This window comes from Hermetia illucens, chromosome 2 (assembly GCF_905115235.1).
Source record: "Hermetia illucens chromosome 2, iHerIll2.2.curated.20191125, whole genome shotgun sequence".
In the NCBI taxonomy this organism is placed as follows: Eukaryota; Metazoa; Arthropoda; class Insecta; order Diptera; family Stratiomyidae; genus Hermetia; species Hermetia illucens.
Genome location: NC_051850.1, coordinates 22827464 through 22899552, shown reverse-complemented (window position 1 = coordinate 22899552; position 72089 = coordinate 22827464). Strand labels below are relative to the sequence as shown.

General features: G+C 39.8%; 1 protein-coding gene across 2 annotated transcripts; it reads left to right on the top strand.

The window, feature by feature from the left end:
- The first annotated feature begins 16303 nt into the window (after positions 1-16303).
- LOC119650182 lies at positions 16304-68433 on the top strand. Of its 2 annotated transcripts, none has more exons than XM_038052737.1 (5): positions 16304-16920; positions 61699-61897; positions 61974-62172; positions 68021-68032; positions 68147-68433. In XM_038052737.1, the coding sequence occupies exons 2-5, from the start codon at positions 61739-61741 to the stop codon at positions 68209-68211; spliced, it is 435 nt and encodes a 144-aa protein (XP_037908665.1). In that variant the 5' UTR covers positions 16304-16920; positions 61699-61738; the 3' UTR covers positions 68212-68433. The 2 variants fall into 2 exon arrangements, with proteins under 2 accessions (XP_037908665.1, XP_037908663.1); XM_038052735.1 differs by having other exon boundaries at positions 16306-16920; positions 68018-68032.
- The last annotated feature ends 3656 nt before the right edge of the window (positions 68434-72089 follow it).

Below are 72089 nucleotides of genomic sequence, written 5' to 3'. Positions count from 1 at the left end.
AAGTTTACCGTGGTCCTGCCGCGTTCGGCATTTTCCTTGCCAGGACCATTCTCGTCGTGCATTCCGTGTCACAAGCATATTGCACGTGTTGTTTAAAATCTAACTTCGTATCTATCATCACTCCCAAGCATTTCATGGCCAGCTTGGAAGCGATGATGTGATTTCTGACTCTAATTCGGACGCAAGTGCCCCTCCAGCGCTCTCTAACTAGGTCTTAACAGCACTGAGTGCTTCCCAAGAATATAACTCAGCATCTTCTAGATGTTTTGCGACTACAACCAATGCTATATCATATGCATAGCACACCACCTCCTTCGGAACCGGAAGGTTAAGTACATCATTGTACATGATGCTGCACAGTAGTCGGCCAAATACGGAGCCCTATGGAAACCACCACGTAGACAACAGGACGGAGACAGGTCCATCATCCGTATTATATCAAAACGTCTGTTTTCGCAGATATCTATAGCTGCGAGATAGGTGGAAACACCAATCGTTGCCAGGGTAGGGTTTCAATTGGCAGAACTAAACGCATTCTTCACGTCCAGGGTCACCACCACGCAATATTTGCTTGTTCAACCCCTTCCATAAATTGCATTTTCAGTCAAGGCAGTAACCATTTTGATGAGATAAATAGTTGATTTGGCTTTACGGAACACAAACTGCCGATATGAAAAGCCTTCTTGCCCTCGACAATCTGGGGTAATCTCTTGTAAATTACCCGCTCTAACATTTTCCCCATAGTATCTGGAATGCATATGTGTCTATAAAAGAATTGTTGACCTGGATATTTACCAGCCTTAGTGTCAGCTTCTGCCGCTACCATACTGTAAGGTATATCCCCTCGGACATACACGCTTCGAATAATTCAGCGAACATGTCCCGTCTGGATTTTACGGCAAACTTAAAAGAGAGGTCTCTGAAATGTGTCTGTGCCCCTGGATAATTTTCAATAAGGGAGTAGGGCATGGGATATGTGGAGATAACCGGCCTCTCAACCATCCCATCACAATTCTATAACCCTATCCTTCTCCTCATTTCAAAGATGATTTCCGATCCTGGTGATCGCTATTGCTGTAGGGCTCGTTTACGTGCCAGGACATATCATGTACCTGTGCTGGACTGGCAAAGGTCAGGTCTACGAATAAGGAAGACCTCCCTTTTTGAAAAGGACTTGCACCACCTTTATTGGCCAAAACTAAATCCAAATGGACAAAAGCCTCTAATAAACTTCGGCCTCTTGTGCTACTTTCCCTGCTTCCCCACTCGAGTGCCCAAGCGTTAAAGTCACCGACAATCACCTTTAGACTTCGCCCCCTTGCATCCAGAAAATAGCATGTCTTCCAATTCAGACAATGTGAGACTGGGTGGGGCGTAGAAGCTTTTCACATACAGACCGCTTATTTTCGTCTATACATGGAACATTGTATAGCTTGGCGATAGCACGCCCAAACCGTCGCTCTCCCGGTTGAGTCAGTGGCCCATACAACCCCGTCACGGTTTCTCTAGGATTCATTTCATAAGTGATCTGCTCTAGTAAATCCTTGACAATATGTCCTTTCTCCCCACACCCTCTACATCGATCGGATTGATCAATGCCGCTGGTGCACTTCATAAAGTCTCCAAACATGAGGAGCTTGAAGCACCTCTTTAATGAAACCTGCTCTCGTAGAAGACAGATAACACATTCAATTGGAACCTTTCCGGCCGACAATAACTTCTGCGCCGCCTCCACACCTTCACAATCGCATAGTGGCTATTTGAGTGTTATTATAGGCTTTTCTCAAACTTACGATCGAATTTTCTTCCAGTTCCTCCTTAAATTGTTATTTCAACGCAGATCTTTGCACTGCATGTAGATCCCACGCTTTTGGGCCAGAACTGTGACATTCCTCTCTAGTGAGTTTTCCACTTTTATGCAAAAGCCGGTTTTGGCCAAGCTGATTTTTTTCAGCTAAACATGAGATCGCCTTTCTTGGTCCTTCGGATGTTGCCGACATTTCCAGCCAGATTTTTTAGGTCACATTTTTCAAGGTTTTGTGTAAAACAAAACCTTACTAAAATCGATTCACTGTCCTGCTTCCAGTTTCCCAACTTATTAGAATCTCCGCGTGCGACAAATTACCTTTACTGGAGATAACAATTGCCTCTGGGCGAATTGCGCTTTTGCTTTCTTCGTTGCCTTTTTCTTAACAGCCCGCGGACAGCTCAGCTATTTTAGCTCCAAACTGCATGAAAGGTAGTTTCTCCAGGTTACGGCTCTGTTCTCTATCAACCTTGGACGAGACACTCCTTCAAAGCCGCACCTTCACGAGTAGCATTTAATGTGTTTTCCTGCGTTTCATTTTTTGCCGTCTTTGGCATTGGTGGATTTGGATGAATTGAGGAGCTTCTCCTGAATGGGTCAATTCCTTGGCCTCGGAATACTTCATGTGGCCGTCCCTCTGGGACAAATACGGTGGGTGCCGAAACCACCTCAGTCCAGCAGCGATCTCCTTTAAACCCATCATTTTTTGCCTTCCTTATTGGTGTTCTTGGCAAAGTTTTGCTTCGCTGCAACATCTCCTTTTCCAACTCTAACTCGCTTGTAGTCTTTCGGTCTGTCTGTCCGTCCCTCTGTCTATCTGCCTACCTGTCACACATTCTATCTCAGGAACAATTACTGCTATTGATACGAAATTCTACCAAAGGTGTCATCTATGAATTCCATTGCATGCAGTGAGCAACATAGTTCCACGTTGAGTTTAAGGGAGGGTCCCATCCACATCCAAAAAGGACCTTCATACCGATATTTGTTTAAATAAAGTTAATAATAGCATGTTACTATACTTATTATAAGTGAATTTCCTAGAAATTAGCTAGGAACCCCCTTTATGTTTATCCTATCATCAACTTTTACAATAATATATAATAATATAAGGCATAATATTGCCAAGTTTTGTGGAAACTCCACTATTAGTAACGGAATTATAATAGGTCTAAATTGTCACTTTTGGGGAAATTTCTTGCTTTCTAAAACTTTGAATGTCAGTATCATACTAAAGTGGATGGTTTGACAAACGAAAGGCATAAATATTACGTGCTAGGTACAAATGGGACAAATGCCCACTTGCATATGCTTATATAAGCAGTTTCCAGTTTCTCGACTTGTTTATCATCTGATTTTTTTATTTGCTGCCCCTTTCTCCCTGTCCTTTAGAGGATATTATGTGGAGAATTTCCTCAGTTCTTCCAAAGATGATGGGCCGAACTATATCAATTGTAGTTGATACCAATATTAACGTTTGGTTAGTTTCCCTTTTCACAGACCTACTGAAACCATGGGGAGAAATTTTTTAACTTTTTTTTCAGACATTCCCACCATCAGGTGTAGATATATTTTTTAGATAAATATTTTCTCTACATCAGAAATTATAATTATAATATAATTATAAAACGTATCATTTGACAGTGTGCTGGTTTTTATTGATTTTTTTTTTAACCAAATCAACCATGGTCCTCTTTAGCATGCCATATTGACGAATGAAAGTCAGTGGAGGGGGTCCGCAATAGATTTCAAGGACTCAGGCATCGTCTGGAAAAAAAAATTTAGGCCCGTTCGTACTGATTTCTAGTTTCTAGTTCTAATTGCAATTAACAATGATCAGCCTCTCAAATAAAAATTTAAAAAAATAGACAAACTTCAGTTCACCTGTTCCGCGTATATTTTTTTATATATATTTTAATAGGCTGGAGCAAATAATTAAATATGGTCTGACTCTTTCAATTAGTGAATTTACACATGTTATTTAGGAAGAGACGCATTTTTCTAAAGTAAACTCGTAAACTCTTTTTCATAAAAAAATAAAATTTAATCAGCATATGCACCGTTGATCCATATCTGTCGTCTTGGGACATTAACCGACAAGATTTAAAGAAAAAATGTTGACTTATATTATATTATGAAAAAACAGACTCCCCCCACTTTCGTTGTATTAAAACCGGTTTTTTCTAAAAGAGATACTTTTCACGTTTCACCCATTATGTCAAGTGTGAGAGATAATCTATTTGAATAAATGTACACAAAACGATTTTCACTCATTGAATCTACTTTGAAATTTTAAACTAACCATGGACAAAAAAATCAACTTTTTTATATTTAAGTTTGGACTGCATGACATGGCCATTAAACGTTTCTTATCTGCTGAGAACAAAGTGTACTAAATTTCTTAAATATAATTTTAACTCATAGTAATTGTTGATAAAAAAAAACCTTTTCCGACCCAATTTAAATTAAACTTGAATTACTCTGGTTGGTTTTGTTTAATATGCTTAAATGTACTGAACATGTTGCGGATGCATAACCCACAAAATAATACGTTGCTTGTTCTAAATAAATTATATTTGGGACAATTAACACCAATAAATTCTGATAATATACTAGCAAGTAACCGTAATATAACAACTAGGACAGTGAAAACTTTATTAGGAGAAACTCTGTTGCCAAGGTATATGCATTTAATAGGCTTTTTAAATTTTTTGTATGAGGAACTCGACCCCTGATAAAAAATCAAATGTTGGCCTCAATACTGCTTCGTAATATCTGAATTCGAAAGAAAATTAACTTGTCGAGTTAAAAGTAAAACTATAATTTGAGCATAATTTCAATTGTGTCCAGAAGTATCTTTTGCCCAAAATTAAGATAGATCATTTATCCAACTGTTTTTGCCAACGGATTTGCTATCAATTTGGGAGACTCAAATGGTATTTATATTCGTCTATTTTCCAATAACGCTTTCTGCTTTTATTATCTCGAATCCAAAGATACAACGTGAGGTCAAAGAATGTAGTGTTTGAATACTCTACGAGGTGTGTTCAGAAAATAACGGGAATTTCGCTGGTTTGGAGTTTTTCTTTATTATGTTGGTATACACGCCCAGGAAGTACGATAAAATTTTCAGCTGTATTCATCGTTTACTTTGTCTGTGGTAGCCGCTATTGTTAGACTTGTTTGTGGGAGCTCGGCGATTTTCGTTAGTTAAAAAAAATGCATCAAAGAATTTTTATAAGATTTTGCGTAAAAAATGAAAAGTACCAAAGCATGTGGGATGTTAACAAAGATCTATGATGAGTCTACTATGAGTAAAACAAGAGTTTACCAATGGTATAAGCATTGCTCAGGCTTCACTCAATGAAGTCAACGATGATCCAGGGTTATTGAAACGTGCAATAACACGTGACCAAACATGGGTTTACGGATATAACAATTAAGGTTCAATCGTCCCAATGCAAAAAGCTCGACAAGTTCGATCGTACATAAAGGTGATGTTCACTCACCACTTCATTGCTTGTTCGTCAATTTTTGGCCAAACAGAATACAGTAATATTGCCCCAACCTCCATATTCGCCCGACATGGCTCCGTGCGACTTTTTTCTATTTCCAAAAATAAAGAGAACCTTAAAAGGCCGTCGTTTTGCAAACATTGATAGCATTAAATGCGTATCGCTGAAAGAGCTAAAGGCTATTCCAAAGATTGACTTTCAGAAGTGTTTTGACAATTAGATAAGCGCTTGCACCAATGCATAATAACTAATGAGGACTATTTTGAAGGCGACAACATTAATATAGACGAATAAATAAATATTTTTTTCAGAAAATCAAAATTTGCGTTACTTTCTGAATTCCTCTAGTCGGAATTAGTGTATTTCAACTTAGAATTTCCTCAGTTTCAGATCAGGAGCCGTTGTGTGGGTTGTGTAGAAACGTTTGTTGAACCGAGGGGACACTCTTACTTCTTTTCTCACATGCTTTGTAGTCCTGCAGTTCTGGCATGCGATACGCTGCCTGGTCCAAAAACTAATATCCTTGTTCCTGGACGGCCAGAAATACTTCGCGGTGACTAACCGATCGAATTTCTTAGTGCTTCAGATCGTGAACGGCGTGAAATATGGAATCGGCCCGATTATGTGGCCTTGGTTCCTTGTCTGAGGTCTCGCAGTATATACTGGATGTTGAACCAAAGATAGGAAACTCCCTAAGTGTGTATTTCGAGTTGGTCCTGAAGCTCCGAAGAACTCGTCCTTCTGCGGCTCGGCGATTGCCGAAAAATCGAAGGTGGCGGCGATCTCGACTTATACACGTGACAAAGCGTCACGTTATCATTTCTAGGCATGTGTTAAATGTCGGAAGTGAACTGGCTGATAAAGCACAAATGCCCTCACTTGTCAGGCTTTAATTTCAAAGCAAAAGTGAGTGGCTTATGGTTCGTGAACAAAGTGAACGGGCTGCCTTCGAGGGAATACCAAAAGTATTTAACTGCGAAGTACGCCGCTAATAATTCACGGTTAAAGGTACTGCAGCTCCATTGAGCGGGATTCAGTTCTTTGAAAAAGAAGCTCCACGGCTGCCAGATTTGATTCACTTTTTAGTGAAGAGCAGCACTTACGGTAATTTTTGTGGCATCGACGAATATAACTGCCAGAAATGTAGCATCCACCAGCAGTTTCTTGGTGGACTCAAACGCCTCGGCAGCCTCTGAGATCCGCACAATCAAGCGGGAGTCCTTTGGTTTTCGGACCAGACGAGAAGGCATTAAAGATCGATTGATGTTGGGCAGCTTTGGGCAAGAAACGACGATAGAAATTTAACATGCTCAAGAATCTTCTCAGATCCTTAATAGTTTTTGGAAACGGGTAGCTTGAAATTGCTTGCATTTTGACTGGGTCCAGTTGGAAGGCTAATCATGTGGACAAGGATTGTAGAAATTTGCACGTTTCAATGTTAAGTACTAAACCGGCCTGAAGGAGATGTTGAAAAATGAACTCGAAGTCTTCTAAATTATCGGATTCAGAGGAAAACGCGACCAGAACATCATCCAAATATACGAAACCGAAGTGGAGGTTTCACAGCACAGAGTGGATGAATCTCTGAAAGGTTTGCACTACATTGCACACTCCAAAAGTCATCCTAGTGAATTCGAAGAGTCCCAAAGGTGTCTGATGTCTTCGGAATGTCCTAGGAAGCTATAGAGATCTAATAGTATCCCTTGATTAAGTGCAAGGTCAAGAAAATACGGCAGTTTGAGATAGAATGCAAAATTATGGATGAGTGGGATGTGGTAACGGTCTGGAGACGTCTGAGCATTTAGACGTCTGTAGTCGCCACAAGGTCTCCATTCGCCATTGAATTTAGAGACTATGTGAAGCGGCGAAGACCAGCAATTGTCTGAAGATTTGCAAATCTCCTGCTTAAGAAATTCTTCGAACTCTTTTTGCGCAACTGCGAGCTTCTGCGGTGGTAATGGAAGCACCTTAGAGAAAAATGGGGAGCCACTAGTATTGATGTGGTGCTGAACATCGTGCTTAACGGGCTCAGAGAGACTACGCTCAGTATTGATGTTGCGGTATTTTTGAATACGTGCTTCGGCAACGTGAGCAGGATGAGATTTTTCCTGATGACCTAAGGGAAGTCGTGGAGGCGATGAGGGACCCATTATGTATATCAACTAGTATTCCATAGTAGCATGATTTTGGTCCGCGGTGACGGCTAATACCTCCAGAGACCCCATTCTCATGTAGGGCCCCAAACATTTTTCCGAAGATTCTTTTCTTCAACGCGGCTTTGAGTTCGCAACCTGGGTTTTTAGGTTTCCGAGAAATATATGAGGACTAGCAACATCATTTTTTGTAGAGTAAGAGGTGAGACGTTTTGAGCGGAACAGTTCTTGTAAGCTTAAACACGCTCTGTTGGCGGCCAACAACCCTGTGAAAGTATCAGTAGTCTCCAAATTGTACTCTCCTATCTTTCTTATTCTCACTTGACCAGTGCCATTTGATGTTGTCGCTTCTTTGTTTTTTGATGCTAATGATGCCACCACGTACTTCGTCTTGCCTTCATTAATGTGCAGCAAAAGATCAGGTGCCAAGCGCCGCCTTTTCGATCTGGGTCTCTTTTTATTCTTACAATATTATCAATATCGTCAGCAATGGCCAATAGTTTCGTTGACTTGAAGAGGAGGGTGCCTCTTGTGTTTACGTCAGAATCACGGATTACTTTTCCAGGGCCAGCTTAAAAGGGAGGCAGGAAAGGGAATTTCCTTGTGTGAGATCGTTGATGACAGTGAATGGTCTTGAGAGTGATGCTGTTATTTTCATCTGGGCTCGCACATTGGTCAGGGCTAGCCTAGTTAATCTTATCATTTGGACGGGCTACCGAATTATCTTATGGCCGTGTACAGTACAGCATTTTGTGTCGCCTTCAGTTTGGAGAACTTCCGGCTCGTCGATATGTTGGTTGTTAAGCAGTTCAACAAAGTACTAATTTCATCGCTCCAATATACACAATACAATTCGAGCACTATGTCAACGAAATAATGATCCGGATCCATAGGCTTAGAGGTGGTGGCGTTCGATTAACACGTTCTACTAACTCGTAAAAGGTATCCATCTTCTAAATTTGAGTAATCACCACGTGGAGTTGGAGCTGTTGTGTAGGTTTAGCAGGCGTTTTCCAGGTTTTATAAAATTATTTACTTTATTTATATAGTGAATGAAGATTATTTTGAGGCAAAGACATCGTACACAACCACCAACATGATTACTTTCTAAATTTTTCTGGTGGGTAGTTTTTCAGAATGTACTCTTGAATTACTGACCACTTTCTAACCCTCTTACTCTGCTCTTTTAACATTCACGTCAAAACTAAAGTTTGTTTCGAAAGATGCTAACCAAGACCTTTCATTTGATATCCAACATGACCGAATTCAGGGAAAAAATTTAAACCTCCCTTTCGCAGGTTTGAGCATTCCTCACTTAGACACTAATCCCAACTCCAAACGAACTATACAAGGTATTCATGAAACTAGAAAAGTATATACGAGTATCTACGATCCCAAACGAAAAAAGTATTAAAGACAGAATGCTGACTTCAAGAGTTTCATTTTAAATTTCAGTTGCCGTTTATTTGTACTTCTGAACATCACGTGATACCCGGCGCCATCATATAAATAAAATAAATATAAGCAATATATAAATATAAGTCAATTTCGATTTACACTCAAACATCATATGTTATTCCGTTGCTTTGAAGGTAGCTGTATACTTCTGGGAATAACCTTCCTGAACAAGTACTCATGATAAACTCTGAAGGGGATAGAAATCAGTATTAATCAATATGCGAAGTTAGTATATGAGAAATTCTCTAAACGGTGACGGTAATAAAGACCTGATTAAAACACAACCAATTACGGACGGAAAAAAGATTTAAGGAATTTCAAACACTCCCCTACCTGGAGCTGTAAATCACAACCAAACACAACAATGAAGAACAACTTATTATTAATTTAAGATATTAATTTTATTGAAATAAACTCTGATTAGGGTTAATGTAACTTCCACCCCCTCCTGCCATAAACAACGAACTCACCATTCCCAATGTATTTTTCTTTCTAAAAATAACTGAGAACTTTTAGCCTTTTACAATTTTTTTTTTCTAGGAGACTGCCACGTGATTTAAATTTTCAGATACTTTTGAAAAAATCTCATTAATGGATTCTGGTATTTCGGCTACAATTTTCTATATGAAACAATATTGATGTAATTAATATTCAACCTCTTTCAAATACCACCGAAACGTTCTTCCCTCCACGTTTCTCAAAGTCAACTATTCCTCCATAATTATGTATAAAAGTCCAGCCTACATCCAAGTGAAAAAACATACAAAGTGGTACTTTAAATTCATTTCGTAATTTTGGACTTTGTTTCGTCAGCCTCATTATTATAATTAGCGGTATTACTTATGAAACCAGTCATGCTCAAAAATTTATTATTACAAAAAAATGGATGTAATAAAATTTAGTGAAATCTTTTGGATCTATAATGGGATATCAGTTCAAATGGTCAAAAATGTTAATAATTGAATTGAAATAATGTTAGAAGGCATAGAGCAGGGACCCCATAGGAATGCAAGCACATACTTTAAGAATATAGTTGAAAATTTTGTGAAATACCAATGACTTTCAAAATTTGAAAATTAAAGTGGGGATATCTGAAATCAAGGGTGAAAATAATGAGATAAAATAAAATGCTCACGAAGTCATGATTAGAAATATTATTTCGTTTTTGTGTACTTTCTTTTCAACTGGAAGGCGAAGGGGCTGTATTTTGATAATTTGCACTCTCCAAACCTGTCATCTACTCCAATATTAAGGGACAAGTAGGGCTTAATTGAGATACTGTTAAGATGTATGCATAAGTACTTACAGCTCTGTCTCGATGCACTAATAACCATCTGAAAGGACGAAGATAACAATATTATTACGAACGTAACCGAGGTAGATGCCGCAACCCGTTGGTATCACAAACTACAATTCTTCCGCTTGCGTAGCTTTGATGGTTTCCTTGCCTTTTCCCTATGAAGCAACTGTCCCTTCCCCTCACTCCAATCCCACCTGTAAGCTCTTGTACTTTTCTTGTAGTAACCAGTTTACTGTCTGTTTTTCCGTTACACCCCCCTTTTGTCAGAAGTCGCTACATCTATTAACACGGAATTTCGTGGTAAGACGCAAACTATGAACCCATATACATGCAGTAACATCGTTCTACGTTGAGTTTAAGGGGGATCCCCATACAAGCGAAAGAGGGTGTACACATTTTTTCACCGAAAATGGTAATGTGGAGTACCAAATGAAAGGTCTTAATTAGTACTTTTGTCAGCGCCATGGTTGAAGCGGTAAAGCGTTATCCTCCCGCCTTCCTTGCTCCCAGTATGTGTGGATGCTCAATACTACGCAAAGGAGTGAAGAGGAAACAAACCAAAAGTTGATCATTTCTGACATTTGATGCAAAAGGGAGAGGGGCTGCAAAGCGATCATTTCCTTCATGGACCTGGTCTCAGAACTCCTGAAAAGAAACCTGAAAAAATTACTAAGCTCCCCATGCCGACATCTACTCAAAAAAATTTTGAAACTGGCTGTTTTCCCCTCTTGGGTTCGCCCTAGAATGATAAGCTTTTGCAGTAATAATAATAATAATAATCGCTGGCGCAATAATCCATATTGGATCAGGGCCTTGAAGTGTGTTAGAGCACTTCATTCAGGACCGTAACGGTACACTACAGGATTACAGCACAATATAGGAGACAAGGTGGTCTCGCCCGATATTATTACCCTGATTTGACTCAGGTACTCATTCACAGCTGCGTCGACTGGTATCCAACGCCAAATTACGATACACATCCCACTGTCACCAGTGAAGCCTTGGCGTATGGCATATGAAAAACCAAAATATCAAAGATTCAAGCAAGCACTTACCGAGCAAAGACCTGAAACGCATAAGCATAAATGTTGAGAATGGCTAAAATGACATTCGAATTGACTATAATCAATCACAGGCCACCGTATCCCAAAAACATTAAGAAGTGGATTTTAGATCCATCTCAACGTTTTTACTTGTCCTAAAGCGCGCTGAAAGATACAAAAAGACTCTCCCACACTCCTGAGCTTGGTTAACAAAAGGGCATTCAAATGCATATTAACGGTTCATATCAATGTAGCTACGTCAGAGTCCGCCCTTTTTTGTTTTAGGAATACCTCCGCTCTCTTGATTGAGTATAGTCAAGGCTGTTAGTCTTTTTGGCCATCCCCATCCATGAGGATTATAATCAATACAATTTACTAGATTTTATAGTTCTAAGGTCATATTTGGCAGTAATCGACTTGAAAACGAGAGAGGTGTGTCAAGACCCGGAGTCGACAAAAAGCTGCGCTGGGAGTCAGATATAATACATCGGAAACCAAATATTATATTCACCATGGAGACTGAACAAATGGGAGAAATACCATTCCTGGACATCAAGATAATTAGAAACGGGGAAGACCACGAGTTTAATATATTCAGGAATCCCACAACCACGCAACGAGTCATTCCTAGCAGCTCTTTCCATTCATAACAGCATACATTCGCGGTGTTCCACAGCATGGTACATAGAATGCTAAACATCCCCCTAACCAGATCGAGATATATTAAAGAACTGGCTTATGTAAAAGACACCGCCAAAAAGAACGGGTACAGCACCGACATTATAGACGCTATAATAAGGAAGAAACAGGTTGTCAATAACAGGAAACAATTGACGTGGTTGCCAGGCATCAATGATAAGGCAATAGTGGGGTCGAGCATTACATACACCTCGTTGTGGCCTAGGATTAGTAATGCGCATAAAGCATTTCAAATAGAGGCGGACCGAACAAGTAGACATGCGCAACTTCGACTTATTTCGACTAATAGGGAGCGCATTGCCTGCGTTTCTTAATTTCCTTGACACGGGACACGAGCTAAGAGGATATGCCTACCCAGCGGAAACCCACGACTCTGCCATGTAGGGGTTAAATATAGGAATGCATGGGCTATTATGTAGCCGTTCTATGCTTTGCATAGGACCTGCATCCTCCAACAGGGCTGGTGTATACTAGTGGCGAATTTGATAGCCTTGATTTCCAGCAGCAATATCAAGAAGGCATACATCTTTCCATCAACTGCCACTTCAATATCTCTCTGTGGCGTGGTAGTTTTCGCCCCTAACAAAATGATAACCGTCTTTCTAAAAGCTACACGCCGGTTATTGGACGTGAGACCCTACCCGGTGCACAAAGCAGAGCCGAACTAATCTGCCGAACCCAAATTGTTGAATCGCTAAAGAAATAACCGATGAAAAGGCTCTTACTCGTGACAAACAAAAAAATGTTGATGTTATTATGAAGTGGCTTAATTTGGATGAGTTGAAATCAATTATTCAAGTTTTGAAGCCTTGCACATATTATTAGTTATTATTAATTTATGGCAGTTTTAAAATAAGTTGTAAACTCGATGGTCTCCATATGTTTTTTGTGCTTGAAACCAACTACCTATGAGTCTCGAAGGTTGTCATCTTCCCAGCCTCTGAGAAGATACCGCTATTATCCACAAACACAGCAGATGCGATCATACTCTCGTTGAGAGTTACCCTCAAATTTTTGACATATTCGTCTAAGGGAACATTCTCCTGTCTCCTCAATATATGGCTCACCTACTATTCTTCTAATATATCATGCAGTGTATCTTTCTTTTTTTCCTTTCTCTTCGCCTGGTGTTCTCCCTGTTATCTTCATTCTTCATCAACCACCATTCTTTTATTTCTTCTCATTTGTCCTTGCTTGCTTTATTCCGGTTGAGATCTTTTCTACTGTATCACTACTCTAAAATCGGACTTAGACTTGAATATTTGCGATCTATCATAAACGTTGGTGTAACCTTCAATGATAAGCTTCGTTTCAACAGAGTCTCCAATTGTGCTTTCAGAATTTTGGGCTTCCTTTTTGAGTCTTAACTCAGACCAATCCTCCTTAAGACTCTTCAACTCCCTCCCCATGCTTTGCGATCTACATAGTAATGCGTCAACAATAAAATAATTAAATGAAGAAATTTCGTCGTTTCTTCCATCATTAAAGGGTCACAATATGTCCTTTACCTTCACTGGTCACCGTCGTGCTCTAAATGATCATTATCTTTAATATCTTATCGACAGTTCTCACGTGCTCGGGGAAGGCTAGGTCTACAAAGAACTCATCTGGCTCTTGCTATGAAGCCTTACCGTAGGCTATCCACAATCATGGGGACTAAGATAGCCTTCTGAGGGCTCCAAGAAATTTCCTAGAGGATATATTTTCGGCCGTTTCCCCTTTGTAGGATTTTCATGATGGTTGTGGTAACCTCCACGTCACAAGCATAGCTCAGTGTGGACTCACTCTGTGGAATTTCTCTTTACAACTCTGGGCCGTGCCCTTTAATTGCGCTTGAGGTGCTAGATAGGTCTCGAAACCGCTGGTATGAATACAGAGCTCACCCCAGTATAAAGCAGTACCGCTGTGCTAGCCATGGAGAGACTTTGATTGTAGCCCAGAGATTGATCCTTGTCCGAAGAGAACCATAGCATTATGCCTATATGGCAGGTATTCACGTTCAACCCCCAGAACCTTCCTTTCTCATGGACGTTGTGGTTCTTCCAATTGTGTTGATTCCAATTAAACCGTTGGGGAAAGATGTCGCCACATAATCGAGGAGGGTCATCAGTTCCAAATCTTACCACGAATCTAGTACTATGAGAACTTGGATGACCGTCTCAAATATATAATCCTAGAAGATATATTTTCGGTTTGATTGTTTGCTGTTTGCCATTCGGGCGTTTAAGAAAAATTTTCTACACAACATAAGTTCATGGTAACTGGTGAGTATTGACCGCTTCTATGTTGGTCAAATTCGGCATTATGGGGAGGCCCATTGAACGTTTCATTCCATTTTGCGCTACTATACAGTAGCGTGTGTAGCTTTGTCGATGGACGAACAAACCATGAAACCGGAGGCATTTAAAATTTGGACACGCAAAAAGATAATGATTAACCGATCTCGAAGTCAGAAGACTCAGACCTAGCAATGAACGAGTGATCGAAGACGACACGACTGATTGCAGCCTCATTACAAATACCCACTAGCCCCAAACCATCTTGGAATTTCAAGGTCTTTGTAAGTCGAAATACCCCTTTATCTTTGATCAAAGCAAAGCAGATCGGTTGAATATGATAACCGATTGGGACACCACCGTGGAAAAGTATTAATTGTTTTCGCTCAAAGTTGAAAAAAACATTATTCATAAAACGAATACTGAAAGTTGAAGCTGAACGCTTTTCATGCACAAAATAATGTTCTTAGAAGAAAACTTTCACCAAACGCTTTTAATTTAACATGAGTCCTCTCAGGAGCAACTATCTACATCGAAAATGCTCTCGAATTAGCTGCAGACCAACTTAATACACCACATAAAGCATTCCAAGCGATCGTTCCCCTCACTAAGATTTTAGATAAGCGTTACAAAAGTTTAAAAATGTAATATTGCGAACAAACTTTATATAAGGAGTTTTTCTACTGCCGAAAAGAATTAACAAAAAAAATGTGAAACAGAAAGCTCAAATAAATGCAATTTGTCAAGCTAATCACTCCACTGCGTCCCAAGAATTCCATCCAAGCCGTAATTCATTACACAATTCTGGGGGACTTTCATGGTGGTTGTGGTTACGTCCATATAGCGGGAGAGGGGGAGGATTTGTGGGCTTATGCATTGAATTGCGCTCTTAATTGCAGCAAAGGTGCTAGATGTGCCAAACCTGCATCTAGTATAAATCAGTATCGCTACTCACGGTGGAGTTTTAATTGTAGACTCCAAATCAATTCATGTCTGGAAATTATGATTTTTTATGAGGAAAGCGGTAATGAAACGAGCCCATAATGTTTTTTAAGACGAACTACAGGAGCAACAAGCTTAAACTTAGAGGATGTAAGAAAGAGATTTCAGTTTGCTATTTCAAACTCGACAGCGACCGCTTAGGTAAAGGAGACTCTCTAGACAAAGTACAGCAGACAACGTTATAATACCAAACAAAATCAACAGTTCATGTAGGTAAATGTGATCACAAGAGCGGAAATGGGGCAATATGAACTGGCGGACAAGGATCCGCGAGTCAGACATAGCTGGCTGTGTGTTTCCAGGAAGTATTGATACCTAGTAATGTCCGCCATTCACACAATAATGATTCAGACAAAAATGAAATCAAGCAAATCTTCTAGTTCATCATAGTTGTCGCCAGAGGCTCCAAAGTTTCGCGAATTTCCTCGCGTGGTGCATCAAAGGATGCTGTCGACCGACTTCGTTTTCATTGATTGATGGACGAACTCAACTTTAGTTTAGGTACCAGCAGATACTGAGTGCAGATACTAATACTAAGATATTTATATTTTTGGTTCTATTGAATTATTGACTTCAGTTTCTCTGAAAGCGTTCTAGAACCAATTTCAAAGAAATATAACTTTCCCATCAAAGTCTTAATTCTACCGAATTCATTTTGAAAACGTGCACACGTGCCGCAATTATTTATGCTTGATATTTTTATTTTCATCCAGAATATTATTACTCATTTCTGTGATTGATTTGTCAATTTGTCTTCATTATTACTGACATCATAAGTGGCACTTAAGACTCAATAAAAAATACTAATTTTGATAAAACGCGAAGCTTTCAATCACGCCATTATCATTCTACATTTTTATGAAATATTGTATACAAAATTCTAGTTGACTTTTTGACTTGAACAAATTTTTTTTTTCGGCAGAAATTTTCATTACACGCGAGTAAAAAAATTTACCGGATCTGCCCGAGATTAATCAAATCATTCTTAGTGTCTCGTTCTGATAACGCAATTGAAAAATGTATTTTTTGAAAATCTCGAGACCATTTTCGATCAGTTTGAATCGTGCTTTACTCGGAAAAGCAATTACTCGTCTGCGGTGTAACGAGCGTGATTTGTGGCTTGCTACAAGCTTTCCCGGCATTTCCTCTGATTCGTCTTAACACCCTATCAAAGTTTATTGCAAGCCACCCACCCCAATCATTTACCGTGCAAACGGCACACTTTCCATATTGTTCACTTGCAAGGAGGACTTTTCTCACGGAAGGGAAATTTCGTTATTCAAATTCGAATCTATCGGAACCTTCTGCGACTGCTTGTCCACTTGCAGGAATTTCACTGGCTTCACGGTAGCAAAGCGGGGGCAGCTACTTCTTCGGTGTTTCCTGACTGTTGAACGCACCTACCTGTTGCTATAAAAGTGGAAAACTGTTGATCGACGCGTTCACTCCTATCGCGAGATTCCTTCGAAAGCGTTACGAATTCGTTAAATATTGTTCGGAAAGAACCGTTTCGGAAAGTATCCTGTGTGGACATTTCAGAAAGATAAAAGATTGTGAAAGTTTACAAGTTGTGAATAAACTGTTAATATAAAAAGAGACAGAAGTGCGTAACCAAGTTGAACAGTTGCAGCTACCTCTAAGGTTCTCAGCTTAAGTTTCATTAACAGGTTTGTCATATTCTGTTCACCACTATACATATGCAAATAAATCCTTCTCTAACTCATAATTACTAATTAATATGCAGAGTATTCTTATTAAAGACAGAAAAGCCATAAAAACCTAAATGATTCAGCTAATCCGGATTAATATTAACTACTTACCTCACCTTGCTCCCCAATTTTTATTCGAAATTGAATTATGAAAAAAACACAGTTCCCGAAATTTTCCTTGAAAAATAAATTATGGAAAGTTGATTTGAAATTCTCTGCATTACGTTTATATGTTTAATTCAGTGTGTGTCCTTTGATGCAATGTTTGCGTAGTATTCAGTTAGATATCCTTTCAGCAGACGTTGGTGCTGAATTTATAATGGCATATTATGATAATAATAATATCTGTTACTGAGTCCTTTACCGGCGTCCTTCCAATCACTTTAAGGTGCATTATTATTTAATTATTTACCAACTCCCTTTGTTTGTAAGTGAAATTCAGTGGTCATTTTATAAATCCATTTGAATTCCCGGAATTATTTATTATATTTTTTTCTGGAAGGAAGGAAAATTACGTATGAAGGACAAGAAAACTCTTCACGCGATTCTGCAATGATTCCATAATAAAATATTTAGATGTTTTGTAAACGCAACGAAAAAGTAAGATAACATAATAAAATAACAGACCAAACTCCTACGACCACTTCCTTATAAGGAAGTTTCAATGTACAATGTACAACGGAGGCATTTTCTGTGTATCTGTAGACCTATAAAATTACGAAAATTAATTACTAAATCAATCTAGTGGAATCAAATAACTAGAATATAATTTTAAATTTGTATATTTTCAAAGGAACAAAAAAACACGAAAACTTTAACTATGCTACAGAAAGAAAAAAAAAATTAAGTGCGTTAAAGTTGGCCTATAGCTATTTTGTCCTGTTCAATTTTCATTGCTTTTAAATTGAGGACGGTGATAGTGTTAGGCAAGAGAAGAAAAAAATTTACCAATCTGGAAAGCTTCTTTTTGTGGGTCGCTATTTGTTTTTTAATTACATAAGACACGACGAGGGTACTCTCGTGAAAGTGTCCTTTCGGTAGTATACCTATTGTCAAGCACTCCCTCAATTTCTTGGTAGAACTTTTCTCCACAAATTGACGTGATATTTGATCACTTTATGGCGGAAGTGGCATACCCCTAAATAGTGCTACTTGCCCTCGTCCAATTGGTCAAGCTTCTATCTATTATTCTTAATATTGATGCTTTTCTTTCTTAATTTGAAGTCTTCATTCTTCCGACGGGGCATTTTACTCTAGGATCTCGCAGCACATCAAAGTGCACAACAAATGCGAGCAAGTTCGATACAATTCGGGGCCCGAAACCTTTAGCTAAACGTTTTGCTCAAAAATGTCCTCTAATTGATACGTGACTAAAAGTTTCAAATAAGCACTTATAATAAACATGACTATGAATATTGTAGATTAGAAGATAAGAGCTTACTTCATCTCTAAAAATGGACAACCTTTGACCGTTCAGGTTCGCGTGAACTTAATTGGAGCTCCATCCAAAATGCTTGTCGGAAGCAGCTTATTTGCCGTTTCCCTAGCTAGTTTGAAACGAAGTATCTTGTTCATGGTCTTCGGTCTCTTTCACGTCGCTATATAAAAATTAATATCTTATAAGCTCTTTGCACATTGGCTCTAGGATCGGTCTTATAACCCAATAACGCCAAAATTAAACATTGCTCCGAAAGAAAATGGAAATGGAATTCCTGTTCTTCCTTCTCATTTCACGGTCTATCCAACTTGAAACTTGCATTTGGGTAAAAACGAGAGAACTGGACGATCTACAACAGATTAACTATTCACGGTGAAACTTTTTTTAAATAATTGCTGGTAATACAATAATGACGTCCACCAAATATTTGTAGACTTCAAGGTAACTCTTGACGGCATTCATCCATCAATCTGGCTAAACAAATCGCCGATGATGGACACAGTAGCTCCTGTACGGGTTCAGAATATGCCCACTAGCCCATTTGTCACTCAAATAGGGTTAGAACAAAAAGATTAGCTAGCCCCTATGTTTTACAACTTAGCACTCAAGTACCTAGTCAAAAAGTGAACTACTGGCGCCAGAAGATGCCACTATTTAATTCCGACCAATTTAGCCTGTCACTTACGCCTGAACAGTACGCAGATGATCACCGGAACACGGCTGGGATGTGGTTGGTCAACCAGTTTCGAATGTTCAGGCGGCCGATGATAGAATGAATAACGATTTGGCCATCCGAGAAGACGGAAAGGAGATATGGCAAGCAGGTGCGTGTGTGGGTTGATACGCCCTATTGGCCCTTGTCTTTTTAGGCAATTAGCGAAAATTTTATGCCCATGTTCATCACTGGTAAAAATATGTTATAAATGCTAAAACCTCAAAATATCCCTAATGTGCGTTTCAGCGCCTTTCATGGACAGAATTGACCACATGGTTTCGCCTGGGTTGCCGGTACGTTAATGGTGTTTTCAGTCCAACAGGCACCTGGATGGACTGTAGACTATTCAGGCGTGACTGATAGGCCTGCCTGAAAGGTAATGACTAGCTAAATCTTTTCTGTTCAGAACCAGCAAATAGGATTAAGGTAGGTTACTGTAGACAAAAAGGCACACTATTGGCCAATTACCTTCATATTTCCAAGAACACTCCACCAATCCGCACATTTCTATATACATGTAAAGAAAGCTCGCATAGGCGCGTAAGTCCGTTTTCTCTGGCTTCTGGAGGCCACTTGCTTGCGAGGTGCAGTCTTCTTTTTCTTCAGCCTTTGTCCCGTTCACAAGCGGAGTCGGCCTCTCGTGATCGGTTTCGCCATTTGGTTCTATTAATGCCTGATCTGGATGCAATCGCGAGGCTGTTAAGTCCCTATCCAGCGTATCACGACACCATTGTTTCGGTCACCCTTTTGGTCGCTTGTCATCGACTTTGATGTTCAAATCAATCTTGACGACTGAATTCCTGTTAGCGCGAATTACGGGGCCATACCATCGAAGACGCCTCGCTCGCAGTTTTTCCACGATCGGTGTTGCACCCATGTCGATCGCGGATATCCTCATTTCAGATGTGATCAAAACATTTCACGACTCTAGTCCAACGCAACACCTTCGTCTCCATTACCACAAGACCCCGTTCATTGTTTTTTACAGTCTTCAGATTAGGTGTAACAAACCGATCATTGGACTGAAACAATTGGAGGCAAATGTTGAAGGAAGTCAACGCCAACGGGCTATAGCGCTGCCAAGAAGATGAAGGAGAAAAAGGAGAGGACCCTCAAAACAAAAATGAGTTATTGATAAAATTCAATCACAGGAACGGGTTATAGCGCTGCAAAGAAGATGAAGGAGAAAATGGAGAGGACCCTCAAAACAAAAATGAGTTATTGATAAAATTCTATCACAGTTTTTAGCAGATAGTAAATGGTGCCCATAACCAAGGAGCTTGACTCTTATATCTATCTCCAACTAATCGACTTAGCACATCATCTTCGGACTGAGGACTTTTTGAGTTGTATTTCAAATTGGGTAGATGTCCTCATTCAGAGATGTTTCTTCAGTTCCTTGTCTCAAAGCACTATTCTGAGCATCCAGCTGCAAAGATCCTCGCGATTAACTGGACACTTTGAACAATGGGAGAAGTCTGCATCGAATTCTCAAATATTGAAATGGCGCCCAACGTGGGGTCTTTATTTTTTGGGATCATGGTTCAATATTCGTTTGGTTTTGATAACTGAATTAGTTGAAAATAGCCTATTCCGGCTCCCAACGTTGTGTTGGTGTGTCAGATAGAAAAATAGTAGCCTCTCAACTTTGTTCCCGGGTTGGCTCCCTTGACTTGCCTTCATCTTTCAGGTTGTAGGTTCTCTCATTTTCCCAAACCATCTCGCAGAGTGGAGTTTCCTATCCTTTCCGTGTAAATATACCTCACAGCTTTTCCTTTCTTATGTTTATCTTTAAGACTTAGTGTTATGAGTTGAAAGGTATTAATGTTCGGAATTGTGAGTTTTAAATTTGGTCTGGAATTATTTGGCGGATTGGACACTTTTACGAGAACTGTTTGGAAGACCCCAAAGTTTTCTGTTACAGTCGCGTCCATCCAGTCATGTCTAAGCTCTTATGTCAAAAAAGTCGACTTCTAGAGCCCGCCCTCAGTAACGCCCATGATGATGTCTCTTATATTAACTCCGAAAATTACCGGGTTGAAGCAGTCCATCCATCTTCTTTGACAAACACAAATAATCTTTAGGTCGATGCCAATCACAATTTAGTTATTACACTACATATCAAACCTTTCTGTTGTGTTAATAATAATAAAAATGCCTTGCGGCAATGGCCTATTTTTTCCAAAGTCTTGCGAAAGGCTATCTCTTGCACCTCCAGACCAAGGCAAAGAATAACAATTTTCTTTGAGAAACTATTAAAAAAAGATTATAAATGGATGAAAACATGACGGTGGTAGGATACTTGCTTCATAAGCGTAAAACGTGTAACTAATACTCGTAATATTCGACACAGTATTTGTGAAAACGTAGTGCGTGAAATAAATGCAAACCTAAGTGAATCAAAAAAACTCCTCACATTGAACTGGGATATCTTTGGCGACATAGTTCAACTATAAAGTAAGCTAAGCTTGCTCATCACATATGTATACGTGGGAGGCTTGAAAAACAAAATGGATAGGAATCAATGCACGAAATACTAGCCTGCAACTAGTATGCATATTAAAATCAGCAGAAATGACACTAAGCACACTCAAACCTATCTAGTGATTCCTTAAATCAAGAGCGAATGTGAAGCTTCTAGTGTTCGATTCATATGTTAAAGTAATTCTGACATACGGGAACCTTTTTTATTGGCATATACCATAACACAAATAAAACACAACCCATGGATCGATTGCCATCATCATCATCATCATCAACGGCACAACAACCGGTATCCGGTCTAGGCCTGCCTTAATAAGGAACTGCAGACATCCCGGTTTTGCACCGAGGTCCACCAATTCGATATCCCTAAAAGCTGTCTGGCGTCCTGGCCCACGCATCGCTCCATCTTAGGCAAGGCCTGCCTCGTCTCCTTTTTCTATCATAGATATTGCCCTTATAGACTTTCCGGGTTGGATCATCCTCATACATACGGATTAACTGACCCGCATCCTAACCTATTGAGCCGGATTTTATCCACAACCGACGGTCATGGTATCGCTCATAGATTTCGTCGTTATGTAGGCTGCGGAATCGTCCATCCTCATGTGGGGGACCAAAAATTCTTCTCTCGAATGCGGCCAAGAGTTCACAATCCTTGTTACTAAGAACCCAAGTCTGCGAGGAATACATGAGGACTGGCAAGATCATTGTCATGTACAGTAAGAACTTTGACCCTTTGGTGAGACGTTTCGAGCGAAATAGTTCGATTGCTATACAACTCATATTTGCTTCAATAGACAGTGTGTTGACTAATAAAAATATTATATTTACTGGCTTCCTTTTTATTGATGGGAGCATTGAGAAGTCATTCAACTAATAAAGAGCGTTACCCGCTAACCGAACCAATGTTTAACCAACATTGAAGCAACATGGGGATGTGATCTTTCGATATCTTTGGTTCCATATATGACTCTAATATCGTGAACTGCCCATTCTTACTCACAGAAAATTTTCCGATTTTTGTGTTGAAATTTTCTACTGGGGCTCAATTAGAACGCCTCTTAACAGCAGAACCTCGCACCAAAGTTATGGAAGCAATTTTTTGCTAAAAGTCCGCCAACTATGATACCACGAAGAAGTTCTAAGGTTTACTCAGGATAATTTAACCCCAGACAACATTATAAATCGAGTCGTGCTAGAAAAATCTCGCCAAACAATCGTTCAGAACCACCACCCGCGATCAAACATATAGTGTCCCCCAAACCCTCCAATCCTGGACTTTAAGTTAATGTCTAGCACCTTCTGTCTGGTGCTAGTCTCTCTAGTTCCTAACTTGCTCATCAAATGAATATTCCCTAAGGATATGCCTAAGGTTTCTTGCCTGCTATTGACCTGCCTCTTATACAGGGTGCGGCAGCATAACTTCCTTTTTTCAAAACTCAATAAAAACTATTGTATGCATCGGAAAATATTTATTTATTTTTTATAATGTAGGTACATGTCTAAAGTTTTTATTTACATTGTTTTGAAGATCAAATCTGTTAGGTGACGTCCCCCATTCTCCATACATTGCGTAAACCGATTTTTGGCGTTTGTCATGACTCTTGTTAGCATAGCAGGTGTTATGTTGGTAATTTCTTCTTGGATGTTGGTCTTCAAATCTTGTAGGGTTCTTGGACGGTTCACATAAACACGGGATTTTAAAAAACCTCATAGAAAAAAATCACAAGGAGACAGATCGGGAGAGCGTGCCGGCCATTCCAAATCGCCTCTAATTGAGATAAGGCGCTCTGGAAAGTGTTCCCTCAAAACAGCCATCGATGCTCTTGAAGTGTGTGCTGTTGCACCGTCTTGTTGGAACCAAGTGTCCCCCAAATCCAAATTTTCTAGCCGTGGGAAAAAAAATTCTGTAGCATGTTTACATACCGGTCCGAATTCACTGTCACAGTAACCTCATTTTCCTCAAAAAACCAGGGACCAATAATTCCAGCTGAGGAAATTGCACACCACACTGTGACTTTGGGTGAATGCAAAGGCTTTTGATGCAATTCTCGAGGGTTGGTGTCAGCCCAGTAGCGCATGTTTTGTTTGTTAACCGACCCACACAAATGAAAATGGGCTTCATCGCTAAAAAAACAATAGCACCCTCGGAAACGACATCAAGAAGAAGCTCACACGCGTTCATCCGAGAATTGAAGTCACATTCTGAAAGCTCCTGCACTATCGCCATCTTATAGGGATGAAAATGAAGATCATCACGAAGAATTCTTCTCACAGATGCGTGTTTGCGCGCAGAACGCCGTGGCGATCGCAACATTGACGCTCTCACTGCTTCAATGTTCTCAGGTGATCTAACGGGCCGAGGGACCCCAGTTCTTTCTTTTCCTTTCCTTTTGCAGTTTGTCTGAATGTAGTGACCCATGTAACAATTGATTTGCGGTCTGGGACGGGAGCCAACGGGACTAAATTAAAGCGATTCCGAAATGCACGCTGTGTTGCAATAACCGAACATCCGCTTGAAAAGTAAACCTCAACGGCAAAAGCACGCTCCTCACTATTCCAACGCATGATGGCGACTGAACCGTGTCGGGACAAAACTTTACAGTATCCCCTCTTGAACGTGACCACTAGCGCTCCGCTATGACATCAGCTAACTGAGTGGCGCGCATTTTAAAAAAGGAAGTTATGCTGCCGCACCCTGTACTTGCAGAATTTTTGCGCCAGCACTATTTTCATATCATCCAAGGAAATTACCACTATAACTGCTGTAGGCGTAACTTTTGCATGGTGGAGGTTTACCTGGGCTATTTCACAAACGTAAAATCTAGCTCTGGCCTATAAATAATAATAAACCAAAATCTGTGGAAGTTAGTGACCATCAATTACAAATCTACAAAACCTGTTTTTCATAGCCCCAAACTGTGAAATATGCGATTTGCTTCCCAAACTTGAACCATTTTGAGTTGGAAAGTCCTTTTAGGAAATATAATTCGCAACCCTTTATTTGCAAACTTTTGAATGAACATAACGTTCCAACGTAATCTGAGCTTGCTATTATCTTTCTAATGAAATGTGCTCCATCAGCAGCAGCTATCAGCATCTATGGAATTCTATTTATTTTTAGCTCAAGATGCATCCACTTTTGTCATATGTAAATACCGAAGGCCATCCTAATTTACTCCTACCCAATTCTGTCCAATGCTAGAAATGTCCATTCTTTCTAGTAGTCTCCATCCATAAGGATTCTCAATTGAATTGAATTCAATTTATTGCCTTGAAGATGTATGCAAACAAGTGGCATAGTAGAAAAATTGACTTTGTGATTAAATTTGCACATCCTGACACACATATATAACCTGCTGTCGTATGCACTCTTGTAAAAAAGATAGTTCCAACTTAAATTCATGAAAGTACAATTTTCCTATCACTTTGGCCATTATACCGTGCAGCGAGGTCGTCGTACCTTAGTCTCGGTGGAGTCAAACGATTTTCTGGTTGTTATTGAGGGTGCCGTGGGCTTCATTTGTATCTTGAAGCGCACACCTCACATCTCGTTATGGGCGCAACAACTAAATCTATTTCTGGAGCCTGTTCGCCCTTCCTACATCTGAAATTAAGAGCTTCTGGAATATCAGCGTATGTCGAGATTAAATGTATCGTGTTTAGCCTTTAATTAAAAAAAACTTTTAATTTTAAAATCGAGCAAACATAAAGTTTAAGAAAATTTTCAAATCATCTGATGCTAACTTGAGACAGTATGCTGGAAAGCTCACGTAATTTTTTACAAGAGAAAAAATAACTCCAACTCTTCGCACCAAGATTGGTATTTAATTAGTTCCTCCTTCTTTCCATTACTACTTAACTATAGTCTAGTCTATTTCTCTTCCCTTGTATTACCAATATATTTTCTATTTTCTTCAGAGTCCTTCACATTCCACACTTTCTTAATACGTACTTCAGGCATTTCTAAAAATAAGTAAAAATTCATTCAACGTAAAAAAGATGGTTGTAAATCATGTGGAATTCATTCACCGAATTTCAGTCTTTAGCTGAATTTTCATGTAATTTGATTCTCCTTTATTTTGCCATCAGCTCCTTGTAATAAATCGTGTTTATAACTTATTCATTGTTCAGACGAGACAAAATATATATAACGTCAGAGATAAACATTTAGATTTCGAATCTGAACTTTTCAACCTCTTGATAAATACGAGAGAATCCCTATGTGGGCCTCAAGTGATTCCAGGAGGATTTGTATACAATGCTAGAATATCTAATATTGGATTCTCTCTTAATTCTGTAATATTGTTGTTTTTTTGAATCAAATAGGATGTTTTCAGTGGAACGCAGAAATTGACCGACTCCACAAAGCGTGTATATTGAAAAAATCTAAACACCTTATCAAAATCAATTAAAGTCGAAGGACGAACTTTTACATATTTTTAACACAAAGATTCCAAATTATTATAGATTTCCAAAATTCAACAGTTAAAAGAGCTTTGTGAAGCAAGTTCATGATTACAATCAGCCCCAAGTTTTTAGATTTATCTGATACGTGACATGATAGATTATCAGCATAGCAAAATATTTTTGGAAATCTCAAATTGGTTGTAGTAATTCCACAATTTGAATTGATAAATTTGTTGTCATGGCAGAAATGCGTCATGAATTCAGTAACCTAATGCCGACATACGGTTTTCCGTAAATTACCATATTTCTTGAAACTTAGAGTGCGGCCACCTTTATTATCTGAAGCCTATCGCATCATTCTTCCATTACCTCCACAGTAACAAATGCTAATCTTTGTGTTATAAATCATATCCTTCATTCTCATTAAATCATCCAAATGCATAAGTACGTAGGTTTTAGAGCTATCCTTTAAATTATTATTCCAATCATGTCTAATTAGTTCAAATTTTAGCATATTTACCGGGGGCAATTATTTAGAATTGTTAACCTACTTATTGAATCTTTAGCATTCTTACTATCCCTCATTGTTCCTTTTACTAAAATTTCCGAGATACCCTTTATCTTGATTTGAATAAAAAAGGGTTATCAGAATTTTCCACTTTTGAGATTTTGCGCCCAATGTGGGTTACGAAAAAGTAAACGTCCCTCAATTTAAAATATTGCAATTTAGGGTATTTTATCTGCAACTTCAAAACTCAAATTCATTTTATAATTTTTAAAAATTCATTATAATTGAACTTTCACTGGGATAGATTCTGAACGAATAAATGTCATCATCATCATCATCATCAGCGGCGCAACAACCGGTATGCGGTCTAGGCCTGCCTTAATAAGGAACTCCAACCATTCCGGTTTTGCGCCGAGGTTCACCAATTCGATATCCCTAAAAGCTGTCTGGCGTCCTGACCTACGCCATCGCTCCATCTTAGGCAGGGTATGCCTCGTTTTCTTTTTCTACCATAGATATTGCCCTTATAGACTTTCCGGGTGGGATCATCCTCATAGAATAAATGTCATAAACAAGATTTAAAGCGGACGACTTGGGATTTCATCCAGGGCAAAAACAAGTCATCAGGTGCTGCCTCACTTCTGTTCTGAAGTAGCGCGACTGAAGTGGTTCCAAGATGTGATTTGCTTCCTTATATAAATCCACGATGTGAGTGCGAATTTCGCTGAATTCAAAAACCGCCTAGTAAGTTCAAGCCTAATCAAGATGAAGCAGAAATAGATGTCAATAAGGGAGAAACATTTTCCTAATTCTGTTTTAGTCTACGGTCCTTTCTCTTTCAGACTCGCACCTAATTTTGAAAAGATAATTGATTTGCGGTCTCATTCATTTTTGCTGCTCCCATGACAAAGGCGAGGCAGTTTCTGATAAGCTGCTGAAACAAATGAGTTTGTAACCAAAAGTAATGGGAACAGATGCTGGGTTCAGGGCTCCTTCAATCTTAAGACAAAAAATTTAAGTTTGAGTCATAAATTTGCATCTAATCAATGAAATGATTACTTGAGCGACGGAATGGCTAAACTGCACTAAAACTGTGAGTTGATGAGGATATACCCCCAAATGAATTTCAATCAAAATGTCGCGATTTGATTTTATCTCTGAACAGAACTGAAGAACTTACCATATTTAGCGATCAATGTGGGTATGAAACTTCTTTGATAAAAATACAAAAGTGAGTCATTAAAGTAAGCACATATTAAAACACATTTGGATTACTTACTTGTAGTCACGAAAAAATCAGTCCTTCAATGAAATAATCCACCGGTTTAAAATATTAATTTCTTACTTTTAATGTTAGCGATAAAACCCACAAACAACATTGACACTTTGATTCATTAAAATGAAAACCGTCCAAGCTCTTTTTTGTCAGAGCTTTTGGTAGGATCTGGACTCTCTTCTTAATATCTTACATGCAAGAAAATAATACACAAGAGATTTAACTCCCAATACATTTTTTGAAATTTTATGGAGACGGAAGAGTCTTGCACATTTACGACCGCGACGGGAGTTGCGCGAGCAATATTTCGCCCATAAGGGTTTTTGTCAATATCATGTATGTGATTCAATGCATTGGTGTGCTCCCACATGGCTGCGAGTTGTCACGAGCACGTAACAGCATCTGTCATAACAATAGATATTGCGCAACTCTTTACGGCTTCGTGCATTTCAACGGGAATCAAAGGCAGAGCTTCCTTAAAGATTGATTTCGGATCAAAGGTAATGGATCTTAATGAAATCAGTGAGCAAAAGGTGCTTCAAAATTCCTCTATGGAAAGCTTGATCGAAGCAAACGCGCGTAACATTCTTGACAATAGATCGATGTTTGCATTTTAAGGATGCATCCGTTTTGTGCTGAGATAAGGTGAAAAAACACACACAAGGAAACCATCTGGGCGAGATCGACATGCCGACACACCACCAGAAACGCTAGACGCTATCATGTGTAATATGAATGAGTAAACCCAGTAAAATCGGCTGGGTCAAACCCGGATACCGCTCAATACTTGAGAAGTGTATTACGCTCATTGATACAAAAAAATATGTTACCGCTTTTATTAATGAAAAGCAGGATTGGATCGCCGGTCAGTAACTATACTGCACTGTGTGATTCACTTTTCCTGCAAGTATAGTTCCTGAGTTTAGTATGAATAATAATAATAATATAATAATCGTTGGCGCAACAATCCATGTTGGATCAGGGCCTTGAAGTGTGTTAGAGCACTTCATTTAAGACCGTAACGGTACACTAGGAGGCAATGTGGTCAGCATTGCGCTCGCCCGAGATTATTACCCTGATTTGACTCAGGTACTCATTCACAGCTGAGTCGACTGGTGTCCGACGTCAAATCACGATACAAATTCCGCTGCCACCAGTGAGATTTGAACCGCGACCTTCCGTACGACAGCCTTGCGCTCTAACCACTCAGCTATCCGGACAATGTAGTATGAATACAAGGCCAAAAAGGTCCGGCGCGAGCTGGAGATACCTCCAGTTACCAAGAAGTATGTGGGAAGATGCGCTAGTGACAATGACACTAGCTAGTAATAAACACTAGACTCAATAATAATAATAATAATCATTGGCACAACAATCCATATTGTATCAGGGCCTTGAAGTGTATTAGAGCACCTCATTCAAGACCGTAACGGTACACTACAGTGCACTGTAGGAGGCAATGTGGTCAGTATTGCGCTGGCCCGACATTATTATAAGCCGGGAAACACAGACCATGTGCAGTTCCAGTACTACATTGGCGACTAAAGTAGACAACCGCGGTATCTGTCCATTGCTTTAATAAATCTTCCATTACTCGGTGCAATCTACATATATATGTATACATGCAAAAAAAAAAGCTCGAGATCCTCTTCTTTGCTTAACCGGATAGATGGCGAACAACCTGAGTACAGGCTCAAGGTAACTTCGAAGGACCCATATCGCAGGGTGGGCGACCATGCGGAAACATATTCCTACGCCCCCAATTGTCACATTGTTGGTGTTCAGTGTTGGACAGGTGGCAAATTTTAGACAGTAGTAGTTCCAGTATTTTTTTGTTGTTTTTCAACAGGGTTCCGGTCCAATGGTACGAGTGTGTTGATTGTTAACGACCAAGGGAGTACTGTGAGTTATAACGTGTAAGTGGATCAATATTGATCCTGTCCGGTAACAGTCTGGCCTAGTAGGATTTGTTTCCAATTTGTATTGTCTAAAATTTGCCACCTGTTCAACACTGAACACCAACAATGTGACAATTGGGGGCGTAGGAATATGTTTCCGCATGGTCGCCCACCCTGCGATATGGGTCCTTCGAAGTTACCTTGAGCCTGTACTCAGGTTGTTCGCCATCTATCCGGTTAAAGAAAGAAGAGGATCTCGAGCCTTTTTTTGCATATATACAAAGGCTATAAATACGAGTAGGTTCAAAATGGATATACATATATATGTAGATTGCACCGAGTAATGGAAGATTTATTAAAGCAAATGGATATCGAATTTTCACAGATCTATTTGGTAGGATATATAAAGTCAGCCTATTGTACAGAGAAGCACCTTCTACACATCCGAAGACTCAAAACAGAACCACCTATAGCAGGGAACTAACACTGTGGTTCAAAGAACAGAAGTGGGTTTTCTCATGGAAGCAGCATACAAGAGCATTTAAAGTTGAAGTATATGCGATTGTAAGGCCTGTCATAATCTGCAACGGTGGCAAAATATATATGGATGGTCACCGTGCTGTAATGGAAAATTAAAATATCAAAAGCCTAGCAATTGGAGTACTGATAACTTTCAATGCTACAGTCAATAGCTAGCAGCTGGTTCTCCGCTAAGTGACATATGTACATATCTTGAATGCGCTGGATATCAAACTTTTCTTGTATAACCAAAAAAAATATAATCCAAGAACTGTAAATGGTCACCTAAGTATTAAGTTTGGCATGCAATGAGAAACTCCTATTTTTTCACGTAATGTTTGACCTATTCTAAAGACCAAAATGTTTTAAAAATTCTCTTTCATTGGACCAGGAAAATTTCCTAAATTAATTAAATGAAGTGACGGAAGTTTTCAGGAAAATTCCTAAGAGAATAAATTTTCTCGCAAAGTATTAAAAGTTTGGCTCCAATTATCATACATAAAAGATAATACATAGAAGTTCCTCCAAAAATGCGGAGTAAAAGTGGTTTATGGTGTTACTAGTTAAAAGAACGAAGCAGATCTAGCGGAGTGTATGTATGTGCAAGCTCATGTAATGGGGTGTACATTGAGGAGACCGGAAAAAACTATCAAAACCCTTGTATCTAAACGTTAGCGTGCCCTTAGTAGACAAATCGAGAAAAATGTCGCAAGCTGAAACTACGGGAGACATCATGAGTATAAGTATTCACAGTAGTGAATTGTGTGGGAACGAATTACCTAAGAATTCTTAAGTAGCTGTCGAGAGCTAGGGATATTATTTTTATTTATTCTCCAATAGATACTGCACGCAACTTCAAATTCAAGTCTAATACTATTTCTGGTGTCTGCCGGATCCCTTCGCTCATTTCAAAAGTGAACTACAACACCCATCAGACATGAGGCGCAGTGGACTATGTTTTACCATTTAATAACCATAGTTCCAAGAAGATATTTGAAGTATGAGTTTCCCATCGCATTCTGCAAAAATAATAAACACAACGCTATAATTATTGATATTTAAACCGAAAAATAGAAGAAATTAAACCTTTTACGGGACAGTGAACTTTCCGCAATCAACGGAAATAACATATTTATCATAAGATTAGAATATTATTGAGGCTTTTTCTAATAAAATTTGAGCAGCATTAAAAATCCACCTCCAACCAAGCATATTAATTCATGGGATCATTAATTAAACGGTAAAATAGGATAGAACCTGGTAGATTGATTATTTTCATGTTGTTTACTAAAATACACCATTCCATGAAATGAAAAGCACGAGGATCTTTTGAGACGTTATTTTAAAAAGTTAATTAAACCGGAAAATTATTATGAAAATTTTTGCACGAGTAAAAATTTTCCCGAACAACCTTTGGCTCTCAGTGAAAACATTTAACTAGAAATATCAAGTGAGAAACTGAAAAAAATGAGAATTTTAAAGGTTTGAAAAGTTGGAGGAAAATTGGTGGCGGCAATTCATCAAATAACAAAACAAACCAGATGAGCACTTTAGAAACTATAATTGCGTCGGTCTTTTCATAAGATTTCCATGACTGGCTTCAGTCACTTTTGTAGCTTTAATTGTAAACAACATCGTAACTGAAACTTGAGTGCATTGACATGCATGTGGAACTTTGTATACTATTCCCAATTAATCTACTTTATAAACATCCTAAAACCGAGAATACTATTCCATCAAAATACTTTTCAAGTCTGATAAGTTTCTGTAAAAATGTGCACATGGCAAGCGCTTAGTGTGAATAATAATCAAATAAATTGCTATGCATGTGACTTACTATGACGCGAATAAAGTTTTCATTCTCGTGGGAGTTCAATAGACTGGGCAAACCACAACAGTGTGAAAGGGAATCTAGAAGGTCACTTGCTTACACAAATATTTTGCATCAGAATACTAGAAGTTATTCACAATTAAAAGACATCACGTTTCTGGGTTTTGTAGTGAATTTGAAGTCTTATCAAGATCATTCCAATATCAGATTACTATTTAGATACCACAAAGATATCACCAAGGGGGTGAAGGGGAAGGGGGTTTGACGAAACCTGAGGGATGAAAATAACAATGACTAATGGTAGCAAAAATGTAGATTTACGTAGTTTCCCCCATCTTTTGAAATAATCCATGCGAAAAATCATAGTGATGGGTCATCGCTGCGTAGTCATTATAATATTAATTAAATCGATTTTCCACTGAATCCCAGGTGAACTCCCTGTAGACCTCCTAGAAATACCATCCAAAAATAAATCGAGTAATGTTTAGGAAATTTTGTGATTACCAATTGATAGAATACAATATGTGTAGAAATATGACAGCTATTCAGTGCCTGCATGTAAGAAAAGGAGAAATTTATAATTCAGGAGAAAACCGGACCCGAAAGACTTTAAACAAGTCGGGAAACCGGGCGCTGGGCGCTTAAGGTATGAAAAGGTTTGAAAAGTTTGTATAAATGGGATAGTTCTACACTCAAATATACTCAGTCTAGAACTATCCCATTTGTACGTAGCCAGTTAAAAATATGCATTTAGCATGTCAGATTTAGTACTTCGGATTGTAAATTTACACGGTAAAGACAACTTTGAGCTACTGTAACTTTGTTACTAATAGTATGATTTTGATCAAACTTGAAGATAATATGCTTCATATTATATTTTATACTACTTTTATAACTCTGAGATAAACTGAAGGGGTTTTACTCAATTTTCCCAAAAATATGGTAATATATTACTATTATTAACTTAATTTGAACAGATATCGATATAGAGAGTATTTTGAGGCCTGGGCACCATATAGAGGTAGCTTCATGATTTTTTCCAGATTTTTCGGTTGGGTAGTTTCTGAGAATGGGTCCGTTAAAGAAATCATCACTTTCTGCCTGTGGCAGACAGACATTGAACCGATTTTAATAAGGTTTTGTTTTGCAAACAAAATCTTAAAAATATTGCATTAAGCGTTTCAAGAAAATGAAGTAAGTTATTCTTAATAAAATGCGGAAAAAATATTTCATTAGTTTTTGAGGTTGACTGACTCACGGTTTGGGCTTCCTAGAAGCACAGACCACAGACCATATATCATATAGGTCATATCTTAAAAAGCAGCGATAATTTGATTACAGGCTACGTAATGCAATGGAACCCACCCCCCTCAAACCCCCCACCGCCGCTCGTTCCTTTTGTCCGATTTTGATTTAGATGAGCAAGCAACGCCAAACTCAGACGCAATGCGGGCTAGTTTTAAATAACACCATTAGAGGGATCCGTGGGCTCCAAGGAACTTATCTCTTATCTTAGTCACAGAAGTTAATTGCTTTTGGCTAGGGAATCGGGTTCATGATATTCATTAGCCTCTTTGGATAGTATTTTGAACCCAGCTTCGTAGTTCTTCCTGAACACATTTTGTCACTAAATGGAATGGATACGTTCCCGAGGCCGTATATAGTATTGATTGCTCCCTGACCTTTTTCGACAACATAGTACCGTTTTTTTAAGGTTTTGTGTAAAACAAAACCTTATTAAAATCGGTTTACTGTCTGTCTGTCTGTTTTTTTGTTTTTTTGACTGAAGGAAATCCATCATGGATACGCATCTGGAATCTAGGACACGTATGCCAGACTCTTGCCGACTAAAATCTCTAATATTTTCTCCACACTCTCCCCGGGGGATCACCGTTCCGGTATTGCTTCGCGAGGCTGTTCAGTCCTGTACCTTCACACGTAGGACCATCTGGCGATTCATCTAGAACGAACCTATAGAGGTAATTCCTGTATCCACCATGTCCGGTTAAGAACTCGTCTCACCGTGGTTCCGCATAGTCCACATGCTTATGTCTCGGATAAGCCTCTGTATCCACCGGCCATTCTGCACCTGGTCCCATGCTGTTTGCCATGCAGCCGATGACCGCATACGCTCACTTTGCTTCCTTAGGCTCGCTTCCTGATTTTCGTACAGACGACTTGCCTCATCGGTTAGAATATCTACCGGGATCATCATCGCAATCACGCATGCCGCCTCATAAGATATTGTTTGGTAGGCGTAACATATTCGGACAGCGCTTAATCGATATGCAGCTTGAAGCTGTCTGCGATTTTCTCCGATTTTTATCGCCGACACCCACACTGGTGCCGCGTATAAAAGTACAGAGCTGACGACTCGCGATGAGATTAATCCTCAAATGTCGTTCGGGTCGCCTACATTTGGAAGCATCCTTGCCAGTGTTGAGCTGATAGTCGCCGCTTATTGCCCAGTAAGCTTTAAGTAGGGTTTAAAGCTCAGCTTGGAGTCAAATGTTACTCCCAGGTATTTCAGCAATGGCTCAGAGCTAACAACATGCGCCCCGATGAGAATGTCAACAGTTTTCTGTTTCCGACACTTTGTAAAGAACACCAACTCCCTTTTTTTGTTCGGCAAGCTCCAGCCCGTGGTCTTTAAGCCAAGATTTAAGATCGTCCTTATTTATAGTCTCGTTCACATATATCTGTACTTGGTAGGGGTGATTGGATGTTATGATTACCCGAACGTCATCTGCAAATCCGACGACAACGGCTTGTTTAGCTACTGGAATTTGTAAGCAGAGGGCCTAGAACAGACCCCTGCGGAACTTCCGCCGTTATAACATACATCTTTGACCCTTCGTCCATATCATAAAGTAGCTTCTGCTGTCGGCAGTAATTGAAGATTATATTTAATATATATTTTGGTGTTTTTCCCGCGATGAGCACTTCGATGATATGGTTCCATCTGGCAGAATTGATCGCATTCTTGATGTCAAGAGTCATCAGTACGCAGTATTTCCCTTTTGGTAACATCAACCGTAGTTTGGTAGCATCAACCGCTGACCGAGCCTTCCGGAAACCATACTGCCTATTCGATAAATAACCGTCACTATCATATTAATGGATATAGCCGGTTATAGATTACCCGCTCGAGGACCTTGCCTATTATATTCAGAAGACAGATAGGTCTATAGGATATGGGTTCACCTATCGGCGAGCCTGTTTTCCTGTCTGCGGGGAACGACCCTTCTTAAATAGCCGTGCAAATATGCTTGGTGCCATTCTCATTGCCAATTTCAGCGTCTTGTTGGGGATTCGATCAATGCCGGGGACTGCGGCATCCCGGACCCTTTCCACTGCGTCCAAGACTTCGCCTGTGGTTACTGGAGGTATGTCTTCGCCGCTCACTGGTATCATTGGGAAGATTGTTCCCGAATGTTGGGGGAACAATGTCGAAACTATCTCCCGCAATAATCTAGGGCATATCTTTTACCTTTTATTGCTGACATAACGGACTTGTACGCTCATACCACGCCTAAAGGTGTTTACGCTAGGGTGACATTTAGGCAGGAAAAAATCTCGAGTAGCATTCTTCCCCTTTCATTTTTTTCTGACTTCCCCACTCCATTGCCAGTCGCCAGCAATAATTTTGGAATTGCGATGTTTGGCGTCTCTCGATAGTCTATCTAGCATGTTGCAATACTCTGGTATTGTCATACTTGAGGCGGCATAACAGCTGTATATGTAGAGGTCATCGATCTTAACCCTTACAAAATCGTGTTTACGGTGCTTCATTGCCTGCTGTAAGGCTCGATTACCGCAAGCCCCCACCGCATCCTTTCTACCTATGGCTGTTTCCCAGACGCCGTGATGGAGGCTTTTGTATTGCTCACAGACAATAGCAACATCGACTTCCTCTTCATATACTTTCTGTGCTAGCAGTTCCAGGGCGGCTTGGCAGTGATTTAGATTCGGCTGTATGACTCTCATTTACGTAGGATACCTAAAGCTATCCTGTAGGCTGGACACCTGGTTCTACCGGTTATGTGGTTACAATCGTGATTTTTGGTTTCTGTGGATAGAAGGCAATAAGGATTTTTACTGTAGTCCTTCGCCAAATGATTTTCATCTCCACATCTTCGACACAGTTTAGATCTATCAATGGTGCTAGTGCAATCCTTCGCCATATGTCCGAATCCGAGGCATTTAAAACACTTCTTTAGTCTAATTTGCTCGCATAGCCTACACAAGGCCTAACTGAAGCGGATTTTACCCGCATCTGTCTGTCTGTCTGTCCATCTGCCTGTCTGTCTGTCACACGCATTTTTTCGGAGGCAACTGTAGCGATTGACACCACACAGTGAGTTACTATATCGAATTTAATTCCTGCAATTTTTTTCCCCGAATATAGTCATATGGGGTATCAAAAGAAAAGTCTTGGTTAATACTTTACGAAGCCTAGTTTTGACATTTGATGGAAAGGTGGGGAGTGCGGGGAGTCGAAAGTGATCTTTTCTTTAATGGACCCATTCTCAGAAACTACTCAACGCAAAAATTTGAGAAAAATCAAGAGGCTGCCACTATGTGGTGCCTAGGCTTCGAAATACCCTCCATACCGATATCTGTTCAAAGAAAGTTAGTAATAGTATATTACTAGATGTTTTGGTAAATCCTTAAGTTCAGCCTAGCACCACGAAATGCACAATCTGGGGTATAACATAAAGCATAATCCTACCAAATTTTGTCGTTGTCTGAAGTGAAGCCTCTTTGGTATGGGCCAATGATGTTCTGGCCTAGCAGGATAGCCCCATACGATCAGCGGAGAATATCTTATAGATGGTGCCCAACAACGTGATACCTCGATAATTGCTGCACTGCCTTATATCTCTCTTTTTATGTTTGAGACAGATAATGCCTCATGCCAGTCGTCAAGTATTGATCCGTTGTCCCACACCTTGAGCACAAGTTGATGAACCACTTGGTGTAATTGGTCGCCTCCATATTTAATCAATTCGGCTGTAATTCCATTGGCTCCTGGCGACTTATGATCTTTAAGGCGATGAATTGCACGGACTGTTTCTTCTATGCCTGGAGGTGCCAGCATTTGTCCGTCGAAAACTAAGTTAAACAAATTAAAGTACCAAGTGCTAGAGAATATAGGTTCACTTACATTTTTCGCTTATCGTCCTGTGTGCACTGCGCATCACATAGTAAAATATCAAGCAATATTTGGCAATAGAGATTGCACAAATTTTGAAGGAAGTAGAGAAAATTACTTTTACTTATTACTTACTTTTAACTTAGTGCATGTCAACGTGAACTACAATTAAGTTTATCTTAAAAAAGATAACATCACATCCAAACACTTTAACGATTTGGCGGTATCCTCTTGATTAAAATATTCCTTTAAATACCACACAGCTAACACCCATGCCTAAACTCTCTACATATACTTTCCAGACAGTTATCATGCTTCAAACATACTAAAGAGTTCAGGGCAAACTTTCCTGTCCTCTTTGAATTGGTACTAGACTTTGATTTCGTCACCAAAAGTCTTAAACTAAAGGTCCTATTCTGTATATACATATTATATACACATATGTATGCATATATGCGAAACTTCACCTTCAAATCCTGCCTACTTACCAAAGTATCAAGTTAATGTCAAACAAACGCCGCAGGATAAAAGACAAATTGTAATTCTTAAGCTTCTTTATATTCAGATAATTAGCATGAAAATTATAATTCAGCTCATGTGACACAATTAAATAGGCCTCCAAAAGGAATAACTGCTTTTACTTGAAAAACAAAACTGACACTTTGCATTCTATTATAATTGATATATAGAAAAGGAAGAAATGTAAAATAATGAATTTAGGTTAATTCTGTGAATTTATAATAAAATACTTTGATATTGATATGGTGAAAATTCAAATTCATCCTTTTATTTTCGTCGCAGGAAATATAATCAATAATTTTCTACCTAATTCTTACCTAAAGTTTTGCATGACAACTTTAAACTCAACTTACTTAAGCACCCGAATTTTCTACTAATTTCTGGGCTTCATGGACTGCAAGTTTTAAAATATCCTTAAAACATTATTTTCCATTGAAGTTGTTTTTGTTTTCTTTGGTGCGGAAATGGGAAATTTAACATCTGCCTCCCTCTTCTACCAATTTCAAGGAAAAGCACTCCCGCTATTATTTTTGGTTACAGTTCAATGTACATTGAAAGTTACCTAAATATCTACAAGTTATCTAAATATAATACATCCATCGTGTTGTAGATGCTCATATTTTTGGTAAAGGTCGAACTCGAAACATCATAAAATGTCGCAAATATCATCACAAAATTATAACACTTAAAGAAATGAGGCCTGGGGGGGACATTAGTTATCAATTCCCACGTACGCAAGGAATTTTTAAAAACAGAAGCAATATTACCGCAGGCACTCTTTCGTTCCCCAGGATTTTCCACTTGAATGGTTGATATGGAGTGGTGTTTTTCCAAATTGCATAACGTCTGGAATGTTTTTGAGTATTAGTTTCACATGACAAAGTGTGAGGTAAAATTACATCACTCAATCTTTAATGTTTAAATATCGAAAAAATTACGCCCTATCTACTGAATGGTTTGGGGAAATTTAGATTTATTATTGAATCTCTAATATCACATGTCTGTGAAGTGAACCAGAATTTAATAGCCATTAAAAACGTGTAAACAAACTTATGTTAAATTATCAAAAAGATCAATTATTAGGGCTTAATAAAATTATATTAACATTGTAAATAAAATGACTCATTTCATTCATTTCCAAGTTCAGTGACGTTAATTTGCCTCAAATTTGTTTATTGAAAACAAAGCCATGTTGAAAATTTGAATGTAAACAACACCAAAAATTAGTTACGAATGAAAAATATTTGTATTTTATGAAAAGATAGCAGCCATTCATAATGGAATAATTTCATATTTGGTATCAATTAGTTGTACAATTGGTTTTACCCGTCCTATTTTCGGGAGAGTCCTTCATTAAGCTAATCATCATTTCCGCATTTTCCCAGAGATGGAAATCTTCCAAAAAGGCTTAGGGGATTTCTCGATTTTTTTAAGTTGATATACTCAAATGTGGTACCTTGTCTTCCAGGATTGATCCTTGTCAGATATCGGGATTGCTCAACTTGAAATTATGAAAATATAAATGAATCGCTTATATTTAGACTTTGCTTTCCCGCATCAAATGGTGTTTTATAAATCGGTCGATTCTCATCATCGAAGTAACGATATATTTTGCCTTGGTGGATACCAAGTCTATCAGTTGATACCAACGTTATCAGTAATAATTTAGAAATCTCGTTCAGCTTATTGTAAGCCTCCGTCAAAAATTCGAGTAAAACTATTTTATTCTCGTCATTTAAATCCATCTCTCCCGTTCATCCCTTTGTAGAACTTTCTCTGTTCACATAATCTCCTTTTTTTAAAAATTTGTGGAAAACAAAACCATATTAAAAATCGGTTCATTGTCTGCTTTTTTTGTACATCTTGGAAAGACACTAGCCTGGACACGGCAATATGTGGGATTTTTACCCATTAAAATCATCCCCGCTTCGCCCTCACCCCCACCTAACTCGTGGATCCATTGTTAAGTATTAGCCCACGTCGGCATCTTGGGCCCTTTTCTTCTATACGCAACGCTCGTAATCGCGTTTTCCTAATCTCCTCCACCTTCAACAGTTTACCTTGTATAGAGCCACCGATCGCGGAGTTTTTTGCATTCCAGCATTATCTATACCGCATTTTCCAGTATCAGCACCTCATCTATAATTTCCTCTAAGTTTCCCCTCTCGATCATAAAACTTGAACAGTGGAAAAATACGTGGTCTGGGAGGGGGCTGTAGGGAGACTGCTGATATCCCTCCTAGGTGAGATTATAATTTATCTCCCGATGCTGCCTCTTCAAGCCCTAATTGATGATAAAGATCAGCCTGCTATCCACCGAGCCTTCCCTAAGCGTTTTCAACACACTTTCAATCAATTTACAGACGGCTCCTTTCTGGCGTCCTTTATCTATGTTAAAAGAAGGGTAAACTTCACATTGTACTTGCCCGTTATCTCATCTGTCAAGATGTCAATCGGCATCATTACCAAGATGGCAAATGCTGTATCATCTAAGACGGTTCTGAAGGCAAAACGCACCCATAGGACTACATATCTTTCTGTAGACCACATTCAGTTTATGCGCTATGATATTTGAAGTGCCTTTCCCCAAGTTCGGGTCGCATAGAGGAAGATCAAACTCAGCAATAAGTCGTCCCCTCCCCTCCCCTTCCACGCTCAGCATCCTCACCCAAATACAGTGAGAAAAAAACGTGTTTTTCGTTCAATAACGAATAAATTTTTAATCTTTATATTATAAACAATAGATAATTTTGTATCATATTTTCTATATCGTCATTGTGACACTACAGCCCGATGTCTGCCTCTGGCCATCTAAATCATTGTCCTCCAATTATCTCGGTAACATGCCCGCGCCCTTCAATCTTGGAAGCCCAGTAGTTGCTCGGCATCCATATATAATGTGTTCTCCCACCATGCTCTCGGCCTTCCTCGTAGTCTCGCTCCGTCAATACATCGTCCGTTCATAACCTCTTTAGGCATGCTTTTGTCGCTCATTTTTTAGACATGCCCTGCCCACTAAAGACGTTGTAGTTTAACGAATTTCGAGACTTCTAGCTCATGGTACACTTCATACAACTCATGGTTGTATCGAATGTGCCATCCACCACGGTGGTGAATTGTTCCGAAAATTCGGCGAATAACTTTGCTTTCTAGTATGTCGTCAGTCCCATTAACGTCCTTTGACAATCATCGACCCAGATATATAAAACTGTCCACGAATGACCTGTGAGATGGAGTTGGTCATAGTCATCTTCGTCAGTCATACTAGTTTAACTGGTATACCAAATTGTAGCATTATGTTGTGCTGTACTCCACGGTCTATACTGTCGTATACCAGCTTGAAGTCGACAAAGATTTGGTATACGTCAAGGTTGTATTCCAAGCACTTTTGTAATGGTAAAAAGCTGGTCGGTTGTGGAGCTACCCGGCCTAAAATCGCCTTGGTACTCGCCAATCAGCCGTTCGGCATATGGTCTTATTCTATTCTCTGGAATTTTCGCCAATATTTTATAACACGAACAGACTAGTGAAATGCATCTGTAGTTTCACAGTGCAATCTATCCCCCTTTTTGTGGCTAGAACAGATGATAATCCTGCGCTAGTTGTCTGAGCTCTCCTCGTCCTTCCAGATTCGTAACAGTAGTTGGTGCATCGCATTTAGTAGACCCATTCCACCGGATTTTAACAGCTCGGCTGGAATGTCGTACGCGCCCTGCGCTTTGTTTGATTTCAGTAACCACATTGCGAAATCAATTTCTTCTGCTGTCAGAGGATGTGTAGTGGAGCCCGGATCAGCAATGCCGCCATCGATTTGGGCTACTTGTACGGGTGCGCCAACTTTCGGATTCAAAAGCTCTTCAAAGTAGGACGCCCAGCGTTTGTTGATGCTGTCGGTATCGCTGATGATATTTCCTTCTTTGTCTTTGCAAACGCTAGTCCTGAGCTGATAACTGTTCTTAATAATTGTATTCACTAGTCTGCATGCTTGTCTGGTGTTTCTTTTAGCTAGACCTCATTTTAAATGGAACTTTTCCCACAATACGGACTTAAAGGCGGTCTTGGGTCTCATTCACAGCTGACTCGACTAGAAGGGTCTTTTTGTACCATTTTAACAATAAAGAACATCGGCTTCTCGGGCACCACTCTCTCAATCTTTTGTAGATAATCTCCTCTTGTATTTCTCCACGGTTTACATTCACCCCTGAACAGAGGTTTTTAAAACACTTCCTTAGGCCCCATTTTGCATCTGATCTCTCTTACCTACCGCCCTATCAGCTATTTATCTAGATCGGTGTCAAGCGGATCAAAGACTATTCAGTTCGCTATTCCACCAGTAGTTGCATCTTTTAATGAGAAATGTGAACTTTCTTGGCATGAATGCATCATACGAAGAACCCTGATCTAGTCCTACTTTGTTATCCCAAAACTTTTATAGACCAGTCTGATGTTAACACCATACACGGCCCCCTCCATAAATTCGAAAATAATTGCTTAGTGATCGCTGAGGGGGTATAATCGTCGCGAACATGCCAAAACTTACCACGAGTCAGGACTGACAAAAGTCAGATTTATTTGAACAAACTTCATTCCTAAATTCTAGGCACTTAACACTTCTGGCAAAATGCCGGTTAACCCATCCCTCTCTTATTTCGCAAAATATGAATTTGGGTTTCCTACAGCACTTCCTGACGATATGGCCTTCTCTTTATACTGTCTATCTGCCCGTGTGTTTTTCTGTCACCTGCCTTTTCTCAGAAGCGATTGAATCTATTGATTCAAAATTTAGTGAAAAAACAGCTGAAAAGTAGTCACTTATTTTAAGAGACCTCTATACGATATCTGGACCTCAAAAACCCAATCTTAGCTAATGAATTCTCGTCAATGCCAATTACATGACCATTCTAAGGAAGGACTCAATTTTTCCATGATGGTTGCAATCATATACGTATACGTCGTAACATCTCCGTACCGATTACCAAGAGGCAATGTTGATTGCCTGTGGTCAGCCAGCACTCAGAACCATAGAAGACAATAGGGCGAATGATACAGCGGTTGATTTTGAATTTTAGATACATAAGTCATTGACTTTTGGCTGATAACTGACACAGATAGGCACAGTGGTTGCTTCATTGGGGTAAGTCGTCAAACATTCTGTTTTATTCAGATTCAATCTAAGATCATATTGTACATATGAGGCCACATTTCACCTTTGGACAAGTCCCTCAAAATCAGCTTCGTTGTGATACGCTAGGAAAACACCCTACACTTAGAGTATTGTCTAGGTTGCTAGACTTCGAATATCCATTTTTCATTTCTTGACGGACATCAGTGCGATTGCCAAGAAATCTTCATAGTTTTGATAGTAATTTCGCCTGTTTGCCTTTCTTTTTAAGGTTTTGTGTGAAACAAAACCTTATCAGAATCGAGACGGTGTCTGTCTGTCCGTCTGTCCGTCTGTCCGTCTGTCTGTCTGTCTGTCTGTCTGTCTGTCTGTCACACCCGATTTATTCGGAAACGGCTGGACCGATTGTCACGAAAATTGGTGAGAGTATGTAATCTGGTGATCCCTTTACATGCAGTAAGTGACGCCATCTTATGTTAAGTTTAAGGGGGGGCTCCCCGTACATGTGAATGGAGGGTGCAAATTTTTTTTCACAGAATGTAGCCATGTGGGGTATCAAATGAAAGGTCTCAATTAGTACTTTTCGAATCTGGTTCAATATTTGATATTAGATGAAACATAGGGGAGTGAGGGTTCAAAATATGACCGACAAAAAGTGTAACAGGTCTCGTTCTCAGAACCTATCCAACCGAAAAATCTGAAAAAAATCACAGTGGTGCATCTCTACGAAGTCTAGGCCTCAAAATATATCCGGTTCCGATATCTACACAAATAAAGTTAATAATAGTATATTTCCACATTTTAGAAATTTACCCGGCACCCCCCTTATGTTCATCCCAGAAGTACAAAATTTTGCATGCCTATAACGAAGAATATAATGCACAGTTTGGTCAAGTTTGAAGAAAATCCAACAATTATTAACAAAGTTATAGGGGGTGAAACTTTACAATTTTTCGTGAATTTCGTGCACTCTACAACCTGCATGACGTCATCATGACATATCAATTCGTCAGTACCACAACGAAATGAGTTCTTAGGAATTGGGTCGCAGAGAATTATTTTGTTTTAGTTTTTTAGTTATTTGTCAGCCAGACATGTGTGTATGTAGGTATATAATATATGCGTGCTAATGAACTTTGCGGGTAGTGCCTAATTCAAATAGATATAAGATATAAGATATAAGAGATATAAGAAGTAAATCGGAAATATGGGTACGATCAATTTATATACGTGCATATATGTGTACAGTATTCGGTAATAGGCAGTTTGTTTGTTTAGGGTGAGCGTGATATCTATGGCTGCAATATGTACGTATGTCTCGTAGTTTGGAAAAGTATGAAGGATTATGTTGGATTTGTAGCTATATACGGACAGAAAAATGTGCGTTGAAGTTTCTTCCATAAGATGAACACAAAACCTTTATACCCGAAGCGCGAGCTTCCGGTATTCCGACTTGCTCCATATTAGATCGATCGTACTTTCTGGTCAGTCAGATGATGGTCCCCCTCTTTTACAAAGACTACTTCTTTAACCTCTCTGGCTCCGACAAGTGGAATCGCTGTGCAGTGAGCAAAAAGTCGGAGTTTCATGAAAATATTGTTAATTTGGGGTCTACCTTTCCTACTAATAAATGGAAAAAGATGACAAAACAAAGGTCCAAGTGTCCGTAAAATCGACGATATGCTGGCCTCTCTCACTGCAAGTGTTAAAGTCTTTTCCCATGGCACCAGTTGCCTTATGGCTTTTCGCCCAGCTGCTAAAACGTTATAAGGAAAGTTTTTATGTAAAGTAGTTGCCAGAAAGTGCGTGTCTCGTCATCGAGTTGACCTGCCTGTGGGGCGTAGGTGGTAAAGAAAGCGACCACCAAATAGCTCCACTTCTTTAATAGCGTCATCGAATCTTTTGAAGGTGGCAATGCATATCAAATACGTGGACTTAAGAAGAATCTATGGCTATTTTATCTCGTTCAGAGTTCGTGTTATACCACCATTAAGTTTCTTGCAAAACGCAGATAACCATGCATCTCTTCCGAAGGACTCTCATAAGCTTTTCAATCTTGCCAGTGAAGGTACTCAAGAGCTGTCTGGGGATTTTGTTTCCATACGGTCCGAAAATAACTTCTTCAATTACCACACATGAGAAAGAACAACATATTTCTGTGGAACTAAGGATTATAATCAAATATTCGACTAAGGGGTCAGGGATGCGATGAGTCGAATCCAAATTTCTAATAAAATTTTGGACAAACAAAAGTTAAAAACAACCAAAAGTTGAAATTGAATGTCAAGGACCTTGTCCTTACACGAAAACAAAATTTTATGGAGGAACGAGCCACCCATATCAACAACGTCCAAATTCCCGGGTACAAAAATACGTGTCCACGAAAATTCATTAAATTTTTATTGAATTCTAGTAGTGTGTATGGTGGGGGGAAGCTACAGCTTCTGAGCACTTAGGGCGTGTTGGCCTATTGTTCTCGTACTAGTAGTAGTGTGGGTTATTTCTGGATCAGATGGTCTCCTAGGACGAAATTTGGTTACATTATTAAACAGACAAATCAAAACAGGCAAATTTATAGTTAAAGGGAAAACGGCGATAGAGTACAAGTGGAGGTGTTTTTTAATTTGATCGGCAAAATACTTTTCATGCCAATTTTCTCCACAAACCACACGAGGTTAATGCATAGGGTTACCCACTTTACTGTTTAGACGATCTAAACAACCGCTTAGGGCGTCAAATCTGTTCATCTAGGACCCAAAATTCCTTCAAGCCAACGCTGTTACTGTGCGACAGTACTATACCCTTTCAAATGTCATGAGCTTGTTATTTTGAAGGAACAGAAAAACAGGACCTTTATTATCCTTGTCCTTGACACATAAATCCCTACTCAGTGAACTTAACAAGGCATAAAATTTGTAAGTAAATTAGGATGGCAAATACCACCATGTAGCACCAAGTTTTCAATATTTGACTTTTTCTTTTTTGGCACCTTAAAGAAATGCTCGGAGGTCAACGTTTTGGAAAAGGTGAAGACGTTTGTGCTCCAGTTACCATTTGAATGTCTGTGAAATTTCTACGAAAAACGGATGTTGAAGCTACTAATTCTTGTGAAAAAATGCGTTTCTACCTTGGGAGATTATATGGGATAATAATATATTTTTGTGAGCAAGTAAATTATGTAATGTGAAAAATCTATATTTAATGTCCTTCAAGAAAGGATAAAAAGCATCTTTAAATGTGTCATAGATATTGAAAGAATTCGTAAAAATCTACGTCAGTTGTGGCTTTTTAGGTTGAATACTAAAAACATTCTCCGGGGTTCCCGAATGTTCGGTATATGTCCCAAAATCATTGTTTGGTTTCTATTATCTAAACAAAACATCTTCCCTAAAAGAAATTGGGGCGTAATTACTCCCTATATAAACATAAATATTTATTTCAAAAGGAAACTACTTTTTCCGAAATCAAATCAAAGCGTATCCCATGCAAAAACTTAACTGATAATAATACTCATATTTCCTATTTACGCAAATTTGATGTTTAATCTAAAAATTATTATCAAATTTACGCATATATGTTTTTTGGAGAAATATATAATGAAAATTAAATTTTATTCAAAAAGAAATCGATGGACATGTTGCACGTAGAATGAGAAAAAATACCACAAATTCATCTTGTGAAAAAGATTCAATTACGTGTTTGATGGTATTCTCTTAGTCTCGCTATTGTTTTTTAATAAAGTTTTGTTATTAAACACTTTCCTGAAAAATTTTCCAAAACGTGACAACTTCGAGAAAAGAATCAACCTCTATCGCAAGAAAAAATTTACATAATAATTAAAAAACTTTTCACAATCCATAAGTGTATACAAAAGAAACTTTCATTGAGAAACCTTTTCACCACAATTAGTTATCAACACTTTTACCGTATTGTAGAACACTTTATCAACGAAAGATACTTTTTATAACATAGTCTGGCATAGTTCGCGTGTTATGTGGCAATCATGTTATCAAATGCCACTCTTGAAAGAAATGCTAGTTAATCAAACTTAACAATTAAGCGAGTATAAAAGTTAATTAAGCGTAACGTGGCGCATATTTAATACTAAATATAAGTTACTAATCTGTAGAAAAAAATAGATTTCATAACTTTATGTTTTAAAGCAAGAATTGATTTACATCGATTTTTTTTTTTATTTAATGTAGGGTCAGTTCGTTGGCCGACATCATGCCAAGGCTTATGTGTCCGCTAAGTTTTTACTGACAAATTTTTTATGATATGATGATGAAATATGCCGAGCAATCTACGTCATGAGTAACTTTTTTTCAAATTGTCTATAATAAATGAAAAAAATTGTCTTCCTATTGGCTAAGATAAGGAATATAAATTGCGGCGTAATTAGGATTTTTATAAAATAAAAAACCATTACTCTCGTAGTTTAATGGTAGTAATTACGTGTACTTAATTAGACACGTTTATTTTGATAACCTACTAACAAAAGGGCTATCAATTTACAATTAGAAAATAGAAATCTAATATACGACAATATATCTGTGTTCATGATTCACGGTCTTTTGGAATGTAGGTCATTTTTTTTTGTTCGTACACGAACAAAACCACCCCCGGTCTCTGCAGCCCCAGCCCCGCGGGACCACCATTTAGGTATTACTTCGCGGGGAAGGTTTGCCCTTAGGCACTCGTCCTTCCCCTATTTGCGCCTTTCCTCCTTCTTTGTTCCTTCAGCAACTCCTCCTGCATTTGCATGATTGCGAATCAAACCGTATGCAAATTCCCCTCGGACTTCAGCATCTCCGCAACTAAGCTCTTCTGGGTCACGCTCCTGCCCAGCACCTGGTTTAAGCTCCTCCTCTCCATTGCAAATCTTGGGCAGTGAAACATAATATGCTCTGAATCCCCCGATATGCCATCGCATCTGGGACAATTTGGAGAATCATCCAACTCAAAGCGGTCCAAATACTGCCTGTAGTAATCATCGTGTCCCGTGAGGAACTAGGTAATATGGTATTTGGTCTCCCCATGTTTCCGCTCAAGCCACACCCTAATGTTGGGAATGAACCTGTGCGTCCAGCGATCTTTCGTAGATTCGTCCCACCTGCGTTGTCAGAGATTATACGACTCTGACCTGGCCGCATTTCTACGCTCGGCGTGCCCCTCCACACGCCTCGCATGGTACTTTAGTCTTGATACGGATTTGATTGTAAGATTCTTCTAGATATTGAATATGAATATCGCTAGCAACTGCTTTCGATTCGGAGTCTTGACATTTTAAAGTAAACGTAGAAATCACAGTTTAAATAATTTTATTAATATAAAGTTAAGGAATAATTAGCGAGACTCTCTCAGTCGAAAAATTTTACAACTTTTTATAATTAGTTCTGCTTCATTGAAATTCAAATGTCAAAATCAACTTTTTAACTTCAATTATTTTTCCCGACAAATCAAGGCCTACTCCTACTCTAACAATATTCGAAATAAATTTCGCCCTGCTGCGCCACAGTACAGTACACTCATTCCTTTAGTCAGAATGTCGACAGGAATCATGCCTGCCATCACCAATACTGCTTCATCTGATATGGTTCTAAAAGCACTGCAAACCCTCAACTCCATCAGCCGGTAAACCGAGTTCACCTGCTTCCGTCTCTGCGAGTTTGCAAGCGCCTCTGCCCACACTGGTGACGAGTAGAGCAAGATGGAGCGGACCACTCTGGCTAGCACCAACCTCCGGCAGTGTTTCGGCCCACCAATATTTGCCAACATTTTTTCAAGTGCCATGGTGGTACTGGCTACCTTTTGGCATGCATATTCTAGGTGTTCCTTAAAGCTCAATTTGGTGTCAATTATTACCCCCAGGTATTTGATAGCCGGCTTTGATACGACCGTATATCCATCGACCTCCATTTTCACAGTGTAATTTTTCCTGCGGTTCGTTATTAAGGCCGCTTCCGTTTTAGCGTCCGCCAATTTCAGCCCGGCCCTTTCACTGTTTCTCACTGTTTCCGTTGCGTAGACTTTGACATCTTCTGGATGTTTTACTGCAATAACCACAACTAGGTCATCAGCAAAGCCAACAATCGTAGTCCTCTCTGGGACGGGAAGAGCAAGCACCCCATTATACATCATATTCCACAACAGGGGACCAAGTGTCGATTCCTGTGGTACCGACTGTAACAATGTACTCTTTGGGAGCCTCACTCATCCCGTACCAAAAAGTCCTCTCTGAGAGGTACTTTTCCATCAAATTCGCTAAGTATCCGGGGACACCTATGTCAGCCAACGCCCCTTTAATTCTATTCCAGTTGGCGGAGTTGAATGCGTATTTGACATCCAGCGCCAACACGGCACAGAAGCCGTCAGAAATCAGTGCACTTTTTGACTGGTTTACTACCATGCTAATTGCGTCTAGGGTAGAGCGGGCACGTCGGAAACCAAACTGGCGTTCCGACAAACCATCACTGGCTTCGACGCTCTCTCCATCATCTTCCCCATTGTATCCAGCAAGCAGATAAGACGATACAATGCTGGGATTCTAGGTGACTTGCCAGGTTTCGGAAGCAAAACCAACTTTTGCTTTTTCCACTGGATAGAGAATACTCCATCTTTTAGGCACGCCTCAAAGGTATTGGCGAAAAGGTCGGGTCTAGTCTTCACTGCCAGTTTCGAAGCTCAATTGGGGATACCATCCACACCTGGGGCTTTGTTGTCCCCGATCCTACCACATATTCCCCGCAATTCCTCAACAGTTACTGGAGGTATTATGCCCTCATTAAGTTGGACAACCATTTGCCTTCCCCTATTTTCGTGATGAAAGAACAGAGTGGTAATGATATGTTTCAGGAGGCGCGGACAGGTCACCTGGGTCGATCTTCGCAGTCTTTCCATTACCAGTCTGTAGGCCTCGCCCCAGGAGTTTATGTCGACATGGTCACATAGCTGTTTGAAGCAGTTCTTTTTGCTCCTCCGAATGGCTTCTTTTAGACGGCCACGGAATTGCTTGTGTGCCTCTTGACCGTTGCCGCCGGGTTTTCCCCTGAGCCTCTAGCAAAGCCTCCTTGCCCGAAAACATGCGCCTAGCAAGCTTGCGATTTCATTGTTCCACCAGCAGTTGGGTTGCCTATTGGGGAGCAATCGCCTTCTAGGCATAGTAGCATCGCATACTTCCGTCACCCGTCGGGTGATTTTGGTGACTTTTTCTCTAGCCGTACCATTCATGGATATGTAGGCTTTAAGCGCCCCGGAAAACGTGTGTCCCTCGAAAGCTTTCGCCGTCCAGCCGAGCATACCACCCGGCATTCTGCGAAAACTCCTTTTCGAGCTCAACCCGCCCTTGATTTCAATGCAGATTGCCTGGTGGTCGCTGTAGATGTGAACGCCTTTCACCTTCACTCTTGTGAAGCCCTCTTCCGGGTCCTGCATTATCTCCTCGAAGGCTTGTTCTCCACAAGCCCATAGCGCTATTTGGCTCATTTGGCCTTTGACCCAAATGCTACTACCGTGGTTTCGATATGGTTTGCTTAGATTCTGCGCCGCCTCGCAGTAGTTGAGGTTGATTTGTATCAACCTCATCTACGTTTTGTGTTAAGGGCTCTCCTGTATTCTGACTGCAATGTGCCGATGATCCACACCCTTCTCTTTGCACAGTAGGCAATTTGGCTCAGCACCGCAATCCTCCCTGATATGGCCTTCCACTCCTCATCTCCTACATTGCTTTGACCTGCCACTTGGACTAGTGCATGCTTTCGCAATGTGACCGAAGCCAAGGCATCTAAAGCACTGCTTTAACGCCACCTGTTCCCTAAGACGGCATATAACCCAGCCTATTCTCACTCTCCCTGCTGCTAACAGTTTGAGTGTGTTCTCTACTGGTAGGGTGATGACGGCAGTTTGTGTTCCTCCGTAGGTTTTCCTTAGCTGACTCTTGTAGTCCGGCAAGATCGAACTGCTTCTCCAAAACTTCACGAACCTCCTCCTTCGTCATGATTTCATCTATATCTTTGCAGATTATAGTGATCTCCGGTCTGCTAGCCCTTATGTCGGTTTCCTGTCCTAACGACTTTCCGATTTGACTCAAGAATTTGTCCGCGATTACATCCTTGGATTCCTTAAGCTCCAACATAATGTCTCCCTTCTGGGACGGTCTAATGCGGCTGACATTGTCTCCCAAGTTGGTGCGTTCGGGGTCTGCCTTCACTCTCCTAAGAATGCCGGCATATGACCCTTCGCCTCATTTGGAAATGATAATCACCTCCGGTCTTATCTTCCCCCGATCATTTCTTTTCCGCGGTTCCACTTTCCCCCAAGCTTCCGCATCCGCCTTTGAAGGTCCCATGCCTTTTCTCGAGGTCGCCGCTGTAATAGTTTCACTGCCAGCTTCAGTCGTAATTCTCATGATCTCCGCCTTTTTAGGAGTTGAATCTTTTTTTCTTTTCAGGGTTTGCTGGCCTATTAAGTCGTTCGCTGTCGCGCAGCCTCTTCCCCGGTTTCTCCTCTTTTGTACTTTGAACAGGCGTTACTTGAGTCGCCTGGTTCACTTTTTCTATCGACGGCTTTCCCCCTCGTTCATTCTGGGTCTTGCCGTACGCCAAACGGAATGTTGGACATCTATCTATCTCCCCTTTTAAAATGTCATAATATTTTATCTCGTTCCATTAATACTCTTCATTCTCATTATAATTACAAACAAAACTATGCAAGTGATAAGCTTCTGGCAGCGGGTAATTCATAAATTCTTTTAATTGCAATAATCTTATCTTTATCATCATAAATCAGCCGAAGTAATGGATTGATGGGTACTGACCAGTCAAGCCAAATGTACTTTGTTCAGTGAAGTAAAATAACTATTTCCTTTTCAAAATAAATGATGAAGAGTGATGTGAATCGGTTATCTGCCAAACTTCAAATCACAATCTATCAAAAATAAGATAAAGTTCAATTTGATGCCAATTATTGACTTCATACTATGCTACTGTGTGGGGGAAAACGTGGGGCAAATTACAACTAATCGTTGTTACCTAAGAGCCTTAAAAGATATCTTTATCACTATAAATCGGATACATCTATCATGGTATGTATGGCTTCATATCTATATTCAAATATGTATGTAATTGCGAGATGATAATGCGGAACTTTCAATATTTACCCCTACTTGATTGCAAAAGCTTCTTAAATATAAAATGATCATTATCTGAAGAACACACAACTTCGTCTGGCTGTTTGGTCCTTGAAAGGCAATAAATACATAAATGTTTGCTTCATTCTTGTGTTAAAGATAAAAACAAATACTTGACTGGAAAAAGAGATATTTTCTTTAAATTTTTTTCAATATTAAAGATATCCTGAAACAGTTTCAAATCCGCCACAGTAAAGTACCATTTTCAACACCTACTATAATTCTATCGGCGCATTCGTCAAGTTACTACGAAATATTTATTTCTACTGAAACTTTACTTCGTAACAATGAGTAATGGGCAGAATGTGGTATACGCCTAAGACAATATCTTTAACTTGTTGAATTATTGCCTTATTCTCTTTCCAGGAAATTCGGGAATTTGATGGGGAAGGAGGAGGGGCTTGTAGAGTTATTTCAACCGAACGATGCAACACTTCTTACGGTTGTACTTTTCTCTTCATTTGACTTTATGAGTTCTGAATTTTTTCGAAATTTGTAATAAAGGGGATATATTATCCTTTACGAAATGGTTTCAGTTCTTATTTCATAAATAATTGAAGAATGAGCCAGACAAATAAGAAAAGGTGATGGTAGGCGTTGGGAGATTATTTTTCAAGTTTAAAGACGCTAATTTCAAGGTTATTTGAAATAGAGGCAATATTTAGGTACGACAAAAACATAACGACATATGCAGAAAATTATATGCATGCATATTCATATGTAGGTAAAAGCCTACACAAACATTACAAATAAACTCCAGGACGATCAATCGAAAATATTTCCATGGATTTGAAATACAGTAGATATTTTGTAATTGAATATTCCCTGAATAAAACAATTTAATTAGGAACAATTCACTTTAAAATCAATATGTATATCTACTCTTTTTATAAAAGATACTCCGCACTCCAACTATACAACAAAAAATCTGAAGAAGGTCTATTGATTCTTTTCCATAAAATGTTACCTTCAAATTATAGTTGTCTTCAAGACTGAAGTTGAGAATCATTGTTATGAACGTGGATTATTAGGGATAGTTAAAGGCTAAATCCCACGGTAAGTTTTTTCAACTAAGATCGTAAAGATAAATTCATGCTAAAAGGTTACATCCTGGTGGTTTTACGGGAGTACCCGCCATGTTGGCCTAACTCCACGGCCCTCTTAAGACACGGATTGATTTTGTGACCACAATTAGACAAAAACTCGCTGAGGAAGACGACAACTGATCCTCGAAATACCCGTATATACTCACCATTCGGCATTAAAAAACAAAAATTTCTCTTCTCTTTCTTCTTTCCCACTATGATAAGACAAACAGTATCAGCAGCATTCATACTAGTGAATGCAAAACTTATCTAAATCTCTACCGAACTAAGGCGTATGACATCCGAATTAAAACGCAACTCCACGTTTGAGGCCCTAAAGTCTCTTGTCCGCTTGAACGTAACCAAAACTCCCACAAGGAGTCCAACCGCAAATAGCCGGACTGGAAACAAATCCTCCAGGAATTTTACTGACACATATGCTCTCAAAGGGTTATCCCAGTTCTCATGGTACCAGATAACCCCGCGGCCAGAGCCACTTCAGATGAGTCCCTGAAGATTCGGGTCTAATCGTCCTACTAGCCCTCAGAGCATTCGCCTACTGTATCACCACCTACAAGCTTGTCCCGGTACCACCAATAGAAGGTTCTCATTTGGCCATTTGGTGTTGACTCAACCTACTGTTGCTGCATGCTAGAAACTGGAAGCAAGCACCGCGTAAGTCCGTTAGCATTGAAGTGTAACTTCGCATAACTCCAAAACAATGTCCGTTAGTATCCGCACATGCCGCTATACTAACCAACTAGAAGAAGTGGGCAAGATTCTTGACACTTCCGCTCATTATAGTTATTGTACAGTAATCTTTATAACATCTCGTTGAAAGCCTCACTCAGATACGCAACCTAATGGCACTGGAATCCCAAAATGCAAAATCACATTCTCAGTAAAAGCAAAGCAAAAATATAAAAAAAAAATATATAAAGAAGACAAAAACCAGAACCTCGCTACTTCAGGTATGAAAGGTTTTGTGTATAATGTAAGAATATTTCAGTGGGCATTTGTTCCATTTGACGTACATTTATCCATTTAATATTTGCTTTAGTGTGATACTGACATTCAAAGCCTAAGGTTGCAGTAAATTCGCTCAAAAGAAGCCACTTTGACCTATTATAACTTTGTTAGTGATGATGCTATCTACCCCAAACTTGGAGGTATCATGCTCTACATTATAGTCTGTTTTACTACAGAACTAAAGGAAGGGGAAGCTTTCCAGTAACTTTATTTAAACAGATATCGATATTTTCAGGCCTAGACACCGTTTAGTGGCAACTTGCGCATTGGGTAGTTTCTGAAAATGAATCCATGACCAAAACAAAAACCACTTTCCCCTGCACTACCCCCCTTTTTGCATCAAATGTCGGAACCCCCCCCTTTAAACTCAACGTAAGAGGATGCACTGTATGCATGGGGATTCCCAGTTCCTAGATCTTGGGCTGCAGATTAATGAAGGCAAAACGAAGTACGTGGTGGCAACGTCAGCACCAAAGAACCAGCAACGTCCAACCGCACTGGTCAAACGGGAAGAATAAAGATAGGAGACTACAACTTTGAGACCATTGATAATTTCTCCTATCGAACGTCGACAAAAACAACCGATAACAGCTACAACGATGGGAGCCGAAACGCCTCTACATAGGGTCAAAACTCTTACTATATAATACCATGATCTTGCTAATCCTCATGTATTCCTCGGAGACTTGGGTTCTTAGCAAGAAAAATTGCCAACTCTTGGCCGCGTTCAAAAGAAAGATCCTCCCAAGAATTTTTGGCACCCTACATGAAGCTCGACGATTCCGTAGCTTCTATAACGACGAAATTTATGAGCGACACCACGACCGTCCGGTTATAGATAAAATCGGGCTTAATTGGTTCCGGTGAGCGGATTTAATTTATTCCTTATTTAATCCTTCGAAAAGTCTATAAGGGCAATTTCTATGGAAGAAAAAGAAGACGTGGTTGACTCTGCCTGAGATGGAGCGATGACATAGACCAGGACGCCAGACAGCTTTCAAGGACATCGAATGGTGGTGGTGGACCTCGGAGCAAAACTACCTGGAGTTCGTTCCTCCTTCTCTTTCTCTCAAGGTTTTTTCGTCTAAAAGTTTCAATTGTCTCCGGCCTGAACTCCACCGTGATCTTATCAACCTGCATATAAAAGACTGCAGAAATTCTCCTTTTTGACCTAGACTGAATCCTTTCTCAGTCATTAAATTGCAGTCCCGCTGCATAGTCCGCTGTGCTTTTTCGATAGAACATGAGGCGGATAATGACCATCAGTTGTAATTTATCAGCTGTCTTCATTCGCAGTAGACCAAGTGTTCCAGGAACCCGGCCAAGAATACACTTCGCAAATGTTTTGGCGTGCACGCTACTCACAATTTTGGTATAATGGTTAGTGTATCCAATACAATCCTTTTTATTTAATAAGTGTCCTTTACCTGCGTTTGTTTGCTTTCGAGATGCTTAGTTGCTTCTACTAGTTTTTTTTATAATGAAGACTGTGTAGTGGTCAGTTTTGCGTGCTGATAAGGATGGCTGATAACGTTACATTGGATGTGGCGGATAGGAAACGGTGAGAGACAATTTGTTCCATTTTAGCTGCGGTAAGGGATTTGGATTTGGATGAGCTTAAATTTTATTGGGTGACCAGATTACAATCAGGGCATCACGAAGTACGCGTTATTGTCGCCAACTATTTTTTCTTACCACTGGTGGAACACGCAATCCACCGAAGTCTGCAGAAGTTTATCCATGAATTGAAAATTTCAATAGATATTTGTGACATTACTGCTAATTCGTTTACAAAAAAAAATTTGATTGCCTACTTTCCCTGTAGTTACACGGAAATGGTACACTACTAGCTTTGGGATCTAGTCAACTTTGACGGTACCTGGGCAACCATATGATTTCTTGCGACCGAAACACTACCCTCATCATTGTAGCAATGATGAGTCGCTAGAACACAACAGAAAACACGCATTGAGAACACCCTGCGAGGATCTCCAAAAACAATAAAGTTATCGGTTAATGTGAGGACCATAACTCTATCAATGTCGTGAGAGAAATATCATTAGAAACGGTTTTTACGAAGAAAATTCCATCAACGGGTCCAACAATAAAAGGATGTAAACCCAATGCTCTCCACACTCCTTTTCTTCACAGACGATTCTCGGATTAGTATTGTCCTTTGCTCCTTTGTATTCTTTGCGTCTTTCAGCCTGCCGCCCCCAACTGTTCTAAGTGCTCGCTGACTACCAAAAACAATGGATACGACAGCGTGGACAACTGAAGCCCCTCTTTAACGTGTGACCTATTCTGTCACTTCCGCCTTCCGATCACATCTACCTCGAGTGACAGGCCTGTATCCCGAACAACTTCTTCGTTTTAATAGTATTAGGCCAACGTACTCCGATGACACGATGCAGTTTGGAGCCTTCGACTGATAGTGGGGGTACTTCCCATGGGCTACTCCCATATAATAACACAGCAAAAACACTAGCAGAGAACAGTTCAACTTGATCTTGGTGTTGAGATAACTGCATTAACACGTCGGAAAAAATCATGCTTTCTAAATATATGAATTGATCAACTCCTTCGATGCTCTGCCCTTTTATGCAGATACGGAGAATGCGATGATCCGTCAGACTGACAGCATTTGTTTTTTTGGTGTTTATCTTCAGTCCAACTCTACTTACCTTTCTTTTCAAATCCAGATTCATTTAGCCAAGGTCCATGACCAATGAGAACAGTGAGAGCAAACAGATGTCATCATCGTAGTCGAAGTGTTTAAGGAAAGATATCATCGTCCATTGAACTCCTAAACGAACTCCGGGCAACGTAGTGTGAAGAACGTCACCGATGCCAAGATGGAATAAAATCAGTGATGCAACTCTGACGGATCCTGCTTTTGATTTCATATTTCTCTGAGATTTTGCCTAGATGCAGCACGTGCCATTTTGTGCCTTCATATGTCCTTTTCATACTAACTGTTAGTTTTTCACGAAATGCACCTAATGTGTAGAGGACGCCAGATACATTGCCTGTTCACGCTTTAGAAAGCTTTCTCGAAATCGATAAAGAACAAATGTAGCGAAGATCTGAACTCCACGCACTGTTCCAAAATAATCCGTAGGGTGTTGATCTGGTCAATGCAGGAGGATGGAGAGTTTAAACCAGCCTGCTCTCTGTCGATCAAGCGTTTGAGATGGTCTTTAATGCCCTCCGAGATTATTATAGCTATTATTTTTGCCATGGCAAGGAGCCCGCTTACCTCTCCAATTGTCACACTCAAAATAAATGACCTCCTTTGGAATCTTAATGATCATCTGCTTTTTGTTCTCTGGGAAAGGCTCGGATTCCCAGGATATCCGCGTGAGTTGAAGTTTCAATTCTGCAGTAACTGCAGGCGCAGTGATAAAAACAACAGTCCGTATCAACAAGTTACGGTGATTAGCCATTTCAACCACAAGTCTATCGAAAACGACCAAATGCGGTCGAAACAGATATGGAGTTGAAATCTTCTCAACCCCATCCAGACCAATTTTCTCAGAGAGAAAGTTAGCGAATCCAATCTAGGTGAGCTTGTCCCGATAGAAAAAGAAAAGGATTTTTACTTTTTTTTTTACTAATTTCACCCCCAACGGTCGAACCGCAAGATTTTTCTCAAATCTTAGACAAAATAGGAAAAATACTCTTTTCGATATACTTCTCTTTATCACTATCCCCATGCTTCTGAACTGGCTATTCGTTATATGATGATATTCCTTTTCACGCCCATGTTTTATTTGGAATCATCATTGACTCTTACTTTCCCCTCGCTCATTCCGAATAGCATTATCATAGTGCATTTAAATCGTACCTTCTTCAGTACCTCCCTATTTCATACCAATTCTTTTCATTAAGAATTTCAAAATAGTTCTCTCTATATTAAAATTATGTCCTCTAAAATTAGCACCCCCCCAGCTTTCAAGGCAACATGTCCGTCGCGGTAACGAGAAAACCCCTTACGTATTACATGCTAACCAGAACTAGGCCAAAGTTGAGGCTCTGGCAAACCTACAACAGATGCATAACTTCGTTGTGAAATGACCTATACTATCATATAATAATAATTGCAGCTTCACTCCATAATGCAGGATTAGTGGGTACAATTCCTTGCATATTATCAGCAGTGTACTGGTCGAACACGGAGATCGCTGCCTTGAGATCCTCTTGTCTCCAAGCGAGGAGACTTTCCCACAGGGCAAGGGGAAGGCCGGAGCACCAGGAGCGTGAGGAGGAATACAGGGATCTGCGAAGCAACCTTAAGAAGGCCATTCGGAGAAGCAAGCGGGAATGCTACCAGAAGCTCTGCATGGAGGCTAATACGAATCCGTGGGGTACAGCCTACCAAGTTGTAATGAAGAAGATCCGCGGGCGAAAATCACCTCAGGTGACATGCCCACGGCTCTTGTTGCAAATAATTACAACTCTTTTCCCGCAGCAGGAGCAGGACGAAAGAGAACCCCGTCTTCTCGATCCCTGATGTTACCGAAGAGGAACTTTGGGAAATCTGCAGACGTATTGGGGACAGCAAGGCTCCGGGATTGGACGGAATTCCGAACAGGGCTTTGAAGGTGGCGGTCAAGGCCAGATCAAGGTGGTTCGCAAGCACATTCGAATCGTGCATGGCGGAAGGAGTGTTTCCCGCCCAGTGGAAGAGGCAGAAGCTGGTCTTGCTACCGAAGCCCCGAAAACCACCCAGCGTGCCCTCTTCACATCGCCCTACTTGTCTCTTAGACACCATGGGGAAGATGTTGGAGAGGGTGATATACAACAGGCTGCTCCCGTTCATCGAGCTTGCGGGTGGTCATTCAGAGCAGCAATATGGGTTTCGGCGAGCCCGTTCTACGGTCGATGCAGTAGCAAAGGTCGTGGAATTGGTTCGAAATGCAATGGCCATGGGCAAATGCTGTGCTCTGGTGACGCTGGACGTCAAAAATGCTTTTAACTCAGCCAACTGGGGCTGGATTAAGGGCGCTTTGGCCAAACTGGGTGTTCCTAGCTACTTGGCTCGGCTCATCGAGAGTTACTTTTCGGACAGACTTCTTTGGTACGAGACGGACGACGGGCCGAAGAAGTACATTGTGACGGCAGGTATGCCTCAAGGTTCTGTATTGGGACCGCTGCTGTGGAACATAGTGTACGACGGAGTGCTTGGCCTTCGCGTGCCGGAGTAGACAACGCTGATTGGTTTTGCGGACGACTTGGCGGTAGTTGCAATTGCAAAGCATCCCGAGGACGTGAAGCTTTATGCAAATGAAGCCATTCATACCATCAAGTCATGGTTACGAATGGTCAAGCTGGACCTGGCGGACGAAAAGACGGAGGCGGTCCTCATTACCAACCGTAGGAAGAACAACACGGTTACCATCCAGATTGGTAATCGTGAGGTCGTCTCAAAATCGGTTGTCAAATACCTGGGGGTGATGATCGATGGCAAGCTGAGTTTCAAGGGACACTTGGATTATGCGCGAGAGAAGGCAGCAAATGCCAGCTCATCCCTTGGAAGGATGATGCCTAACGTGGGAGGGCCGAAGTATAGTCGCAGGCTACTCATCGCGGGAGTGGTGAGGTCGATCCTGCTATGCGCGGCCCCTGTCTGGGCGGGAGCGTTGAGCCACGCTGTCAACCGGGGGAAGATATGTTCGGCATACCCGCCAATTGCGCTAAGGGTGTGCAGCGCATTTAGGACGGCGTCGACGGAGGCAGTGTGTGTTATCGCAGGAATGATCCCTATAGATCTTCTAGCGAGCGAGGCACACTGGCTCTACGAAAAACGGAAGGCAAATCCAGCCGAGGTGAATGTGGATTTCCGAAAAGCCATCAGGAGAGAGTTGCGTGGCAAGTGGCAACAACAATGGGATAACTCCGACAAGGGCCGGTGGACCCATACATTGATCCCGTGTATCGAGAAATGGGTCAACCGAAAGCACGGAGAATTGAACTACCACCTGACACAGTTCCTTACGGGACACGGTGGCTATAGGAAGTACTTATATCGCTTCGAGTTGGACGAGTCTCCCAACTGTCCTGAATGCGGTGCTACACTTGAGGACCCGGAGCACGTTATGTTCCATTGTCCCAGATTTCTGCAGCAGAAAAGGAGGTTGAACAGTATCTTAGGGGCGGACATCGAGCCCTCCAACCTGGTGGAAGAGATGTTGAAGTCGGAGGAAAACTGGATGGCGGTAAATGAGGCAGTAGCCGTGGTGCAGACAAAACTCCTGAAGTTGGATCGAGAGCTCGGAAGGCGGCGCGACGGAGACGTGACATGGACGAGCTGGTATAGCGAACCAGAGCCTCCCCGAAGTAATACTTCACGGTGGTCCCGCGGGGAGGGGCGGAAGAGTGGGGGTGGTTTTAGTGGGTGTGAATCCCACACACTGCTGCAACCTGGCGCAGCAGCGTCTTTCTAGGATTTCCACCTGCATCCATACAAAAAAAAATTTTATCAGCGAGTCTCAACCTCACATACCTAATTCGATAAACCCTGGAGCTCAATGTTTAGGCAAGCTTATCTCCAGTAGAAAACTGCAACCCTAATATAAGCAAATGAATACGGAGTACGGTGGGTTCGTAGAGTATCAAGAGTAGGTAGCCTCTCAACGTGCCCAAAAAAGGTTGGCTATCAGAGTTAGACCCATTGAAGCGTATGTTTAAAGACGATTGCCTTAACAATTATCCATTGCCAAGCCCCCATCTTCCTTTCTAGAAACAATAGCAATCCAGTCCTTCCTTCCTGAGGAAATACCCTTAAATGAGGTCCTATATCTTAACAACGGAATTCCTTTACTATTCAAAAGCTGGTTATGCAATGAGGACGTAAAATTGTCTGCTTCTACTTTCGCCTCTTTTCAGTAAATATCATTAGACAAGCTCCCTCAAAGTTTTTTCTTCTCCCTTTGGGTATTACATTGACCGTTCTTCTCCCCTACTTTTGAGAGGATCGGGCTTGATTTTCACATCTCAGATACTCGCATGATAAGGACGAAATTTTTAGAGCATTCTTTCATAGCGGAAAATAAATTCTTAGGATCTGAAATCTTGTTAAAAAAACAGGACAGTGATTCAAAATACTTTTCATATAAATTTCTAATGTAGTTTGATTACTAAGGCTGTTGTTCGTTTTATTTGGAACATCTACGCATACTTTTTCAAAAACATATCTTTTTTAGAAAAGTTTATGCAAATACCGTCATTCATATTTCCCCATAATTTGATTTGTTGTCCTCTGCGATTATGCGGAGGTTTTCAATACGTATCATTACTCATCAATAAAATATATTCTACAAACATATTCTAGTAAACAAAATGTGGGAGTTAATGTCCATGGAAATGGAACTGTAGGCATTTCGTTTGAAAGTAAATAATATTCATTTTTAGAGCAATGACAAGTAAACATTTTTCTATTCACCCCGGTAAGGAAGATTTTTCAAAATTGTAAACAATCGCATGTAGATACTCGTATTAAAATTTCATCCTTTTCAGGAATAAACAACAACTTTCAATTCCTTTATTTTTGCTTTCCAGATATTTGAGCCCACACAAGGAAACCACATCGATATCATATATGGCACCACAGACATCACAGATTTTTATCTTACTCCTTATAACATTGATGGGTCATAGTGCTATGGCCCGTTCAGTCTACGTCCCACTGATTTCCAGGCAGGAGCTTCCCTATCTTTTAGGAGAGGTTGACAATTCCGATGAATTATATCAAGATACCGTATGTAGAACATTTAAATCAATTCTCTAAATGATGTAAATAGAAGTGCATTCAAGCAATTATTTTGAATTTACAGAAAAAAGTGTCAGACGGAGAGATCGATGCACAGGCCAGATGGTTATGGTTGAAGGACTTACTTCTATCCGATTACGATGAAAACAGTCGAAGAAATTCCATTTTTGGAAGTGAAACCAAACCAACTATACCTCCATTGCCTCAGGGCGGCATGGCACGGAGGAATGGTTCCAGTGGACATAAACAGAAGAAGAGTAATTGTAAGTATGAATGAAAGTATTTACATAATAACTATTTAGAAAGGAAATATGCATTTAGTGTATTGTCTACAGTATCTATTTTTTCCGAAGTTGGGTTTCTATGGAAGATTGTTTTATTTAAATTGAGGGAAGGAAAGCTTTCGTAGTACACATCGTATATGAGTATTTCGTGGTCCTATAGCTCTTCTTTCTAGCATTTTAAGCAATCTAACTAACAAAGACTATTTGTACTTGAATATCCCTTTCAATTGAATGCTTCGCAAAAATGGTGAATAAATTTCCACAATCTAAAGCGATACTTAGTACAAACACTTTAGTTAGACTATCGAGACTAGGAAGATTATCGCTCAGCAGCATGTGATGAAAATAAATACAAAAAAACTAAACGCAACTTTGATAAAGATGATAAAATATATTACACCTTACCACCTTTGAGCTTAAAAGACACAACAAAAAGCTCAAAGGCAACAATTCTAAAAGAGGTCGAATTAGGGATAGATTTCTATATAATTAAAGAATCAGAAGAAAATCTAGGTGGAGTCCATGCCTAACATTATAAGCCGCTATTGCCTAACTATTCTATCAAGAGAAACTAAAACTTAATAGCAATACATCACAAATTTTGGAATACAAACCTCCATAATTGATGGAGAAATCAGCAAAATGCAACCATAAAAATCATTTTAAATAAGCGAACATCGCTTCTATGGGCATTGCTTTTGCCGCATAAAGCCTTATTCCCTAAAAACAACAACAATTATAACAACGATCTGCTGCTCTCCGAAGTTTATTTTAGGGATTCTCCAAAAAAGAAGACTTCCTACAGACTAATAAAGCCATTCCAAACCTTCTCAAGTGATCAGCAATCCATAAGCACTGATTCGGATCTGAAAAGGATCTTCAACTTGATGAAAACAAGGACTACCGGTTTCGTCCACGGCAGAAGCTACTCATCTGACGCTGCCTCACCTCTGTCCTAGGAGCAGCCTGATCGAAAGTGGCAACAGATGGAAATTGTGCCTTTATATAATCGCAAAAACAGGAAAAGGGAGCGAATTATATCCAAGTTAAACCGCCAATAGTTTAAGTCTAAGTTAGGCTAAAGCTAGATTATTGTTTGGGATATGGGGGACCCTAAGTCCACATCCACATGATATTGGACCAAATTGAGAGCGCCTTGCTCCCACTTTTTTTGGTGCACCAACCCCTCGTTCGAGGCATAGCACCCAAGCATTCAAAAACAAAGACTAACGGTTTCATCTAGGGCAGAAGCAACCCATCAGGCTGAACTTGATGACCTCAAGATTTGGAAAGACAAAAGACCTGTGTGTCCGGATAGCTGTGTGATTAGAGCACAAGGCTGTCGTACGGAAGGTCGCGGTTCAAATCTTGCTGGCGGCAGTGGGATTTGTATCGTGATTTGACGTCGGATAACAGTCGACTCAGCTGTGAATGAATACCTGAGTCAAATCAGGGTAATAATCTCGGGCGAGCGTAATGTTAACGACATTGCCTCCTACTGTGTAATGTAGTGTACCGTTGTGGTCTTGAATCAAGTGCTCTAACACACTTCAAGGCCCTGATCCAATATGGATTGCTGTGCCAACGATTATTATTATTATTATTAAAAGATCTAGGAAGAAACTTAGACAGATGACTGGCCTAGGGGGAATATTACGAGAAGAATGTGCTGCAAATAAAGTTGAAAACCAAAAACATTTATTGACTGCTTAGCAAAAAGTTCCGTCAGGTGCAAATGTCTCATTCATCTTCTTCTTCTTAAGTTTCGGTCCAAAAGCAGGGTCGCACGTCTTGATCGGTTTCGCAATATTACTCGGTCAAAGGCGTGATCTAGATAGAATCGGAAAGCTCTCAAATCATCATACAGCGTATTAAACCATTGTTGTTTCGGTCGGTTTTTTGGTCGTTTCCAATCGACTTTTAAGTTTAGACCAATCGTTCTTAAGGTTGCTATAATCTTAATCTGAACCTCCACTCTGAAACTGAGCTCCTTATATTATATTTCATAACACATAACACATAACACAAAAAAAATTATTAAAGGTAAACTGCCTGCTTATTTGCGATAGAACACCTTTTTCTCAGAAATAATAGTAATTCTAATTAGAACGTCTAGGTATTTCCAGAATCACTATTTACCTATGATTTTGAGGTCTCAGATTTTTCTAAACTTTCGAACTGCTCTAGTTTTTTAACTCACTATGTTCTCGGTAACATTGGAATTTTTTGCCGACGATGTTGGCTCAGTCCAGATACAACTCAGGATTCACACAAATATTATAACAAGTCGGGAAACTGGAAGTTTGGCACTTTAGATATGAACGGTTTTGTTTGCTTCTTCTGTGAGTATGTTTGAGTGCAGAACTATTCCATTTGTACGTAGCCCGTTATGTATATGGATTTAGCATGTCAGACTACTCACTTCAGTGTGATATTGATATTTAGTTGCAGGAAATTTGCACGGTAAAGCCACGGTATACTACTACTACTAGGATAAACTTAAGGGGGGTTTTACTCAATTTCCCCAAAAATATGGTAATATACTATTATTAACTTAATTTAAGCAGATATCGATGTGGAGAGTATGGCCTAGGTACCATATAGAGGCAGCTTCATGATTTTTTTTCAGATTTTTTGGTTGGCTAGTTTCTGAGAATGGATCCTTTAAAGAAATCATCACTTTCCACCTCTCCCACTCCCCGCCTTTCTAACAAATGTCAAAAGAAGAACGACTTCGAAAAGTACTAATCGAGACCTTTCATTTGATACCCAACATGACTATATTTGATGGAAAAAAATTTTTGCATATCCAAATCTTAACCTCAACGTAAAAGGATATCACTCACTGCATGTCTGGGCGTTGTAAAGAAACAAACTCAAAATAGACAGTTGTACTTTACTTTACACTTTACTTTAAAAAAAAAGGAGGGACACTAGCTTCAGAATTCGGACCTATATGGAAACCTATGGAATATGGCTGGAGTTCAAGTCAGGGCAGCTGATGAGTATTTCCCCTATCCGTCCATAATGCATAGTCTCAGAAATAAAACACATGACTGACAATACCTTGTATAAAGCGATGTCAATATTCTAATAGTGATGAAGCCCAGAACTTCCAAATCAATCAATTTTGAAATAAAAAAAAATCCAAACGTTGCGCTATGCACCTTAATAATAATAATCGTTGGCGCAACAATCCATATTGGATCAGGGCCTTGAAGTGTGTTAGAGCACTTCATTCAAGACCGTAACGGTACACTACAGTAGACTGTAGGAGGCAATGTGGTCAGCATTACGCTCGCTCGAGATTATTACCCTGATTTGACTCAGGTACTCATTCACAGCTGAGTCGACTGGTATCCGACGTCAAATCACGATACAAATCCCACTGCCACCAGTGAGAATTGAACTGCGACCTTCCGTATGACAGCCTTGTGCTCTAACCACTCAGCTATCCGGACCCGTTCTAAAAATTGCATAAAATGTTGACGGCCTTATCAAAGATACCAAAAAACCAGTAGATTTTCCCAAACAATAATTTACCTGAGTGGCCAACAAACTATAACTTTCGTAATTCAAAAGCTATCCTCGTTTGATTTCGAGTGCCTCTAAATTTACCTTTTTCCAATTTGACGGGGGATTTGATTCTCTTGAAGTAGCCTGCGACAACGAAAAGAATCCTTAAAGACGCCCAAGTAGCGCAAACATTAGTATTTTTGGAGATTATCTTCATAAAAAGAAGGAGAGGAGCGGAGGCGTGGCGGTTTATCCATAAATTAATCAAGAATTTTGGAGGCATGGTATCCAAAATGCAATATACAAGTATATTTTCTGAAGAGAGTCAGCCCGACGTATAGCGGAAAACGGGAAAATCGCAGACTTTGCTTAACTTTAGTTCCATCAAAGTAACAGTAAATATAAAATTGCAGACTGTTGCTTGAGATACCTCAAATGAAATGTTGTGTATTTATCATGCACGAGAGATAACTGAAAAAGACACTACCCAGATACAACCTAAAAGAAAGGAAAAAATTACTAACTTTCCTAGTGCTGTCCGATAATCCTATACATCCAGGACATCGTCAGCCCATACCAAATAGGCTTTACTTTCAGGCAATCAGTTGCAACATCTTTTCATTGACTTCAAAGCCATCTACGATAGCATAGCAAAAATAAAGCTGTACACGTCCATCCTCTTCAAGCCCACCCAACTATTACTAATTTTAGGAAGAATAATTCCAGATATATAATCTCGCTTCATCGAAATCAATCAACCAAGCAAATACCACGCGGAAATTTCCTCAGCCAAACACCAATAAGACAATCCAAAGTCTGAGTGAAATTATGCGGTGTTTCCAACGATTAATTATCTGGAATAATAAAAACTTGTTTCTTTTTCGTTGAATCAGTAACTGATATAGGGGACAAGTGGTTCCCGAAATATCGGTATTTGCAAGAATAAATATTCACTCGCTTTGAAAATTCTCTGCGGCGAAGAATCCTCAAATCTCCCTTTAACAGGCATCCTCAGATTCGTGAAAATCTGCGCACTATCTACATATATAGCAACATAGGGTAAACAAACGAACCTTAGTGTCACCGGACAACAATTCTAGGTTAACCTGTGTCATTCAAGTTAGATCGTCTAAAAATAAGAGCAAAAAGATCAAAAAAGTAAATAACCCGGCGGCCCACATGAATCTGAACATCTGGATAACTCGACCGAAATGAGAACATTCCAGTGATTTAGACCCTTATATAAGATAAGGTGACTTTCTTATATTATAATATTGACCAAATTATATTATAATATATAAATTCAATAATAAAGGCAAGAAGTTAGATATCTCAGTTGCTTCTCAAGTCCCGAAGACGACAGAAATTAGTCGGCATTCATCACTCCCATTAGCGCCACTTTATAATCCTTCTGAAAAGCTCTTCTCTTGTTTCACGACACATTCAGCCAGATCCTTTTCCACTCTTTTAAAGGAGTCTGGCAGAGAAGAATAGAAACATAATTAAGATACCTTAATTGCCGCAATAGCTATAAAAGAAGAAGAATTGGTCCTCCAAATACGTATTTGTATACATTTGCAAATACTTTTAGCCAATAAAAAGGAAAATATCTTGAAAAGCAAATCTTTCACTTATCATTTCTAGTTATTAAATATTCAGGGGAAATAATATTGGAAATTAAATTATGGAAATAGTTAAATTTTCTATTTTTCGCTAGTATTTTGATTTTATTCCGATATTTCGGGAACCACTTATTCCCTTTTTCCGTGCTACACATCTTAAGAATGAATTAAATTAAAAATACTTACGGAAAAGAAAAAACCGTACAGGATGATAAAAGGGAGACTGTAATGAATCGCTAGTAATTCATGAGAAAAGCAAAAGTTTTTGAATTGCAATAAATATGCAAACACACCATATTTGTAAAGGTGACTAATGGGTTTTATTTGTTAGATTGCTAAAAATCTAAATTTTGATAGAAGGCGCAAAGGAGCTAAATATTAAAATACAAAGTAAAATGAAGAAGTTTCTTGATTTTATTTGAAAATCTTTCTAAACTTGAAAGCAAATATACATTTACAAACCATTCTTATCTTTCTATAAAGCACTTTAGAAGTATACGCGCAGATTTCCGTGTACCACAAGATCACAAGTAGAATGTGTATTTCTTAGATATTTGCACTTATTAGAATTCTATCATTTTTCAATGCACTCTACTAAAAATTTCCTTTAAGCTCTTTAGTTGTAGATTTTAAAGTATTTATTTCTTCTTTTACTTTCATTTCCTTCTATTTGGGCCGAATTTTAGCAGCATGGGGCGAATGTAAGTATCCCTCACTATTCACATTTTATGTTTAATATTGCACTTATTACAAAAAATGAATCTTTTTATACTTGAATCTTTACCGAAATTTAATGTCCTTTTCTAATTCCTCAGATATGACACCCTGTCACTTCAAAATCTGCAATTTCGGCCGAAAGCGGAATGTATTCAATCTATAAATAACGATTCTAAAGATTGGAAGTCATGAAACCCGGAATTATATAAACTGTCAAGAAAATTATATCGAACTATGTCTACGAATTGGAAAATTGCAATTGACTTTTCCGTATTGCTTATCACCACCTTTCCCAGCAAAATTTTAAGAAAAAAAAAACCTAAAAAACATTAATATGTAGTTTAATCCTGAAACAATACAAAATAAAGCAGCAAATTCCATCGTATTCTTTCATGTGAAAATTAATTTACCGTCCAGCCTAAATTCCTATTTATATATATTTAAAAACTGAATTTTATTTAAAGATTGTATGCAACTGTTCTCAATTCCTTAATTTCTTGAAGTGTATATATTGAAACGGCAAACTGAAATATGTAGAAACATTGTCACAAAAAAAAGGCAAAAAATAATCACGTGATGTACGCTTGTTGTTATTTATTACATAAAAAAAAATATAAAATAGTCAAATGAAAAATTATCTATTTATTTATTAATGAAAGTATTAGAGAGAGTGTAATATTATTGTAATTTACAACTTATTTATTGTATTATAAAAATGTTAATTAATGTGAATTGAAGCAATTCTCTTGTTTTGTTCCTGTAAATATACGAATTAACTAATTAAGGTTTCGGTTAGTCGTTTTAATTTCTCTAGGCTCAAGCAAGTCCGAGTTGGATGGAATACAATAAGTGGAAATTCCAAAATTCAAATTCATTATTTTGTTGAAGACCTGGAATCGTTTCGGTAAAACTGACTTCGGTCGAAAATAAAGACTACCTTAAACTTTGAGACATTAAGAGTTGAGTTCAACAGCAAGGAATTATATTTTATTTGGATCCCATTTAACTACCTTTTCCCCAAAATTATAAATGACGATTCGTACTGCTCAGAGGAATGAAAAGGAATGAAGGTCATGAAGGCATTTAACTCTGCGGATAATAAGACAACAAATCGTGTCGAGACACCCTAAAGTAACATGGGAAAGTTAACCTTAACAGCAAAGTGCTGTTAACCTTAGCAGCAAAGAAGAGTACAAACCCCACCTAATGGCCAATACCAGTTGGTAATGAAAAACTGGGAGTCAAAGGGTAGTATAGTTTCCAGGGGGAAACGTGGATTGGTACCCACGATGGTGCATAAAACCTGAGAAACGCCGGTTGAACCAACACCAACAGCTCCACCAACCCTATCTCCACCTCCACGTGCTGACCGCTAGGAACTCTTTCTTAACCAAAAGCTGCAGACGGAGAAGGATGAAGACGAGTCTCCCGCGCCTAAAAACGGGACAAACTGTACCAACCGGTCCTCCAGTTGGAGGTTTGGTAGGGCTGACAACCCTACACGGAGAACAACTAGTTACGGAGTCACAACCTCGGCCTCGGACTGGACTGATAACATAACGAAGAACTCGGCAACGACAACGGAATAACGATTTGCGTATTTTCTCATGGAACGTGCGCTCTCTGTACAAAGATGGAGCTGCAAAGCAGCTAGCCGATACCCTGCCCCAATATAGCGCTAATGTAACAGCGTTGCAGGAGACGAGTTGAGCAGGGACCAGTTTTCTGGAGAAGAGTCGCTACACCATACATTAAAGTGGCCATCCAGCAAACCATGTGCTCGAAGTAGGTTTTTCAGTCAGCCAAAAAATTAAACCTGCTGTAATCGACTTTGAAAACATAATCGTATGGCTATGCACTCTGTGTTTAGAAATGTAAACCTCATTAACATTCACCCCCCTACAGAGGAGACTGCAGAGTCGGAGAAGGATATCTTCTACGGGGCAGTGGAACGAACCCTCGAAGTCTGTCCCAGATATGATATTAAAATCATACTTGGGGATTTTAACAGCCAAGTAGGGAAGGAGCCCGTATTCAGGCGATACGTTGGCTCCCATAGCTTACACCAAAATACAAATGATAACGGACTGCGGATTATTCAATTAGCAGGGTCACACGAAATGGTTATTGGAAGTACCTGGTTTGCGCGGAAAGCGGTCCACAAACATACGTGCGCCTCTCCAGATGGGACCACTTTCAACCAAATTAACCACGTGTTGAACGAACGCCGCCACCTCTCAGCCTCGATGAATGTCAGTATATATAGTGGGGGCCAATATAGACTCGGATCACTATCTCGTTGGCATGGTGTTCCGAGCTTGAATAACAACACCACCCAGAATCCCCTCTGACAATCAGGTGAGACTTAACACTGAAGCCATCCACAACACAGCCCTCCGTAATACCTATAAGAGGGAAATGGATGACGCAGTAACCGCAGTGAACAGAGATCCTGGAGATAAAGCATCAACAAATGATCTTCACAATCACCTGAAGAACGTTATCATAAATACGACCAAAAAACATACTTGGCTCCAGACGCATAAAGAGTCGGAACGGCTGGTTTGACGATGAATGTAAACTAGCAACGGAACGGAAGAATGCTGCATACCGAGTAATGTTTCATTCTCAAAGGACGCGGGCACGCGCAGAGGCTTATCACAAACTCCAGCGAGCGGTGAAGCGACTTCACAGACGGAAAAAGGAACCTTGGGAGAACCAAAAGGTCTGTGAACTCGAAAAGTACAGGGAGCAACCGCACCAGGCGCGCAAGTTTTACCAACAAGTCAGCAGGATGAAGCCTTACACACCTCGATGTTCATCCTTCCGAGACAAAGAGGGAAATCTGATTTCCGAAGAATGGGCATATTGGAGCGATGGGTTTAGTACTTTGATGAACTACTGAACACCCAGAACATCGGCGAGTTGGAAGTCCCGCGAACTGAAGACGACGGACAAATACTGCCACCACCAAGTATAGAAAAAACAGACCGTGCAATCCATCGGCTTGAAAATCAAAAGTCACCAGGAGCCGATGGAATTACAGCCGAATTGGTTAAATATGGAGGTTACCAATTACACCAAGTGGTTCATCAACTTGTACTCAAGGTGTGGGACAGCGAATCAATGCCTGACGACTGGCAACGAGGCATTATCTGTCTCATACATAAAAAGCGGGATATCACGATGTGCAGCAATTATAGATATATCACGTTGCTGAGTACCATCTATAAGATATTCTCCTCTATCTTGCTAGGCCGGATAGCCCCATACGCCCACAACATCATTCGCCCATACCAAAGAGGCTTCACTCCAGGAAAATAAACAACAGATCAGATTTTCTGTCAGCGTTAATCGATGGGGAAACTGTTGGAATATGGACATCAGTTGCACCATTTTTTCATCGACTTCAAAGCTGCCGATGATAGCATAACCAGGGTAAAACTGTACACCGCCATGAAAGAATTCGACATCCCGACGAAATTAATAAGACTGATTAGGCTGACCCTGGATGTGCGAGGTCAGATAAAAGCAGCAGGGCCACTCTCAACACCATTCAACATCAACAACGGTCTACGACAAGAGGATGCCCTATCATGCGTCCTCTTTAACCTGAACCTCGAGAAAGTGATTTGTCATGCGGAGGTAAATGCGAGTGATACGATCCTCTTTAATTCCACCCAACTACTGGCCTATGCTGACAATATCGATATCATGGGAAGAACGACCCGAGACGAACAAACTGCCTTCATTCAGATCGAGCAGGCGGCGCGAGATCTTGGACTGCACTGCAATGAAGGCATATGGTGGCAACGTCAGCACCGAAAACCAACTAACCAACAACATCAAACCGCACTGGTCAAACGGGAAGAATAAGGATAAAAGACTACAACTTTGAGACCGTTGACCATTTCTCCTATCTAGGGTCAAACCAATAACAGCTATGACGATGAAACCCGCGCACGGTTGTTAAGAGCCAACAGAGCTTATTTCAGGTTACAAAAATTGTTTCGCTCGAAACGTCTCACCATAGGGTCAAAG

Excerpts from the sequence above, each read along its gene's own strand:
- LOC119650182 (XM_038052735.1), top strand. The coding sequence starts at position 61,739 with ATGGCACCACAGACATCACAGATTTTTATCTTACTCCTTATAACATTG. Across the intron at positions 61,898-61,973 it reads ATGAATTATATCAAGATACC|AAAAAAGTGTCAGACGGAGA; the intron begins GTATGTAGAACA and ends TTGAATTTACAG.